Raw genomic sequence first — 71728 nt, forward strand, 5'->3', positions numbered from 1 at the left:
CTGCTGTAGGGCAGTCTCAGAATATATTTGCCAGCTGTCCACCCATTTCCCCAAGGTATCTGTTTCCTGGAAAGGATGCAATAAATAATAGTCCTCTAAATGCATATGAAATCCTGGGCAAGTGACCTAGATATGGATAAGCAATTTGATAAAGTTAAATGTGATAGAGCTTTCTATTGTATTTAGTGGTATAGTCCTTGAAGAGGGAATTAGAGAACTACTGTGACTGTTTTTACTACGTATAGTCATCTTCCACATCACATTGTGTTATGGGCATTAAGAGTCTTTGTAAAAAGTATACAATGCAAATATAATTAGTCATGAAAAGGTGAGAATTCCTGTTCAGTCATAACCAATCAATAGCCAATTTAAGAATAGGATCCACTCCTGCAACCTTACTCTCATGAGTAGTGCATTGACTTCACTGGCTGGGACAACTTGGATGAACAAGGATGCAGAATGGGGCCCATAGATTAATTTGTAAATTGCTCCAAAGCCATTTAGCAAAATTTATAAAATGGAAGGTTTCACCATGTACTCTGTTATACTGTCCAACATATGAATGCTTCTACAAAAAAAGGAGGAGTTGCAGTCTAAGGTAATCATAAAAATCTGTTCATAATTTATCCATAGTAATCCAGTATTAAAGTATTCATTCTTAGACCAGATCATCTGCTGGGATAAATGGGTGAAACTTCAGTGGTGTTTCTCAGTTTGATCCAGAGACTGTAGTCTTCCTTAAAGTTTTATATTGGTGGAATGGATGTAAAGAAGAAATATTGAGTGGGTGTGGAATATAAGGAACTTTAGAAAGAACTGTAGGAGCATGGTGGTTTATGTTGTTGCAAGCTATCATCTTGCTAATAACATGGAGGAGGAAATGTACACTGTGTATTGAAAAGAAGGAGATTCGGTAAAGCTTGAAGGGTCACAGAATTTCCCTGAAAAAGCAAAGGATAGTCCCTTTTCAACCAGCAGTGCGCCATTTATGAAAGTCTAGGGTACTTGCAGGGTAGACACGAAAGATCCATTTTCATCCTGTTTGATTAACAATTTGGCACAATCCTAGCCTACCATGGTGTCCATGGCAACTCTTAAATCACTATTATAAAAATATTATTTAAAGGAGTATACATTAAGGCCCGACTCAGTGACAACAGATGGACTGCAGCTATATCTGAGTGGTATCTGCGAGAACTGAAACGGCCATGCGGTCGGCCTCCAAAGAGGTGGGATGATTTCTTAACAAGGAGATATGGACAAACATGGCGAAGGATGGCCAGAGCGAGAGAAGATTGGAAGATGTGTTCTGATCGGCTCAGTCTTAACTGATGAAGGACCGACAGTCGACGCTAGTCTATGCTACATTAAGCCATAATACCAGTTGAGGTAGGTGTGTGTTTGTGTGTGTGTGTGTGTGTGTGTGTGTTTGTGTGTGTGTGTGTATTAGAGAGAGAGAGACGTGTTTTACAAGAGGCTGGGCCAAAGAATCAGAAATTCCTGTATACCAGAACATAAATGCTATGGTGAAAACAAATCAGTAATAGCATCTGTTCAAACTACAGAGCATGATTAGTATTTGCTCTGGAGAGAAAAAAAATCAATAAGGAATCTCATCAGACAATACAAAAGAGCAGAAATAAAGGATGCAGGTAAGGTTCTCACATGAAAGATAAATTAAGTAACTTGAAGAGAATGTGGAAAAAAATATTGATGCTCAGACTCCAATCTTGGATGCAAAGTGGAGGAATATAGAAAATCAGAAGCCACTGTTGCAATATCCTACGCTCTGTAGTAATATTATTAGTACTTGTAAAATTGTTTAACATTTTGTGATTAGCAAGTGTCCTGGAATACTACTTCTTCTGCATGAGGAATTATCTAAATTGGTGCTCTGTAAATATGAGATACTGTATACATGTCCATCAGAAAGAATCACATGGCTAGGCATGCTCCCAAGCAGAATAAGGCTAAAGTAAGATCCACAGAAGCAGATTCTCAGTAGATTGCACAGGGTGCGACAGAGAGCAGAATTTGTTTTCATACTTAGCTCTTTCTATGGTTCCCTAAAGTGGAAATTTTATGTATGCAATATGACTAATTTTGAGGCTCTGAGGGAAATTCCTTGCGTGAGCTCTATGAAGGAGACTAGCCTTCAGTTAGCAAGTTAGTTCATATGTCAATGTGAGGCAGCTGAGACATTATTAGTCAAAAGAGGAACAGCCCTTGAATATAGTGTGGGCGATATCTGTCTGAAATTCAATAGTACAGAATTAGCCAGGATAAGGAAGGAAACTACCAAGGACTGAAAGATTTAGTTCTTTAGTGCTTTGCCTATTTAGCATGTTTAATGAGATTTATAGATTCCAAGGGCAGAAGCGACTATTGTGATCATCCAGTCTGATCTCCTGTATAACACAGGCCATAGGAGTCCCCCAACGTAATTCCTAGAACATATCTTTTAGAAAAACTGAATGAGGAAGCAGTCACGCATGTACAGACAATATGATCATGTCACTGCAAATAGACTGATTTTCTCCTACAAAAATCCCAAGTCTGTGAAGGAAGTAGCATGAGACGTGAAATAGGCAATTGTCATAAGTAGTATCAGTGGGCCAGAACATCTGCTCTGCTCCAGCCTAAGGCAGAAAGGTCTTCTAATGCTCTCTTAAACAGCCAGCTGAAGTTTTCCCAACATGGGAGAAAACAGAGGCAGTCCAATGCCAACCATCCTCACAGTTCTTAGCATAAGTAGTATGTTGGGGTCGGGCCAGAGGACGGTATGGCCAGAAATAGCTGGCTTTGCCTCTTTGCCACAACTTCCTGTTGAAAGTTATTGCAGCTGGCCACAATTTAGAGCAGCCTCCAGGCTGTTCTAAGTTGCACTGGGGGTAGAACTAGCACCTGGCTGGCACCAGGATCAGAGGAGCACAAAAGTTGCATAAAGCTACCTTCGTCCCCTACTCTGAGTCCTGGCTAATCACATTCAGTCATATGTGAGAATCAGGGCCAATCTATCTACATAATCTCTAGCTGTCACAATTTTTTGTTAACGATTCCAGATCTGACTTCAAAGTCATATACAAATTTGTATCCTTAGGGTTCAGTCCGCTATTGGTTGGCTGAGTCTCAAACACTCTTGTGTTTACAAGCGTTATTCTGCATCATGAGACTGCTGTGTACCTGATCTCAGCATTCTTATGAGACTTCCCTTTTTTTAGTTTTGTTTTGGGGTTTTTTGCTCTAAAGCAGCCTGGGAACAGCACAACTCACAGGGAACTAACTGGTGGCGGTGCTGGTATTTTAGATTGACATAGTGTTTGCATCTGAATTTCCAGGTTAAAAACCCCCCACAGATTTGAAATACTCTTGAGTAGAAATGGAGTCAAGTCAGTATATTCAGAACAGGCCCTACATTTTTGCAGAGTTTGGGGAATATTTGCATCAGAGGTTTTGGTTTGTCTCATTACCAAAAAGGCTGAGCCGCAAAGCCCAGATCTCTGAGCTCTCCCAAAGAGTTAGGGGGCTCAGTTCTAGTGCTTCAGCTGAGGCCCACCCTCTGCTCATGAGCTTTTTTTAAAAAAAATATTTCAACCAAATAGCAGTGGGAATAATCTGTCTTGTTTTAGAAGTTGAGTGAGCTGTTGGTGAGTAGAGGCAGCTTCGGGGTATCACTAAACTCAGTGAAAGTGACTGTTTCTTTCAGATTTAGTGGAATTCTCTTTTCTGTCTTTACTCTGTCAGAAGTATCCATAAATTGTGGTCTCCAATGGCAACAATTTAGTGTATGCAATCAAGGGCTCATATCCTGGTGTGTTGCAGGAGCAGCCACTTTATAGAAGCTATCTGGCCATGAAAGAATAACCCTAGTGGAGGGAAAACAACGAGGAGTCCTTGTGGCACCTTAGAGACTAACAAATTTATTTGGGCATAAACTTTCGTGGGCTATAACCCACTTCCCAATTTGTTAGTCTCTAAGGTGCCACGAGGACTCCTCGTTGTTTTTGCTGATACAGACTAACACGGCTACCCCTCTGAAACTTAGTGGAGGGGAATATTTTGGTGGTACAGAGCTGATGTAGTGTCTCCTATGCAGGGCCGGCTCCAGCATTTCTGCCACCCCAATCAAAAAAAAAAAAAAAAAAAAAGCTGCAATCGCGATCGGCGGCGGCAATTAAAAAAAAAAAAAAACGCTGCGATCGGCGGTGGCAGTTCAGCGGCAGGTCCTTCGCTCCTAGAGGGAGTGAGGGACCTGCCGCCCCCGAACTGCTGCAGGTGCCGCCCCTCTCCCTTGGCCGCCCCAAGCACCTGCTTGTTAAGCTGGTGCCTGGAGCCGGCCCTGCTCCTATGTCAATTTCCTTCCTGCTGCTGATGTAAGAGTGAGGCCTGAGAAGAGAGGTATGGCCAGGGCATCGCTATACTAGTTGGCTGAATCTTAGGGATTCTTGGCAGGTGGAAAAATTTACAGCAGCCTGAAGATTGCTCTAAATTGCACTAGGGGATTGGCCCAGCTCTTGGAGAGCCCAGGTTGGGGAAGCATTAAGGCCAACTTTGCAAACCCCCATCTGAGCTATGCTTCTTGCCTATAGTCATGGATGTGGGCAAAAATGTAGAACTGCAGTTATTTGAATTCCTATCTAGTTTCAGTAACGTTAGAGATGAAAAGGTGCCGCTCACACATCTCCTAGAGCAATTATTTCAAGCAGGTTGTCTGAACTCTGTTTTACAGCACCATATTGAGTCATATTCAGAAAGTTTTCTTAGCAACCATAAGAGCTATTACTTTAGTGAAAGATTAATTCAGAAAAAAAAGTGCTTGGAGGCCACCAGAGAAGTACGGATACAGCATATATCGAGTACTGGCTCAATCCCACCTATGGACAAATGCTGCCTTTAGCTCACTCACACCATAGAAAGTATAAGTAGCAAATAGGATGGGCTAAATGGGATGGCTGAGGCATCTATTAATAAAGAGAATAGTTATTTGAAATGATGGAGTGGTCACCATATCTACAGATCAAAAATTAACTCTTATGAGAGGGTGCCTATGATTTCCAGGTTTCTAAGTGAGGAACAGGTAGGAAAACTGGTGTTCACATGAGAGTTTCTGGTAAATAAATCCAACCTTTTGTTTGATGTCTGGGATTCTGAAGTCTAATTTTACCCACTACTTATTCCACTTGTTCTGTCTGCTGTCATATCTTTCACCATTTTTTCTCACTATCCTTCCAGTTTGTCTTTATTAACAAGCACTCCATTTCCTCCTTATCTTTATTGCTTTTTTCCCCACAGTGCTAAAAAACAAACAAAAAACACACCTCTAGTTTTCAGGATGCTGAAAACCACTACAAAGCCTCCAGTTCTTGTGGGTAACTTCCACTTTGAGAATCTTTGTGGTTATCCACATCCGTTGTATATGAACTTCACCTTGTCTAGTCTAGGATTTAAGGTATAGTGTTATGTGCTAACACACATATTTTAGAAGTTTAATATATACAAGCCACTCTGCCTTTAATACATGTCTGAGTTAGAGCCTGAGGAAGTCATGTCTAGATAAGGCCCCGGCTTTTGACATTAATGGTTCCATTGTAACCCTCTAGCATGCCTGCAACACATCATATTACAACACACAGGTCACCTGCTCCAGAAAGGGTCTTTGGAGCTCTGCCAGGCGTTGTGAGATAGGTGCAACTATCGAAGATCAAGCAGTGGCTGCGAGAATACTGTGCGTGGAGGCACAGCACTTTTGCCACTTGCGGCAACGTGATTGCATTAGTGCAAGTTGAAGCCCTACAGTTTCTGAGTACAGACAAGGGTATAGGAGCTTTGCATAGGAAAGAGAAAGCAAAGGCTTGGGCAACAGTAGAAAACACACCAATGAAGCTGAAGGTCTCCTCTCTAAAGAAAGGCCATTACTGATATGTCTTTAAACAAGAGGGCTTTTAAGAGTGCAGGAACTATTCAACATTCAGACTTTACTGATGTTCCTGTGAGGCTTTTTTTATGCGTAACGTCACTTTTCACACCCACATTGAACAACACTAACAAGTATGCCTTCAGTATTTAGCTACCAGTTTCATGTGTCAGGTTCCCATGTGCTAGGTGGTTGACTGTCTTTCTATTCATCCTCTCTGTTTTGAAGAACCAGTTGCCTGATTTCATCTGGACACATGTGTAAATGTAAGCAGAGATAGAGAGGCCAACAGAAACAGATGTTAAGTGGTTCTTTTGTCAGTTAACCCCCCTTTCTCCTTACGTGCACACACAAATAATCAAATTCAAACTTGGTATAAATAAGGACAGATCCTATTAAAATCTCAACACATTGGCCCATTTTGGCAGTGAAGCAAGCCACATTTTTCTAGCTAGAACAAAAGGCAAATGCACCACTGTCAATACTAAAGTGCTAGTGCTTTATGTAGTGGAATATTTTGAAAGACGTGGACATGGCTTATTCTGTGACATCTGATTTATTAATAGAAAAGAAAGAAAAAAATAATTTCCCTTTGGCTGCTTCAGTGAACATCTTTTCATAAGTAAATAAATAAATAAATGCTATTTTATTATTGTACAGACTACAATAAAACAGAAGATCTGTTAAAAAGAAAATTCCCTGATATATCCTCCATTTGGAGCATCTGTTTAATTGTACAACTGGCAATGCTTCAATGAACTACAGAAAGTACATTTTGCAGGGTTTCTACCCTAAAAGATGAAGTTCATGAGCTTAATGTATTTTATTGGCAAGCGTGCGTGCTAGAAATATATAGAAAGCTAGAAATTCTTTACAGATGGCAAAGCTGGGGTGAAGGTGTGCGTTGCATTCAGTCTTCCTACAATGGTGTCTTAAGGGAGTTTGCTCTTTTGACTTTAAATAACTTGCATGGTATGCCGTGACAAAGTGCATACCCACATCCTGTTTCTTGATAGAATTAAGAATGTGGTCTTCCATTAAAACCTTACTTTAGTCCCAGGGAAGACACTTCTGAAAGTGCAGTCATATTAAAGGTTATGTCTATATTGCAAACAAAGGTGTAATTGTAGTGTGGGTAGGCATACCCCTACTAGCTTTAATCTAGCTAGCACAGGCAATGAGAATAGTGTCGACAAGGTGCACGGGCTAGCCTCCTGAGTACGAGATGGCCGGGGCATCAGGGTACGTAGTTGAGTTGCTAGCCTGTGCCTCCTTGTCTACACTACCGTTGTCACCGGTGCTAACTAGACGAAAGCTAGCATGGAGATGCATGCTGCAATCACACACCTTCACTTCCAGTCTAGCCATATGCTAGGTCAGGCCAAGTTAATGAAAACTACTTCCTAAACAGCTGCCCATGATAGTATTAAGGTTTAACCCACTACCTTGGTGCTGGCTTATTCCATGGACGCCTCTATCAAGGTATATTCTCATGTAATGCTATGTGGTTCAGAAATGCCAAATATGCTTTATGCCAGAGACAGTAAAATCCAAGAGCAATCTTTAACTTCCACAGATAGCAGGCAAAAAACAAACAAAAAATCTTATACTACTCAGACAGAAAAAAGAACATATTATTTATTTGTATTACAGTAACACTTAGGATCCTAATCATGGCCCAAGACCCCATTGTGGTGGGCACTCTACAAACACAGAACAAAGACAGTCCTTGCCCCAAAGAGTGAATAATCTTGTAGCACAGGCTGCATCTGCTAGCATGGGGATGATGTGTAGGAAAAGAAAAGCTCCATTGGTCATTGACAGAAGAGATCTTTTGCCATACGATTGAACAGCTCTGATTTCACTAAGTAGAAATCAGTGGTGATGCAAACACTATCCAATTTATTACAATAGCACAATGATAAATATTTCAGTGAATGTATATTCATTCTCACTCAGAAGGTGATATGTAATATGGTTCAGTAGTTCATTTTGCAAGGGGAAAATAAATAAAGAAAACTCAGCATAATTTGGACCTCCTTTTTCCCCCAAGAAGACCCAGTTTTGCATCCCCTTTAATAGATGATATGCAAGTGAGTAGCATATGGGGGGTGTGTGTGAAAGATCAATGAATGACGAATCTGTTCAACATAAGCCTTTCTACTGTGATACATTGATTTCAATGTAATCTTAATGAAACTTGCATTTCTGATGCCAATACTCCACCAAACTGAAAAACTGATAATTATGCTCCCTCTAATTCTTGCTAACTGAAAAATCTACAAGTAACACCCCCCTCACAAAAAAATAAAATAAAAGATAGACACACCCTTGTGGCCAAAATATGAAGTGCCACAAAGAATATGTGCATCCGATCAGTTTGGGGTTTTTTTTTACCTTCTACATAAATAACATTGTTTTTACTTTGAGAGAATCTTCTGAGATGTGGAATTGCACTTTAAAAACAGAAAACTGGAAACGCCAAATGTTAAAAGATTTCAGGGGAATGCTACCCTTATAAACATTAAACAGATCTTACCTTCATTTCCAAGGATGCCAATGCCTTGATTTTCTTTTACAGCATGTGATTTTAGGATGCTTAATGAAAAAGGAAGGATTTATAGCTTTAGTGTTATGGTATAAAATAGCTATTGTATCGTATACAAGTTTTTAAAAAATCAGATACCAGAAGTGGTCAGTGTTAATATACATTATTATTTATCTTAAAGTAATACTATTTAAGGTTAATTTGTACAGCTATCATGACAAAATTAGTAACTTTCCACACACAGAATACATTGAGATTGCTAAAAGTGCGAGAAAATAATTCAGGGGATATTATAGTTTGCCTGGGAATTAGAGGGCATATGTTCCATTCCCAACTAACTTTTGGGTTGATTTTGTTTTTTCTAATTAACTAAAAGCCTTTTAGAATTCCTTTATATTGTGATTGTGTCACAATAAGAGTATATGGTAAACTCTGATGCTCTAGGGGGGAAATTGGCTCCATTAGTTTTCTGTCATAGTTACATGATGATTAGATCATTTCTCAGATTACCATTAGTGCATTTTGAGTGGCTTTTTCATCAGATCCAGATTCTATGGGAAAGCCTGAGTTTATGGTATAGTTAATATTTCCCAAGGGTACATTAACAGTAGCAGATCCCACTGTAACTAGAATATTTACTATCTTCCAGTAAATAAAGAATACTTGTTCCTGAATACGGTAATATTTTTCATCTTCACAGAGAAAAAATCCCCACCGGAGTTTGATTCCAGGATCCTGAGCACCAGAGCACAGATCACTACCATTTGAATTAATGAGCAACCCAGTTAGGTGGCAGCAGTAGTAAGCTTTTATCCTACCAGAGGGGAATGCAACATGAACTTCACAACAAAAAAATGGCCATACTGGGTCAGACCAAAAGTCCAGCTAGCCCAGTATCCTGTCTTCTGACAGTGGCCAATGCCAGGTGCCCCAGCGGGAATGAACAGAACAGGTAATCATCAAGTGATCCATCCCTGTCATCCATTCCCAGCTTTTGGCAAACAGAGGCTAGGGACACCATCCCTGCCCATCCTGGCTAATAGCCATTGATGGACCTATCCTCCATGAACTTATCTAGTTCTCTTTTGAACCCTGTTATAGTCTTGGCCTTCACAGCATCCTCTGGCAAAGATTTCCACAGGTTGACTGTGTGTTGTGTAAAGAAATACTTCTTTTTGTTTGTTTTAAACCTGCTGCCTATTAATTTAATTTGGTGACTCCTAGTTCTTGTGTTATGAGAAGTAGTAAACAACACTTCCTTATCTATTTTCTCTACACCAGTCATGATTTTATAGACCTCTATCATATCCCCCCTTAGTCGTCTCTTTTCCAAACTGAAAAATCCCAATTTTATTAATCTCTCCTCATAAGGAAGCTGTTTCATACCCCTAATCATTTTTGTTGCCCTTTTCTGAATCTTTTCCAATTCCAATATATTTTGAGATGGGGCAACCACATTTGCACACAGTATTCAAGATGTGGGCATACCGTGGATTTACATAGAGGCAATATGATATTCTCTGTCTTAATATCTATCCCTTTCTTAATGATTCCCAACATTCTGTTAGCTTTTTCAGAGAAATATCCACAATGACTCCAAGATCTCTTTCTTGAGTGGTAACAGCTAATTCAGACCACATCACTTTGTATGTATAGTTGGGATTATGTTTTCCAATGTGCATTACTTTGCATTTATTAACATTGAATTTCATCTGCCATTTTGTTGCCCAGTCACCCAGTTTTGTGAGATCCCTTTGTAGCTCTTTGCAGTCTGCTTTGGATTTAAGTATCTTGAGTAATTTTGTATGATCTGCAAATTTTTCCACCTCACTGTTTACCCCTTTTTCCAGATCATTTATGAATATGTTGAATAGTACTTGTTCCAGTACAGACGGCTGTGGGACACCACTATTTACCTCTCTCCATTCTGAAAACTGGCCATTTATTCCTACCCTTTGTTTCCTGTCTTTTAATCAGTTAAAGCCATATTGACTCTTCCCCAACAAATTATGTTCATGTATGTGTCTGACAATTCTGTTCTTTACTATAGTTTCAACCAGTTTGCCCGATACTGAAGTCAGGCTTACCGGCCTGTAATTGCCGGGATCACCTCTGGAGTCCTTTTTAAAAATTGGCATCACATTAGCTATCCTCCAGTCATTTGGTACAGAAACTGATTTAAATGATAGGTTACAAACCACAGTTAGTAGTTCTGCAATTTCACATTTGTGTTCCTTCAGAACTCTTGAGAGAATACCATCTGGTCCTGGTGACCAGATGTTTTACAATTACCCTTTACAAACATTCAGTAACTTGGCTAGTTTTTATTAACTGTTATTTTAAAATGAGAGAGACAAATTTGTCTGTTACACTCATGCAACCCAATTTAGTTCTTTGGGGTTGCAGACTTATTACAGAGTAGATCTTGGCCCTTTTATCAACCTTCAGCATGTGAAACTCCCTCTAAAACTGTTAGCCTCTGAAATTATGTGGAATGGAATTAACTGTGGTGCTTAGATTGTCTTAAATAAAGCAGGGCAAATGGGATATTTGCCAAGTTATTATGAGGTCACAGACTTGGCCCTAATATCTGGGCTTATTTATCTCAGTCACCTACTATGAAGGTGATATCACTGCCCTAAGATCTAGGCTTATTAAATTTTGTTTCTTCCTAAATCCCAATATCATATGAATATGTAGGAGTAAAAAAATATATATAAAAACCTCATTTACACTGTAGTTCCATACAATTAGTTTTGTCATTTCAAATCAGCATATATTGCTATACATGCTGTCTTTTAAATTAATCTCTGTGATTCAAGATATTTCTAACTCTCACCTTTAAACCTTTGAGATAAAGTGACATTGTTTCACTGTTAATGTGATGAAATGAAACACTATTGGAAATCTCACAGGTCTGTTACTTTTTCAAATGTTTTAAAAAGGCAATTGTTATGATTTTACAGAAAATCACGAATGCATCACTAACCCCCCTTGATACGCTATGAAAAACTCCAAGGCTTTGTTAGATGAAGAATAAAAATGCCTTTGGATAAAAATTCATTATGTATAGATTTCATTCATTCATTTATTTAACTTACACTTTCAAGGTTTAAAAAGAACAAAAATCTTCTTAGGGCAATCATTTAAATACCTAATGCCAAAAGGGATAAATAATTTATCTCTGTCAGCAGAGTTGGAATGATACAAGCAATCACATCTGCCAATTGATTTCATGGCCATAGTAACCCTAACATAGTTAACCTAAATTTTGTTTAGTATCTTTAGCACTAGAGAAATTAAGCAAAATAAAGTACATTTCCCCCATCACCACCTCATCCCAGGTGGCTCTCTGTTCAGATCACAGTTTTTTAAGTCTATATTGATGCCTTTTCTATGCAAATTTAACAGAATACTGTAAGATCTTCAGAATCTCTCCAGAGAGTTCTTCACAAGTTATCCTACTTCAATCAGCATCTTAATGATCTCCCCCCAAACCTGGATTTCTGATGACTGAAGCAAACATTTACCTTCAAAAATAGCACCAATGTGGGAAAAATTAGATCTGTATCATTAATGATCACTATGGACAGCAGGGCCAATTTTCTCCTCTCACACTAGAGTAAATTTGGAGTCAACTCCATTGTCAATTGAGTTACAATGGGTAAGAGTGGTGTAACAAAGTAATCCGTGCAACCCCCATTGTATTCTTCTCACCCAAGAGATTGGGGTAAGACAGAAATAATGTAGTGGAAATATGGTGAGCCCCAAGCATTCATGATTCATGAACCCCCCAAAAATCATGAGATTATTTTTAAAAATCTCATGATTGTTAAGACAATACATTTTGGATTAATTTTATTTGCCTTCTGGTTCTTGAGACTTTAGGGTTTGTGTTTTCAGGCTTTTCTCCAAAATTATGAGGGCTAGGAACTTACATTAAAAAAAAAAAAAGTTGAGATTCTCTTATAATGCATGACTCCAGGAGCTGGAGCTTTAAGAAAAACACCAAATATCAGAGTTGGCCCAGAGATCCCCTAACTTCCGAGAAGGCACCCTGTTCTTATGCTGGGTTCCTCTAGGGATCTACAGAGGAAAACTGAAGAGAGAAGAATTTATCCCAGTGCAAACAGCTGAGGAGACAGCTGTAGAGAACCTGAAGAGACGGATGACAGACACAAGTGTGCACATGAGGGGTGTGCATTCTGGCACTCCCTCCTAACCGTATGAGCACTAGGATAGCTTTTCCAACTCTGGTGATTTTACCATCTGTCTCACCATACATAACCCCTCCCTCTTCCCAGCAGGCCCTGCTTCCATCCTGCCATAACTAGCTCCCTGCGGAATTACAAATCCCACAACGGCCGTCTTCAAAGGGATGGCACTTGGAACAGGGATGTGCAGACCCAGACTTGCCCTTAAAAGGACACCCTGGGACTCCTCACAAACTATTACAATTTAACACTATAGAAAAATGCAAATAGAGTTCAGTATTACAAACCCCACGCATTCAAAAATGAGTCAGGCCTCAAACAATTATCAAGAGATTGGCTTAAAAATGTGCACTCCGTTCATGTTTTGTTGCAGAGAAAAGCTCAAAACCATGAACTGAGTGCACCCCAAAGGTCCAGTAAGCCTCAAGGCAAATTAAAAGAAAAGCAACTTTGGCTTAAACACAGGGAAATATGGGGTGCAGAATGGAGGAGGGATTGGGAAGAGGTGTGCAGAGGAATGCAGACAGATTCAAGTGGCTGGGGGAATTTGGAGCATATAGTACAGCTGCTCTGTGGTACTCTGGTGATACGAAGCAACTGTAAATCTAGTTTAACTGGCCAGTAAGCTCAGGCTGCTTCGTGCTGCTCCGGAGTGGGGAAAAGAACCCATGTGTACAGGTTAACATGGCCATAAAAGTTAAATTTAAAAATATGGAAGGTTGACACTTCATCTCTCAAAGTCCTTAGAAACATCAGATAGTAACTACAATGTGCATGCCACCCCCATGCTCCCTCTTGCAGCCAAGTCACATGCTGCAGATGCATCTTGCCTTAATCTTCCCAACTGGGTCAGCAACATTCTCTTTGGGATTCTTGTTTACCGTTCAAGTACGCAGCGGCGGCGCCAGGCACCACCACTCCAAGCGCGTGCCTGGGGCGGCAAGCCGTGGGGGGCGGCCTGCCGGTCGCTGTGGGGGCGGCAGTCAGGCAGCCTTCGGTGGCATGCCTGCGGGAGGTCTGCCGGTCCCGCGGATTCGGTGGCAATTCGGCGGCGTGTATGCCGAATCCGCGGGACCGGGGACCTCCCGCAGGCATGCCGCCGAAGGCAGCCTGCCTGCCGTGCTTGGGGCGGCAAAAAAGCTAGAGCCGCCCCTGCATGTACGACATTTTCAATTAAAAATTGAAACATGCCACGGAAATTCCTAGACAAAAGATGTTCAAATGGAGTTAAGATTGACAGTACATATCAGCAATTTAAGAGTAACTACACTACAGATATATTGCAGTTATCCCAAAAGCAAGTATTATAAACCCAGGAGATTCAAAGTTAAACTTAAAAGAAATCCAAGCATGTTACAGTATGAAAATACAGGTAAGGAATTCAACCACCCTTCACTTTGCCCTGTCGTGACACGAGGGGGGGAAATAAGAAAAAGTCTAATGGGTCTTTACAAATCGGATTAATCTAATGTGAGAACAGAAACAGTAAAACGCCTTAATCATAATCACGTAGTTATTGCATGGTGTCACTACAAGACAGTGCAATGGTTGTTCAGATGTTCCTACCTTAACACCATTCTATTCTTTCAGTATTATAAATGTAAAGTTCCCTAAATTATTGCCCTCACTTTTCCAATTTGAATGTGAGCCCAGCAATTCAATCTGCTTTCCCATGTCTTGTAAAGGTTATTTCTATTATGGTAGTGCTAGGGGCTGTACACATCGTAAGAGACAATCTTTGCCCTGAATAGTTTTCAATCTAAGCTCCTGATTCCATCAACACTTGCCTGCATGCTTAACTTCAGTGCCATTGACTTAAATGGCACTATAAAGGTAGGCATGCTCCTCAGTGTTTGCAGGATCAGGTCCTAAATATTTAAGGCATCATGTGGGAAGAGAAAGAACCACAGAGAGGTGAAGGGACTTGCCCAAGGTCTCAGGACAGGTTAGCAGTGTTAGCAGGTTACCAGTTCAGTGCCCTATCCCCTGGACCACATTCTGACTCAGTCTGTTCCGCTTCCATCACCTTTAAGCTTCAGCATTCTAGCATTTCAATGTACTCCTGTTTTGAAGGCCCCTCCACATATATATATATATATATAACTATATTAGGAACTGTGACTCATAGCTATCTCTTGTTACTGGTACTTTGGCTCCCTCACGTTCCTTCCATATCACCAAGAATTTCATATCTATTTCCAGGGATATCAGGTAGTGCATTGTATGTGGAGAATGCCCCCACTTGAACTGTGTACTGTACATTGGGGAAAATGAGACATTGTCTCAGAAACTCGCAACACTTTGCTGTTGTGCAAACTTTGTTCAATGATTCATGTGACCTTTATTATGTACCCTATAGCAGAGATGATTTCAGAGCAATTGTTATATAAAATTGCGGAAACAAACATGCTATTCATCTAGTATCACATTAGCCCAATTTAAAAGGGTAGATTGTTCTTTCAGCAGATTTTTCTATTCCTTTCTGGTTTGTTTCTCCATAAGGCATTGAAAGCAGAGGAAGATAGTTTGGCAGGACATTCTGCATTCAGAGAATGGGCGATGGACATTCCCAGGATTGACCTGTTCTCTTGTATAGGGAGAGAAATGTCCACTGAAGAATCTGACTTGCACTTGCAATCCATTTGGGGTGCTAAGACTTGGGTCTGGATCTTATTCATGGGGGCCACAGATTGTGTTTTAAAGGGAGACTGAGCAAAGGGTAGAGAGGAAACTTAGCAATAAACAAGTCCATACTAATTATGCTCTACAGTTTACTGCTAATTTTTAGGGGGGAGGGGGAACACAATGGTATTTGGGATTTATAAGGAAGCATCTATCTGTTTTTAATTTATCTTTCATCATACCAAGGTCCCTAACAGATGAAGTACGGAAGAAGGAGTCTGTGACACAGGTTTTGTCTAGATGATGAAAAGAGGTGCTTGTGGAAACTGAGTCAGCAAACTCAAGTTAGCTAATGAGATTTGAAACACCCCTTGGCATCACATGCATCACAAAATAGCACCTTAAAATGGTATTAGCTGGTCCCATAGTACTAGCTGACCACAAGGAAACAATTTTAATTTTGTTAAATTATTGTCTACACTGGGTGTTAAATGATTTGAACCACAACTCAATTTTAAAGCATCTTTGTTCCCTGCCAGCAAGATCCAAAGGGGACTAAATGCTTTGTACTTCCTTAATGGTTTGTCTACACTTGAATTAAGGTAGGGTGTGAATTTAGAGCACAACAGCTATAACTGTGTGGACACTATTTTTCCATAGTATCAGTGCCCGCACATGGAGTTATTCAGGAATAACAAGAAAATATTCCTGAGTAACTCCAATTTAAGCCCTAATCTTAAACCACTTCCCAAGTAGAACCAGCAACATCAGCTGCTTTTGAGCAGGAACATTTGTGGGCTGAAGGGTCACTATTAGGAGAAGGCACTTAATAGGCCATATTATTATTCATTTGTATTACAATAGTCCCTAGAGACCAACCCAGCATGGAGGCCCATTGTGCTAGGAACTGTACCAACACAGAGCAGCAACAAATTCCTACCCCAGAGAGTTTACAATCTAAACACAAACTGAAAATACCATATTTTTAAAGAGCAGGTTTTTTGGCCTTGTGGGAACACCACTTCCAGGGCACCCTCTCAAGGCACAGGGGGGCCATGCAGCCCCTTCCCTCAATAACTTTCCACACTCTAAAGTATTTAAAACAAAACTCTCCTTCTGGGGTCTAGTTTATGACAGCCTGTCCACACAGTTCTCAGTGGTCTTCCAGGCCCAAATCCTTCCTTCTTGGCTAAGGCATTACATTGCCCTTCTTCTGGGTTTGGGCTGGGCTTCTCCCTGCTCCCTTTAAATTGCCCTCTGGCCATTCCACCCAGGCTAGTAACGAAACATTTCAAAAAACAGAACTCAAAATAAAACCTTCATAACAATAATCCTTCCTCTGAGGCATCTCCACCAGGTACAGCTTTTCTCGATGGCTTGGAGACCCAGGCACAGCCCTCTAGAGCAGTGGTTTTCAACCTGTGTGCAGCTTATAGTCCAATCAGCACACAGCTGTGGCCCATGTGACATCCTCAGGGCCATACGGGTAGTATATATATTGTGTGGATGCAGCCCCCGTAACACAGAATGCTGCATATGTGGCCCACAATGGTAAATCCATTGAGAACCACCGCTCTAGAGGCTCCCCTCGTGTCTCAGGGACTCCTGCAGACACCTGCTCCCTACCAAGGATCGATGGCCCCAGCTGGCTAGCATCTTTCCTTCTCTCTCCAGAGGCCTGATGGGCTCAGGCGACCTTTTTCATTTCCCCCCATCTGGGGAGGAGACTTGGCTGCGTCCCATCTCCCTTCAAAGGGCCAGCCCCCCTGTGACAAGCCTTAAAATGGGGAAGGCCCATTTCCCCCTCTTCCATAACTCAGAAACGGTGGATAATTTCCCAACGTTATATTCACCTCTGGGCTACGCCCAGGCATGGGCAGCGCTAACCCCCGAGGAAAACTGCTCAGACTCAGATGAGCCTGTGGCATAACCTGAAGTAGTGGAACCTCCATACCCCCACTACAATTCATGAAATAAATCTAATAAAGGGAGACAGGAGAGCAGTAGGTCAAGAGAAGAAGACAGAGCATTTGAGGTTGCTGCTGGGACAGGTAGATTTGGAAAAGGAGGCAGCAGCTGCTGGGATAGGTGGAGGTCTGGGTGGAAAGCTGCTGCTGGAAGAAAGGGGTGCTGGTGCTAGAAAGGGTGAGATGCGTACTGCTAATGCTATTGGAATGGGGCGGGAGAGGAAGGGATGGTGCTATCTGGAGCTGAGGCGGGGAGAGAAGATGCTGGCGGGTGCTGGCCGGGGGCTGGGGAGGGTGTCCGGGCTTGGTGCTGGGGAGGGTGCCAGAAGTGGGTGCTGGCTGGGGAGGGTGTCCGGGGCGGGTGCTGGCCGGGGAGGGTGCCAGGGCGGATGCTGGCTGGGGACTAGGGAGGGTGCCCGGGGCGGGTGCTGGCCAGGGGCTGGGGAGGGTGCCAGGAGTGGTTGCTTGCTGGGGACTGGGGAGGGTGCCAGGGGTGGGGTGCCAGGGGCGGGTGCTGGTTGGGGGCTGGGGAGGGAGCCAGGGGTGGGTGCTGGCCGAGGAGGGTGCCAGGGGCGGGTGCTGGCTGGGTACTGGGGAGGGTGCCAGGGTGGGTGCCGGGGCAGGTGCTCGCTGGGGACTGGGGAGGGAGCCAAGGGTAGGTGCTGGCCAAGGAAGGTGCCAGGGGCGGGTGATGGCTGGGTCCTGGGGAGGGTGCCAGGGTGGGTGCCAGGGGCGGGTACTGGCTGGGGACTAGCGAGGGTGCCCGGGGTGGGTGCTGGCTGGGGGCTGGGGAGGGTGCCAGGAGTGATTGCTGACTGGGGAGGGTGCCGGGGCGGGTGCTGGGGAGGGTGCCAGGGTGGGTGCCAGGGGTGGGTGCTGGCTGGGGGCTGGGGAGGGTGCCAGGAGTGGTTGCTGGCTGGGGACTGGGGACGGTGCCAGGGGCGGGTGCTGGGGAGGGTGCCAGGGGCGGGTGCTGGCTGGGGACTGGGGAGGGTGCCAGGGGTGGGGGCTGGCTGGGGGCGGGTGCCCGGGGTGGGTGCTGGCCAGGGGCTGGGGAAGGTACCAGGGGTGGGTGCCAGGGGTGGGTGCTGAGGAGGGTGCCAGGGGCGGGTGCTGGCTGGTTGCTGGGGAGGGTACCAGGGCTGGGTGCCAGTAGTGGGTGCTGGCTGGGGACTGGGGAGGGTGCCAGGGTGGGTGCTGGGGAGGGTGCTAGGGGTGGGTGCTGCCTGGGTGCTGGGGAGGGTGCCAGGGGTGGGTACCAGTGGTGGGTGCTGGGAAGGGTGCTAGGGGTGGGTGCTGGCTGGGTGCTGGGGAGGGTGCCAGGGGTGGGTACCAGGGGTGGGTGCTGGGAAGGGTGCTAGGGGTGCGTGCTGGCTGGGTGCTGGGGAGGGTGCCGGGGTGGGTGCTGGGGAGGATGCCAGGGGCGGGTGCTGGCTGGGTAGGGTGCCAGGGGTGGGTGCCAGGGGCGGGCGCTGGCCGGGGAGGGTGCCAGGGGTGGGTACCAGGGTCGGGTGCTGGCCGGGGACGGTGCCAGGGGCGGGTGCCAGGGGCGGGTGCTGGCCGGGGAGGGTGCCAGGGGTGGGTACCAGGGGCGGGTGCTGGCTGGCCCGCTGGCACTCTCCGGCCCGGCACATTCCAGGCAGGCGCACAGAGGAGCTGGGCGCAGAGCCGGGCGGGCGGGCAGGGACGGGCAGCTGGGCAGCGCGCCCGGAGCACCGGCCAGGCTGGGCACTGCCTCTCCGCTCCCAGCGCTGGATCCGCAGCAGGAGCCCATGGAGGCGGCGGGGCCGGAGCCGGGAGCCGGCGCGGGGCCGGAGCGGGGCGCGGAGGAGATTGACATGTCCCTGGGTAGGTGCCGGTCCCTGCCCCGCCGAGCGCCCTGCCAGGGCTTCCCGCGGAACCGGGGCGCGCAGCCTGGGGCGCTTGGAGAGGCAGAGCGCACAGAGCGCCGGGCGCCAGGGCCCCGCCAGCCCCGGTATCTGCGCTGGGCTCCGCGGCGCGCAGCCCCTTGGCTGGACAGGGCGAGCCGCAGCCCTGCGAGGGGCCCCTCCGGGCTTGGCACGGAGCTGCAGGCCGGGCCGGCGCCCGGCCCCGCTGGGTGAACTCCTGGGCCGGCGGGCGGCGCTGCCCCAGGGCGCGCCGCGGCTGGTGTCCCAGAGTCCGAGCGCGCCTGGCCGCGGAAGCCTGCCCTGGCCGCCCGGGCTGGCTGTGAACGGGAGGCGCCCGGCTGCTGGCTGTGGGAGCTTTCCCTGACCCCGGCTGCCAGCGGCCCGCCCTCAGCACAATGCCATCGCCGTGAAATCATCCGCGCCCCCTGGCTGGGCGCTTCCCCGGCCCCCTCTGCAAAGGGGGCAGAAATGCTGCGGGGAGGCAAGACCTGATTTTGAGCCTTTCCTTTTACTGCCTGTGTAGGACTCAAGCGGGGCTTACCTGCCAGGGAGCGCAGCTGACACTCAGAAATCCGGGATCCCCGAGGCTGGGACCCGGCCCGGGCTCCGCAGGCAGTTGGAGTCTGGTGGTAGAAACAAACAAAAACAAAAAAGAAAGTGCTGTGGGGTGTAGTGCTGCTTTCCCCACACCCTCTGTACAGGTGGAGCAGCAGGCGGGGTTTGGCTCAGGCCCAGGCAAGCAGCTTGTTTCTGGGTATTTACAGCGATCAGGTTCATAGGGAATGACATTAAAAAAATGACCATGTCTCTTTGCTGGGAGATTTGGGATGTTTCTATTCTGAGGAGGAGGAATATTGTGAACATGGTGAAAAGCCAAATACCACAGCAGGAAAAATGCTGACTTTTTTCAGTTGTGCTCTAATAAAAGAAAACAAGAAAAAGGAATTGACCCAGTGCAATTTGACTGGATGAGGTGGATTAGATGCCCAATTCTGTCATGTCCCTTTGAAAAATTTGGCCTTTATTTATAAGTAAAATTAGTTCCCAGTTGCAGCATAATCTAGGAATTTTAGAGGCCTAGTCAACTGCCATGGATATTAAAGGGAGCTGGAGTAGCCCCTTCCCAAGGAATAGTAACATCAGAATAGCTGTTTTGTCAGGTTCCCCCCCACCCCCGTATTTTGCGGTTTCTGTTATGTGACATAGTGCCCCATAGAATTATACAGAAAGACAGCAGGCTGTCAGGCATACAGAACATGCGGCATACAATATAAAGATCAAGGTTACATTCCAAGAGAATGTATGGATGTAATAGATGTACAGTGTGTGTTAAATGGCAGAAAAAGAGCAAGTGGAAAAAAATCAGTTTAAAAAACTGTCTCTGAACGCTGCTGAGAGACACAACCTAACTTCAGAGCTGAAAGTTTCAAACCCAGCAGGTTGGAGAGAGACTGATAAATGGACCCTCAGCCGAAATGAAAACATGAGCCAGGGCCTGTGGTCACTAGGTGCTGAGACTATTTATAGCAGCTCGCTCATTAGGCCAGTCAGTTGTCTGGCAGGGAATATGTTGATCTGGGCATAAACAACTGTCCTTTTATTAAGTCACGAGGTTTGGGATATAGATCCGGGAGGCTTATTATACTGACATTTTCATTCTATAAACAAACTTTGCCAGGCTGTAATTGTTGGGTTAGCTTCATACTTTTAATAGATGCACTGGACCGTTTCTATCCAGATACAGTAGAAATTCTGGAGCAGAACAACAGCAAGTTTTATTTTTTTCACAGAAAACCCAGAGCCAGATCCTTGGCATGGTGTGAATTGATGTAGCTGTACTGACTTCAATGAAGTTCTACTGATTTACAGCTGCTGAGGATCTGGCCCCTAATTTCACTATTTGGTTTGGGTTACCTTGAGTGACCCTAGCACTGGGTCCTCTGAGGTGTGGTTGCGGTGCTCAGGGCACGTTTGACGGCTCAGTTTTAGCAGAACAACCAGGAGTCCGGTGGCACCTTAAAGACTAACAGATTTATTTGGGCATAAGCTTTCGTGGGTAAAAAACCCACTGCTTCAGATGCATGGACCACTTGTAGATGCTGATATTATAGCCCCAAGACTCTGAGAGTTCCTATGCACATTCACACAGCAGAAAATTATTTTTCATAATTGCTGTCTCTTCTCTACAGCATTTACTTATGAAAATAAAGTAGGGTCCCAGACAGGCCCACGGTAACCGTTGCTATACCTATTTCTTTTTCAGCATGGAAAGGTGGTCAAGCAAACAACTGAGTATTTTTCACTTACAGCAAAGGGAGAGTGATTTCCATCAGTCCTGTGAGCCCAGCATCAGCTCCCCGTTCCCACCTCCACCAGGAGCAAGCAGGGACTCAGCTAGGAACGCACATCAAAAATGTCTGTGCTCCAAGCAGCACATGCCTCACAGGCACACTTCAGTGAGACCATTAAAACACATGAACACTGAGATCACCCCATGGGCTCTGCTCCGGGCAGACGGGGTAGCAAAATCACAAAAGCAGGCAGGGAGTCTAGTGTCCCTCATACCTGACACTGTTCACTTACTCTGGGTCTTGTATTCCTTTGGTTCTTGGTATTTTTGGTAGAGATTGACAAATGACAAGCACTTGAGGAGTGATTTGTACCCACAATAATGGCTCTAGGAAATCTCCTGGCATGCGGCCACCTCCATCAAAGAAAACACCTTCCAGCAGTCTCTGCATAAGCAGGGGTGAAGTGAGCGTTCCATTATAAGCCTGATTTTGACAGCCCTTCCCCCACTCTTCACACAGCACACAGTCAACCTGTGGAACTCCTTGCCTGAGGAGGTTGTGAAGGCCAGGACTATAACAGGGTTTAAAAGAGAACTAGATAAATTCATGGAGGTTAAGTCCATTAATGGCTATTAGCCAGGATGGGTAAGGAATGATGTCCCTAGCCTCTGTTTGTCAGAGGGTGGAGATGGATGGCAGGAGAGAGATCATTTGATCATTACCTGTCAGGTTCACTCCCTCTGGGGCACCTGGCATTGGCCACTGTCAGAAGACAGGATCCTGGGCTGGATGGACCTTTGGTCTGACCCACTAGGGCCGTTCTTATGTTCTTATGTTCACTAATTTGGTGAAAACTGAAACAATCTGTCTGGAATTCCATATACATTATCTGATGACAGGTTGGAATTTTTTTTTTTATGGTGCACCAGACTTCAAAACACTTTGGGTTACAAAACCTAGATTTACTTTAACCCACCTTGTTGAGAACTGGAGCCTTTGGCTAACTGGGGAGGGTTTCTTAGCAGAATCGTTTAGCTAAAAGCAGTTGAAACATGCATAAAGTGATCCAGAGTCCACATGCTGCCTTGTGGAGAGTGTAAGAAGTTTGCAAAAGATGGATGCTTGCTTCCAAAACTGTGCAAAGCTCCCAGGCACATCCTAAGTAACCCACATGGGGGGCAGGAGTTCTTTCTGAAGCCTCTCAGAGTAGCAAGACCATGCTCCATGCTAAGTTGCATAGCTGTTTTTGTCTAGTTTAAGTGTTTCTAAACCATGTCCTATCACAGTGGCCTATAGGCACAGGTATGTGTTTAAAGAAGTCTGCCACTAACAGAAATACAGGTGCCTGACTGGAGCTGAACCAACAAAAAACTGGAGTAAGACAGTGGTGAAGAGAGAGAGAGAGAGAGAGAGAGAGAGAGATTCTCCTTCCTGCTGCCATAATGCCACTAATTTAGGTTTAAACGTATGAGGTTTAATCAGAGGAAAAGTTAACTGCAGGCATATGAATGGGTGGCCTTGTACAGGCTCAGGACCATTAATGTTACACTGAGAAAGGCAACAGAGTCCAGCGAAAGAAGACATGAACAACAGCATGGTCTCATGCTGTGAACACCGTGACCCAGGATCTCTTTCTCCACTGAACAAACAGTTAAAACCCCTGATCTGTTTAGAGCTAATTATAGGCCCCGCAGCAGGTGTTCTGTGGAGGTCTGGGACATTAGCAGTATTGCCTGGTTCCCTTTTGCTTGTATTTTAACCCCCTCTCTACCCATTTGTGGTGAGGCAGAGCTGAGGATGACTCAGAGCTGACAGGTGGCGCTGTCCCAGTCACTAACCCGTTATAGAGCAGAACGAGAGCCAGCGGATTGCTCTCTCCTTTCCCTGTAGTGTAGAGGCTGTGGGCAATTTCCAAAATACCTAGCTGCTGCTGCTGCTGGCCACGGAGCAACATGGAAACTGAATCCCTCTGTTCAACATGAAACCTAATAGCTGGTTCCCTTGGTGTAGGACCGAAGAGGGATCTGTTAGAGAGAATCTACCTCCCTGCCATGAAATGCAGGTATTTCCCCACTCAGTGCTCGTCTGCTTTTTCCTCTCATGCTGTTACCGTGCTACGTGAGGATACATGCTGGATCAGACTGTTACTTTTCAGCTCATGTGCCCCCATCCAACTGTTTGAGTGCACGTTCCAAACAACTGGAGAAGTATCACCAACCCCATGCGGTCAAACGTCCTGGGTCAGGTCACTGAAAATCATGAGATTGTCTTAAAAGTCATGAGATTTTAAAATAATAATAATACAGTTTGGGTTGTTTTTATTTGCCTGCTGGTTTTTGAGCTTTCGGAGGGTTCACAATTTCAAAGTTTTTTCTTGCAACCAGCAGGGCTAGAAATTTACTTTTATTTTTTAAATGGAAACAGAGATTCTCACGTAATCTCATAAATCCTGGAGCTGGGGCTTTATGAAAAGAAATCACAGACTCATGATAGATCCCTGAGAGTTGGGAACAGTGTCGGGGGTATACACCTTTACTGATGTCAGATTAAACGAACTCAGACCCCTAATGAGCGGGATTCCTCATTTATCACACCACTTTCAGGCCTTTATCATTGCTGTGCCTCGGTTTTTCCATCTGTAAAATGCAGAGGTGCAGGGACAATTAATTCATTAATGGTTGTACAACATCTTACAGTCCTCGGGGGGGGCTGCTGGCGGATTGCTTATGTCCCACGGGCTTCATTGTGCCTTGGAGGCACTGGGCCCTCAGGGGGGCGGTGCAGATCTGCAGCACTGTCCCAGAGGTAGCAGTGAGCTGGATTACACTCCAGGGGGTCAGATCCATGGCCCTGCCTCCTCCTTACCCCCTGTGGGGCAATGTATGTCTCTGGGGGCGGGGGGCTGGGGAGGACTGTGTGAAAGCCCCTTGTGAGGGGCATGCCAAGGGTGGGCTCCCTGGGCAGCACCCGGCTTTCTGTGCTATACTGGAGGCCAGACATCTCTTTGCCCTTAGAATCATAGAATATCAGGGTTGGAAGGGACTTCAGGAGGTCATCTAGTCCAACCCCCTGCTCAAAGCAAGACCAGTCCCCACTAAATCATCCTTGAGATGCGTATGACTAGTGCAGATACATGGTCCAATCCCTACAGCCATTTTCACGTACAGCCAAAGTCTGCTGTCAGGGACATCGCTGTTAATAAGGACTGCTCTCCATTCACTTAATCCAGATATGCACCCGTATAACTGCGAGCAGAAATTGGCCCTTAATTAAATTCAGGTACCAAGCAGCATTAGGTGCAGTTATTAAATTAATCCTCTATAACTGTGGCTTCACAGGAGTAACAATACTTCCGCTCTAACCTGACTCTCCCTTTTAATTAACCTTGTCAAATACTGTCTCTAACCTGCATAGTCTATAACAGGGGTCGGCAACCTTTCAGAAGTGGTGTGCCGAGTCTTCATTTATTCACGCTAATTTAAGGTTTCGCGTGCCAGTCATACATTTTAACGTTTTTAGAAGGTCTCTTTCTATAAGTCTTTCATATATAACTAAACTATTGTTGTATGTAAAGTAAATAAGGTTTTTAAAATGTTTAAGAAGCTTTAATTTAAAGTTAAATTAAAATGCAGAGCCCCCTGGACCGGTGGCCAGGACCCGGGCAGTGTGAGTGCCACTGAAAATCAGCTCGCTTGCCGCTTTCGGCACACGTGCCATAGGTTGCCTACCCCTGGTCTATAAGGTATCACAAACAGCTGATTGATTCCTTCTGCAGATCTTTTCTCCATTAAAAACCAAACCAAACCTAATGGGAATATTTTCTAGCTGGTATAAGTATGAGGAGATTAGGTATGAATCGCTCAGTTTCTCTTTGTCGCTCGCAATATATTTAATGGTGACTTTACTTTAGGATTATTTTACTTGCAGGCGTTTATTTGCTCCCAAGTAGCCAGAATGTTTTATGTGGGAACGTTCCAGCTCACAGGTGCTCAAACTTTCCCGAACTGTGACTCTATGGTACAACAGAAAAAAGTTTTTGGACCCCCCACATCTAGCTGTAAAGAGAGGGAAGGTGGTCACCACGCCTCTGGACCTGGTCACAGGCCCAGGTTGTGAACCCACGCTTCAGTTCATTTCTGCTCTTCATTCACAGTTCTAGTTACACAGGCCACCCCCACCATGTGACTGGTCGGGGGCTTTTAGCACCTGGCAAGCCTAGTTTGTAGCAGCACAAGCCTTGTTTTCAATATGGAGGATAATTGGATGTACTCGCAATGGAACATGATGGTCGCTGAAATTGCAGTTTTCCCTGGTTTTTTCCTTTGTGTTTTCCAATCCAGATGACATCATAAAGCGCCACAGGAAAGGACAAACCGGCGCAAAGTTAGTAGGGGACAAACGAAGGCAGCAAGTGAAGAACAGGAATTCAGCATATGGAAATGGGAGACCTGGGTTCCGTACCTGGATGCAACGAAACCGGCAAGGTATGTAAATGCTAACATGCAGCCGTAGGAACTAAGGAGATGTTTAGGATGGAAGGATGCCTGTGAAGCCAACCACACTGACTCTCCTCTTTTGAGTGTACATTTGCACACCAAGAGATATCGTCCCAAACCTTTGCTTCTCTAATCCTGGACGGTTGTAATATCTACTTTTGCTCTCGGTAGCTTAGCAAAAAGGAATTTGTCTGAAACAATTGAAGATCCAGGCTCTTTCAAAGCATAAATTCATGCCTTTCTCCCCCTCCTTCCTTCCTCATGAATTACTAATTCAAAATGACTTAATATCAACTCTTCCCTTTTGAGTTTTGCATATTTTAATTATACTCTTCCTAATCCCCCCTTTTCCCAGAACACACTTAAATTACCCCTTAGGTTACCCTCTGATCGTTCAGTTATTGGAGTTAATTTATCATTTTGGTTGGACCCATTATTTTTAGGATGTGCCTTGAATAATAATGTGTGACCACACAATAATCTAAATTGGCTCTACTAGTTTTTATGCACAAAGCTCAAATGACTTCTTTTGTGCATCTTAGAATTTTTCCATCTGTTTTTTTACTGCTGTTAAACAAGTTTGCTGAAGGTTTTAGAGGATTATTCTGCTCTATCTTAAATATTTCTCTTCTCAATGCAAACAGTATGTAGTGCAGTATGAGTACTGAGCATAGGTCCTGTTTGTGTTTGCCTTGTTCTTGGTACATTCTCAGTCAGCACAACAAGCAGCATGGAACTGGCTAAGGTTCAGAAGAAGTTACTCTTCATTTACCCTAGCAAATCGGACAACAAATTATTTAAGATTTTGATGGTCTTGTACCCTGAACCACCATTGTTCAGCCATTGACAACAGTGAACTCAGAGGTAAATAAGTCAAACTAAAGATTTTTGTGACATTCCCCAGGGTACAATCTGGCTTGCTGAACAGTGGTGTCCCCTCAATTCTCCAACCTGGGATGCCTTTTACTCTGCTTTGCTGTGAGAACTACCACTCCTTGTCTGTTCACACACAGCCTCCAGCATGTAGATCACTCCCAGATGAATTCTATGAGTGCTTCTAGCCAGCCACGCCTGAATTATATTGCAGAGCGACACCAGCAAACTCCCAGTCCCAGACTTGTTCCCGGAAATGTGCATCTTGTACTGCCCAGCTCCTTCCTTCTGGGCAGTACCAGCTCATAGAAAGTCCATCATTTCATTAACAGAAAATGGTATGCACAAACCCTGTTGTCTCCAATGGAGGTTTCCAAATACCGCAATCCAAACATCCACTGGTTTAGATAAAACAATAAAACAAGTTTATTAACTACAGAAAGATAGATTTTAAGTGATTAAAAGGAACGAGGCATAAAAGTCAGAATTGGTTACAAAGAAATAAAAGGTAAGACGCAAACTAATATCTAACTTGATAAGCTAAGTGAACTTGAAGCAAAAAAGGTTTTTCTCACCACATGCTCACAGCAGTCTGGCTGAGTTCCTTCAGCCAGGACCCAGTTCAATGATGCTTCTTTTGTCTTTCAAACATTGTTGATGCCATGAGTAGAGATGAGGGGAAAGAGGCGGTTTGTGTCCTCTGTTCCTAATCTTTATATCTTTTCCTCCTCTTTGAGAATCATCTCCAGCAGGGGTTTGGGTGACAGCCAGTCTATTCACACGGGAACCCCCATCTGTTCCATTGCCAAAATGTAAATTTCTTGCTTACGCCCTTCTTCCTGCCAAAGAACGGCTGCTTAACCAGGTGATAGTCCATTTGATTATGCCGACACCAAGCTGTGGTGCTGGCTAAACTTTTGTCTCTGAGGAACTGATTTGGGCTGCTTCCCCAGATTTGGAATATGCCTTAGTAACATCATACAGGAGAATCTTATAACTTTACATACAACATTGCCACACATATTTTACCAGGACAATAACGATCAGCAAATTATGAGTTTTCAAATGATACTTCACAAGGCATACTTTGTACAAAATGTATCATAGTTTTGTAAAAGTGGTGAAAATAGGGATGCAATCTGTCACGATTTTAGTGTAGGTATTCCTTTAAAAAAATTCCCTTATTCTTAATTTACATCGTGGTTTTTGTAACCCTCAGCATTTTGCAGATTAAACTGCATTTAAGACTTGCTCCTGTAAGCTACAGAGCACCCACTGCCCCTGCCGGAGTTGAAGTCAGTGGAAGTTTAGGGTGCTCAGTACTGCCAAGAATTTGGCCTTATACATTGAAAGGGCTTACTTCAATTCAATCACCCCTGAAATGCAGCCATTTCTGGGCTGATAGTTCTTATCACAAGTACCAGCACTTTAGGGAGAGGGAATTAAGTCTCTGAATAAAGCAGCAAGGGATTTACACAGCTGAAATGCAATTGCCTGTATTGGAATTTGGCCTAAAACTTGGTGACGATTGCTCCAGAGAGTCTGCAATGCCAAGCTGTTATTGGAGTTTCTGTGTTAAATCTTCTCCAAGAGGGACTGCCAAGCTCTGCTCTCATGGGAGCTCCTCTCAGAACGCAGCTGGCCGGGGCAGAGGAGGCTCTTTGCCAGCATAGCTGTGTTCTGCACAAGCACAGTTTGGAGCGCCCCATGTCAGCACAGAGCAAGTCTCCTTATCAGCTGCATGCCCTGCTGAGTCTATGAAGATCAGCTGTAACGAACGTTGCCCCACTGCGTCAGAGGTGGGGTCTACAGCTTTTAAAATAGCAACCTTCACACAGTGTTTTCCGGGTCAGACTCTCAGCTGCTGTAAATCCAGGGAGCGCCGTGGAAGCCAATGGAGCAGTGATGACTGACACTAGCTACAGCTCAGGACACTCGTGAGTGGAGGCTTTGCCATGTGAACTGACTGGCAGGAGCAGGATTTTTGGACCCTGGCTCCTGTTAGTATTAATCCCTCCTGCTGCCCCAGTGAAATACAGTGAAACCTGCCAAGAGCAAAAGTGGTCGCTTGTAAGAGGTGGTCTCTCTTCAAAGATACGGTATTGCCACCCTTACTTCTGCACTGCTGCTGGCCATGGGGCTACCTTCAGAGCTGGGCGCCCAGCCAGCAGCCACCGCTCTCCGGCTGCCCAGCTCTGAAGGCAGAGCGGAGATCGGCGGCTGCTGGCCGGGTGCCCAGCTCTCAAGGGAGTAAGAAAATGTGGTCACAGGTCACAGATGACAGTTGGTCGCTTTTCATAGCTTCTTCACAGTTAAATTATAGTGGGGGAAGTTCTGTGGCCTCTGCAGGTGGCTCCTGACAGGTGGGCTCTCTTCAGAGGTGGTCGCTAAGGCAGGATTTATGGTACCCTGAAAAGGCACCGCTGAGCTCAGTGCCTCCTGGCGGCAAGGAAATGCACCGTTGAGCCTGCTTTCTTCTCCCCCTGTGCAGAGCCGTGCTAGCCGGCTCGCCAGTCTGCGGGGAAGGTGGTGGGTGGGGAGCGTGACGGTGGTGTCTGGCAGCTGGGTGAGAGGGACAACGAGAGAACAACCCAGACTTGGTGAGGAAGAAAAACAAGAAGGGGGCAGACAGAAACACCCCCATGGGGGCAGAACAAGGAGAGCAGGATGGGAGAATGGTTAACAACAGCTTGGGACTCCAGGAGAGAGAGCCCAGGGCTGCCCATGAGTCATCCTTTGTCAGCCAGAGCGAGAGGGGAATGTTCCAGGGAGCAGTGGAAGAAGAGGGTGAAAGGCATCTTCCTCCTGTAGATGCTGAACACGATTCCAGAATGAATCCGTTTGTAAAGCTAATTTCCTGGAGGAAGGCCCCCCACCCAGATTATCTAGATTCATCAAACCACAGCTTTCTATCCCCTTCTCTTCCTCCCCGCCCAGATGCACCAACTTCATTCATTCTGCAGTCACTGCTGCAGTGGAGTCTCCAGTATTCAGAGTGGCACACAGAAAGCCATTCGCAGGGCACTACAACCAGAAGACATTATTGATCCTATAAAACGTATGAACAATGCTGCATATTTTTGGGCGCCATCTAGTGGCACCATGTCCATTGACTATCGACGCATAGCCAGTCCCCTCTTCTGTAGAGCACTTTCATAATAGCCAGTACCCTCCTGGAGCTGTGCTTTAGTGCTTCACCACTGCTAGGGCCAAAGCATCCTAAATTTGCCCTTCCCTTCTTTCCCCTTCGAACTACTATATTCCCTCAACTAACTTGCCAACACTTGTCACCAGTTGGGGCTACAGCCTTCATCAGTACTCACTGTGGGCCGGTCTGTCTTCACTGCAATATAAGCCCAGGGTTAGTAGACCTCGAGTTAGCACAGCCTGGGTTTGTTAGCCTAGGGCTTAGAAGCATAGAGCCACAGGGTCATCTAGTCTAACCCCCTGCCAAGATGCAGGATTTATTGTGTCTAAATCATCCAAGACAGACGGCTCTGTCCAGCCTCCTTTTGAAAACTTCCAGTAAAGAAGCTCCCACGACCTACCGAGGCGTCTGTTCCATTGTCCTACTGTTCTTACAGTTAAGAAAGTTTTCCTGAGATTTAATCTAAATCTGCTCTGCTGGAGTTTGAACCCGTTGCCTCTTGTCCTGCCCTCTGTGGCCAGAGAGAACAACTTTTCTCCATCTTTCTCATGGCAGCCTTTCAAGTGTCTGAAGATGGCTATCATATCTCCCCTGAATCTCCTCTTTTCCAAACTAAACATAGCCAGTTCCTTTGGCCTTTGCTCACATGGGTTGCATTCCATCCCTTTGAGCATCTTTGTCACTCGCCTCTGGATCCTTTCCAGTTTCTCTACATCCTTTTTAGACACTGGTGACCAAAACTGGACACAGTTCTCCAGTTGAGGCCTAACCAGCACCAAGTAGAGCGGTACTCTCCTGTGACTTGCATGTTAGGCCTCTGTTCATGCAACGTACAACTGCATTTGCTCTTTTTTTGCAGCAGCATCACATTGCTGACTCAGGTTGAGGTCGTGATCCACCACAACTCCCAGATCCTTCTCAGCAGCACTGCTGCCAAGCCAGTTATCCCCCATTCGGTATTTGTGTATTTGGTTTTTCTTCCCTAAGTGTAGCACTTTACATCTTGGCTATAGACTAGTTTTCCAATTTATCAAGATCCCTCTGAATTTTATCTCTATCCTCCAAAGTGTTGGCAACACCCCCCTAGCTTTGTGTCATCTGCAAACTTCATCAGTATGCTCTCTCTATCTACATCTAGGTCATTAATATTGATGTTAAACAACACCGGACCCAGAACAGATCCCTACGGAACCCCACTTGAGACCTCCCTCCAATCCAAACTCATTCCATTATTAGTTACTCTGTTTGCAGTTGTTTAACCAATTATGTATCAATGGTAGTTGGTCCAGCCTGCATTTCCCCAGATTATTTATCAGAAATTCATGGGGGGACTGTGTCAAAAGCCTTGCTGAAGTTCAGGTATATTATGTCCACCACGTAGTCCCTGGCCACCAAATCAGTTACCCTATCAAAGAAGGAAATCAAGCTGGTTTGGCATGATTTGTTCTTGGTAAATCCAGGTAGTCACAAATTGAATGAGTGTCTACATTCATGTGTAACCCCAGGTTAGGAATTGTTGAACCCTGGGTCCCAACCTGGGCCTCCAGCATCTACACTGCGTTGTGTGAGCTTGTGTCCAGCCACTCCTATCCCAGAACTCCTAGTGTCCTCCCACAATGTGGCCACTGCAGCTCTTTGTTGGTGGTACAGTGTGGGAAAACTTCACTGTCCAGGGGACAGGAAGTCAGCCTGTGGGATTGCGGGATACTTTTGGCAGAGTCCCAGAACAAGACTCCAGCGGGGCTGCATGTACACTGCAAAGCCACAGGGCTTGAACCCTGGGTCAAACCCCTCCATCTCTGTGGGGTCCTGGGTCTCAGCCCTGGGCTAGTGCGATTTGCGTGTAGATGGAAGGGGGTTTAGGCTTGAGCCTGAGTTTGAGCCCTGGGCTTACACTGCAGTGCAGACGTCACCTGTGAGGCCCATGTGTCAAAGGAACATCAGTGCTTCATAAGCGCACTTCATCTCTAGCTGCTCGAGTCATCATGAATTATTGACTCAGTGCTGTAGATAGACTGTACCTGCTTTGCATTTTGCGCTACTGAAGTTATGTCGAGTGCAGTATTTTGTTAACGGCATTGAGATATTAAGCATTGTAAAGCATCATGAGCTATGCTTGTTCTTGAAACTATGTCCCGACCAATAATTTATACATGAGTTTGAATATACATTTTGTTGAGATGGCCTCTCTGAAAATGACAAACAATTCTGACTACATGAGTTTATTACATATAGTAATTAGACCATAATGCACCATAACTTCACCTAAAGATTAAGAGCTGTTTTACTCTCTCTTTACAGTTCAGAAAGCACAAAAGCATGAACAGGCTTTGAGAAAAGAAAATATCACTAAAGCTAAATGGGTTTTAAGCTGTGTGTGTGTGGACTGCTCATTTGTTACCAACAACAGCAGCAGGTAGATGCAGAATTTATGCAAAGATTTATAAAGCTACAAAAGGGAATAGACTCCTGTTCATTTATGAAGCATCATCATCTGTGCATTCCCGACCATTCCCAGCCTTTTGCAGGTTAATCCTCCAGATGCATGCGCTCATTTGCATGTCGGTGCCCAGAGGGCATTGGAATCTCACAGCTATTTCATAGCAATGTGGGGATGGGAGCTCCGTCGGCAGACGGGAAGGCTCCTTGGGGTACTCTCTTTATTACAAGTCAGAATTGTCTTCTGTCTACAAGTCAGTTAAGTCTTAACATTCAGACCTTTCCTAAATCAAATCAGATACAGCTTTAAAACCTTGAAATCAAGTCACTGGAAAGACAAATCCCCTTACATTTTTTTAAATTAATTCAGTTGGTTTTGAGCAAAACAGAGCCCATCATTCCAAGACACATTTCAAGCTCCTGTACTAAGAAAATCCAGTACATTTTAATTTTGTTATTATTAAAATTGTTGCTCCCAGGCTGACACTAAGTTTCAACCAGACACATTTTGAAATAAGAGGTGCTTTTAAAAATAAGAATTTATAACAATGCTAACCCAGAGTAGCTGTGCCCCCAGAGCTCCCTGATCACTGTCAGCATAGTTACCCTTCGGTCCATGTGAGTGAACCCGGTGAACCATTCAAATTCCTAAGTCAAGGTTGTGACAGGTGTTTCTCTTCCTAGGACCCAATCGATTTAGAAGAGGGTTTGGACAGCAGCAGTATAATAGAAGACCATTTAGAAGCGCCATGGCTGGTCCGAGAAGAAGAGTAGCTGCCACATTAAATGGAGCGAGCCCTTTAAACCGGCAGGCTTTAGCTCAAGAGGTAGGCGGGGGGAAAATCCACAGCTGTTCCTCAGTGTCACAGCGTTCTGGAAGGGCCTGGGGTTTTTATCTTGACTTCCCTGAGAGAAGAGAGTGTAAGCAGAGAATATTTTATTTGTTGTCCAGTTAGGCTTATAGGATGTGAAACTTGCAATGGTGTCAATGTATTTTACGGAATCTGTGCAGCTTGGCTGTGCAAAAGCAGCCCTGTCTTACAGCGATTCCAGGTCACCTCCCCTTACTATGGCCTCTCCCAAGGACATAGCTGAAGAGTCACCATCATTTTTGCCCACACAAGGCAAGAGCCAACGCCCTTTGAGGTCAACGGGAGGACTTCCATTGATTTCAATGGGTTTGGAAAGATTAGGTCTATATGGCTCATTGGCATATGGATAATAGTCTTTGATTCTACAGAGGTGCTAGTGACAGCTTTAGTTAAGGTTGCTCAACAGCTTCCATGATAAACTCCCCTTTTTGGGTAACTTGTAACTTTCTCAAACTTTCACTTTGTCAGCCTGAAATCCTTCAGGAGTGGGGTTTTGTTTGATTGGTTTTTAAGGTTTGAGTGAAAGTGATTCAGCTATTTTTAGCATCAAGAGAATAGGGAAACAATACACCTTTACCATTAAAATAATTCTTGTAACTTTGTTTTGAACATCTCTAGCACCAAAATGGTTTGGGACAGAAAGCTGAAATTTAGCATGTAGATAGTCCTGCGGGAGGAGAGTTGCCTTTTGATGTCGTGGTAGAAATCCATTTTGATTTGGGTGAGTTAGGAAGGTTTGAAAATAGTACTTCACATGTGCTCAATACGTTTTTTAAAACTAATGAGAACTCATATAATGACAATCTCCTGATAGTGGAAGAGGGCAGCACTGCATCTGCATGTATATAGAATCTGGTACTTATTTAAAGGGCATGTAATGAATTAGGTACGTACTGACTATGGCAGGATATTAAGAGAAAGTAGGAAGTAGTTGCTAGGAAGCATAATTCTAAGGTAGCTTTCATTCCACAGAAATTAACTGAGTAGGAGTCTGTGGAAACATGTATCGGTTAGTGGGTGGTGACAGTGAGATGGATATGGTCCTACAGACGTGGAGGGGGATAGTAAGTAGCAGTATTTAGAAGTAATGCAGAAGCTCTGCTTTACTGAATGGGGATCTTTTGAGGTGTCTGTTCTTCCACATTCTAAGGCTCTGATCCAGCAAGGTATTTCAGCACATGGGCGAACAGTAAGCAGTAGTTTATTGAATGAGGCAGGATTTCAGGGGGGTTGTGACCTGGGGTCATACTGTCTTTGCATAATCCCATGTCTCCACAAACAAGTTTTGGCATTTCTGTCTTCCCTATGAAATATAATACACCCACACACTCCCTTTGAAACATTCTACCCTGTCATTCATAATTTCAAAAAATTGTTAATTACAGTAAAAAAAAAAAAAAAAAAAAAAAAAGACATGATTGAGGAAAAGAAGTTGCTACAATACCATAGATCAGTGGAAATCTCCATGTCATAGTGGGAAAGACCACAACACATCTCAGGATTTAATAAGCTTAAGGGATCGATTACATACTAAGTCAATTATCAAAGAAGAAAAAACACTTACACATCAGGATCTTTCATAATAATACAAAAGTCACATAGGAAATAAGAGACAAGGTGACCCTTGGAGCACCTTTCCCAGACCTGAAGAAGAGCTCGATGTGGCTCGAAAGCTTGTCCCTCTCACCAAGAGAAGCTGGTCCCATGACAGGCATTTCCTCCCCCACCTTGTCTCTAATATCCTGGGACTGACACAGCTACAACTGCCCTGCATAGGAGAGAAGTCAGCCCCAGTGAAATTAACACATGGACAGTGGGAGTGAGTCAATTCCAAGGATGAATCTCCCTCAAAACTGCCAAACAAAGCCCACCGTGAATGATGCAATGAGAAATGCAGACTGCTTGGACACCCTCAGTCTTTCCAGCAGACCAAGTATCACCATGTACAAAAGGGAAGCAAGACAGTCCAGCAAACAAAGAGATTTAAGCACTGCCTGACCCCCATGGCAGTGTGGCTGGGGATAGATCGGGAACAACATCCGTACGAGTATTCTGATAGAAACGAATCCCCTGCTTTGTCACGTTTTGTGACCCTTTTCTCTGGCCACTGAGAAAGCAAACACAGCCATTATAGCTGACCGCAAGCGAGCTGTTGCTATGTTTTAGGGCATCCAGCATGATGAGGTGCTTACAAAAAGCAGTGAGAGTGGACAGCCTGAAGCACAGAGACGGCTACCCCAGCGCCCCAAGAGATTCAGAACAGCGGGAGTCCCTGGCCAAGCTCCAGCTACAAGGTAAACAGTCTGGCACATTGATCTGATCGAGAAATTATTTCCTTGTCAATTTGGAAGACTCTCTCGTGCTATTAAATCTCCTCTCGTGTTCTGCATTGACTGGCGAGGTGCAGCGGCCACGGAGTGCACTGCACTTTAGGAAATATTCCTTCTTCTGTCGCTAAATCGCTTGGCAAGAAGTTTGCTGCGTGCTTGTGTTTAATAACCAGCCATTTCCTCTGCCACTTTTAATAAACACATGACAATTTCCACTCCTGTTATGCCACGTGCAGAGCTGCCCAGGAGACGTTGGCTCCTCCCAGATTTGTACAAGAAGCGTTTGGAATGTCTTACCCGGAGCAGCAATGTTGGCAGCCCTGGCAGCTGGCAGGTCCTGGTTTGCTTTCAGATGTTTTAAAATCAAACCCGGTTAGATTATTTCCTATTAAGCTGATGACTAGACCTTTCCCAATGCTCCTCCTCAAGGCAATCGTTTCCTCACTTTGCCTCTTTTCTTTTAATTGCAGGCCTTTCATGCTAAACAGGAGACCAGCCTTCCAGCAGAGGCAACCCAAAGTCAGCTTTACCAGAGGGGTCAGTGTGCGACAGGCTCTTGTAAGATCTGACAAGCTTGATAATTATTTTAATGTGAATCGTCCTTTCTCCCTCCCTCCCACATTTGCATCCTTGCTTCTGCAATTAGCTGGGAGAAATAGCCATGGTTATACAGAGCGCATGGTCCAGAGCCTCAAAGGCCCCTCGCCCACTGAAATCCAGCTGGGCCTATATTCCAAAAGCGAATGAGCATATGCAGGATCGGGGCCGTAGTTGCTCTTACGCTGGTCACTCAGTTCTAAGTGTCCTGCACGTGTCTACGTGTCCTGGTGCTGGCCTCTAAGGGTGTGTGCACAGCCCACAGCACTGCACCTCCAGCCTGGGTCGACAGCCTGGGGTTAGCAGGGCGCATGCTAAACACAGCTGTGTGGACCGCGCTTTGAAGCTGCAGCTCAGGCTGGGGCAGGGGCTGTGAAGCCTGACATCTTCAAAGGGCTGTCTACACCGCTATCCTAGAGCGCTCTGCAAGCCCTGCTCACCGGAGTCTGTCGATGCAGGCTGGGGGGGACTTGCGCCCGTGGGCTGTGTAGACATGGGTCACATCCAGTTCTGGCCTCTGTAACTCTTCTCCTTCTACTGGTAGAGATCAGACCGATGCCTATGGACAATCATGCCCCTTATAATAGTGAATATTCAACAATTTGTTCAAGCCCCATTTTACTGAGATGCTTGTTGGCATTGCTCCGTGGGCCCTGATCCTGCAACCACGTGCCAACAAGAGCACATGGGCATTCATGGGCATCAGTATGTTCAGGACCCAGGCCCAGAGCAGTGTGCACTAAATGATAATGCTGCATTACAAACAGAGTCTCAGCTTACCACTTTGGCCTCTGGCTAATAACAGTAGAATAGGTGATAAAGTCGGGATTGCTTGGACTGCAAGACAGAAGGGACAGAGCAAAATTAGCCCTGACCAATCCATACATTACAGTGAAAACCAAATTTCACTGACTTATTGGGGATATGGAGTGTAGCTGGAGCCATGTCGGTCCCAGGATATTAGAGAGAGATGGTGGGTGAGGTAATATCTGTTATTGGACCAGCTTCTGGTGGTGAGAGAGACAAGCTGTCGAGCCACACCGAGCTCTTCTTCAGGTCTGGGGAAGGTGCTCCCAGCGTCACAGCAAATACGAGGTGGAACAGAGTGTTTAGCATAAGTAGTTAGTGAATATTCTAAAGGACCATTCACCGTAGAGTGGTGATATTCGGTGTAAAAATCGTTATTTTAAGCTACTTAAGAGGGAATTATTTGTCTGAGAGACAGTTTCTAAAATCAATCTCTCTCCTGCATTTTATTTTACAGCAAACAGAACCACCCACAGAAGGGAAACAACCATGGATGAGAAGGTAATTGGGAGAATTAAAAGAGACACACAAATGTGACCAGTTCATCACTACGGAAACCAAATGGGCTACATTTCTCTTTCTCGGCAGGTGGCAGCTGCAGCCCAGCTCTGGAGCAGTTCTAACCATTTCTGTCTGTAATCCTCAGGCAAGCCACACCAATATGTGAGTAAATGGCCATGGTGTATGGTTTTAGACAAGCTGTTAAGATCTGTGACACTGAAAAGGTCCCCCCGAAATCCCTTTTGCACCTTAGAGCTGAGTGAATAATTCAAATGAAAATGTTCAGAAAATATGACCTCTTTCTGCTCCTGGAATAACTGAAAGCAGATTGCAGTTTCCTCCCATTTATTCATCACTTGGCTTAATCTGCAGCGATAGTGCTTGTGGGACTAGCGGTGGGGAGCAACCCTGGGACCTCTGGATCTAAGCGTCTGTTTGAACTAAAGAGCCAGCTCCATTTGCTGGTAGTAGCTGATATTGTGCAACCGCTGGAGAGACACCATTGGCCCAGGGGGGTGCCGTGGATTGGCAGAGGGGCACTGGAGAGAGATGCTGTTCCAGGCCCCGGCTGGAAGAGGGGCTTTAGTGCCGTGCAGTGGCAATGCACAGTCAGCAACCCCACCCCAATGGGGCTGGAGTAGCAGTGGAGGAGGGCCGGGCTCCACTGCCTTGGGGTAGCCCCAGACTGCATCTCCCTTTAGCCCCAGCGCTGCACGCCTGCTGGGGGTTAAGCTGCACTGGCAACGCTCCACTGTCAATCACATTCATCAAGGCTTAGTGACCCCCGGAAAGGCTAAGGAGATGCAGGTGGCCCTTTCATCTGCCTGCTGCTAGAGAGTGATAGAAAACGAGCGACCTTCGCTTGCTAAGTAAACGCTCCATGCATTCGACAGGCCGGGAGGCAAGCGGCCGTTCCTCAGAGGCCGAAGACCCCCACCAAGGACAGCCAAGCCCCAGCCCCGAGGAGTGCCACTAAGATTCAACTTCCGTGCAATGGCGAATCAGGTAGAGCGGATGGCACGAGTGTGTGAATGCTCAGATCAGCTGGACGGGCCACGCTCCGCGCTGCACGGGCGCAGGCCACGGTTGCCGTGTGACCGCTCGGATTTTCCAAACAAAACGTTTCCATTTGGAGTCAAAACCCCTTTTTGTTTGAATTTTACTATTTCAATTTTATATTTTAAAAAGTTAAAAAAAAAAAATCTTGGTAACGAAACATTTTGTTCAACCTGAAATCGTTGTTGGGGATTTTCCAGTTTGGCCCCTGAATCAAAACGTTGGTTATTCGCACAGCTCTAGCTTTCACACTGGCATACACAGTCATGGCCACAGTGCCCCAGAATAGCTCCAAGCTCCTGCTTTATCTTCCCTCGCGGTTACTCGAGTTCCTTGCCAGCACAGCATTACTAGATACTCACTCAGGTACCCCCTGCTTGTTCCTGTCCTGACTGAGGACACTTTAGTGGTCGGGTCTGGTGCTGATGGAGGTTTTCCAGCCAAATGCATTTTATCAAGCTCCTTGCACAACTCCATGTGATGGCTAGTTTAATTGACTAGCTGGCTGCAGAAGCACATTCCTGGCATGTTTTAATCAATACCCCCTGCAGATCTGGGTGTGAATCACGCTGTGCCCTCCCTTTCCCCTGCAGACCAGCCTGACCTTGGACGAGAGATTCTCCGGCCTGAGGAACAAGAGGCATTTTACGGCAGCGAGGAACAGCAGCCGGACAGTCATGCTGCCCTAGTGCCACGTGTGTGGCCTGGGGATGGCGGATCCAGCCCAACCTGAATAACGGGCCACCAATAAAACGCAATTGATTCCCGTTCCGCTGGCTACCTTGGTATTACACCATTCCCTTGCGTACACACAGGCAGTCAAGGTACTGTCTGGGGCAGGAACAACCAGAACTTCAGGGCTGAAGTCTTGGCCAGGCAGTGACCCCTAGAGCTGCGTAACTGCCCCCCCAGCCAGGGAGTCCTGGGGCTGCGGTGGCCAGACAGAGGCCCTGGTAGCGTGTCTTTAAGGGAGCTGCAAATAATGCCATGGAGCTGTGGTTCTCCATCATTGCAGGGGGACCCACCAGCTTTGGGAGCAAGCCTGGTCCCCACTGCCAGGACTACCTGGGGTGCTCCTGTGGCAGTGACTCCCTCACCCCACACTGCTTCCTGTGCAGGAGAGGATGTCTGGCCCTCTGCCCTCAGATGGGCTCCTGGGGCCTCCTCTAGGCATCCTGCCAGCCCCTGAGCTCCCAGGTCAGCACCCAGCCTGTCACCCTCATTGGCTTCACCCAGCACTTGTTCTCTTACTTTGCTTGGATGGGGGCCTGGGAAGGAAGGGAGTCTGATACCCAGGAGAGGAACCAGCATGCGGGTGATGAAAGGAAAGCAAGCCAGTCTCGGGGGAGCTTTTCCGGTGTCAGTGTTTATTAGGGTGGTTTGCTTTATAGATTCATAGATTCTAGGACTGGAAAGGACCTCGAGAGGTCATTGAGTCCAGTCCCCTGCCCTCATGGCAGGACCAAATACTGTCTAGCCCATCCCTGATAGACATTTATCTAACCTACTCTTAAATATCTCCAGAGATGGAGATTCCACAACCTCCCTAGGCAATTTATTCCAGTGTTTAACCACCCTGACAGTTAGGAACTTTTTCCTAATGTCCAACCTAAACCTCCCTTGCTGCAGTTCTTGTCTACCTGAATTCTGAAAGATTGATTGATGTGGCAGGCCAAGCACTTTACAGTGTGAAGACAGGGTCCGTGCCCAAGACTTTACAAGCTAAGGCTCCAGCACGTGCGCACACACCCACACAGTCCCATTGTGGTCAGTGGTACAGCTCACATCAGGAATGTGACCCAGGCCTTGTGTGCTGGGGGGTTTGCACTGGTCTGACTAAGGTAGGGTGACCAGACAGCAAGTGTGAAAAATCGGGACGGGTTGGAGGGTAATAGGAGCCTATATAAGAAAAAGACCCAAAAATCGGGACTGTCCCTATAAAATCGGGACATCTGGTCCCCCTAGACTAAGGTTGCTGCGCCCGTGCAAGCCCCGAGCAGACACATGCTGCACTGATGTGAAGAGCCTGGCACGGGCGAGGCTGACCCTGGTTTGATGGCAAGGACGCCTGTGCTGGTGCAAGTTGTTTTTTACATCACTGCAGCACGTCTGCACTAGGGATCTGCCCTGGTGCAGCTCCATTGGTGCCCAAGGTCCCGGTGTAAACAAGGCATTAGCTGCATCGAGTTTGCAGGCTGGGGCCTCCCGAGAGCACCTCCAAATGAAGGCGAGGCTACGGGCGCTAATGAGAGTGAACAGTGGAACTTAGACTTTCCCAGACTAAACTCCGTTACTAAATGCATTTCCCCCTCCTTCAGTCTGTGAATGCCCTGTACATAGCCTGGGCCTGGGCCTGGGCACTGACCGGGAAAGGTCCGTGCATGACAGAACATTTTCAGTTTTACATCAGAGCAACTAACGCGTGTGTGCATCGGAACGTGGTTTTACAGGAATTTTGGAGGCATTACTAATTTATAAAGAGGTGGTATGAGAGGTCATTGCACCGAATAAAACACATTTAAAGTGTTAGATCTGATTAGTGATTTTCCCTTAACAGGCATTTTAGTCTAACCAAAAATACTGGGCCTCAGTCCCTTGAGTGTGTGTGGTACACCATGGGGCGCGGCCTGACCAGGGCAAACGTGTCTGCTGAGAAACATAGAATCTGCTTACATGGCAGGTCCACTGTTCTTCTCTGGGGTGGTAGGGGGGCAAAGTATCTCCTCCCTCCCATTTATCTTCTGCAAGGAACAGAAGGTGCCCACCCCCAGCTTTAAAATATACAGTCAGTAAAATAAACAGACTCCAGTCATTACCCATGGATCACACTGCCCTGGCACCAACACAGATACACAGACATTTAGTGACCCCCATCGCAACCCCGCGCCTACCATTCCCCAGTTCCCTGGGGAGCAGAGATGGACCCTGCAGCATGCCCGGAAGATTAAGAAACTCATCATCATATATATATATAAAATAAAATAGCATTCTGGGCTGTGTTGTATGTAAGCCATGGGCAGTAACTGTCCAGCTCTTCGCGGCACTGGGGAGGCCTCGGTTGGTTTACTCTATCCAGTTCTGGGGACCACAATGTAGGAAGGATGTGGATAAACTGGAAAGAGTCCAGAGGAGAGGAACAAAATGATAAAAAGGTTTAGAAAACCTGACCTGTGAGGAAAGGTTAAAAGAAAACTGGCCAAGTTTAGTCTTGAGAAAAGAAGGCTGAGGGGGAGACGCTGATAACAGTCCTCAAATATGTTAAGGGCCATTATAAAGAGGACGGGGATCAATTGTTCTCCAGGTGCACTGAACGTCGGACAGCACTAGATATTACGTGAACTTGCAAACAGACCCTAAAAAAGACAAACCCATTCATCCCAGAAAGGTATGAACTTGCCAGAGAGGGAATGATTATGCAGATATTTAGTTAAATTGTTCATAAATTCTAAGGCCACAAGGGACCAAAAAAAGAAATTGGAATTGGAAAAGGTGCAGAGAAGGGCAACAAGATGATGAGGGGTCTGGAACAGCTTCCGTATGAGGAGAGATTAATAAGACTGGGACTGTTCAGCTTGGAAAAGAGACAACTAAGGGAGGATATGACAGAGGTCTATAAAATCATGACTGGTGTGGAGAAAGTAAATAAGGAAGTGTTATTTACTCCTTCCCATAACACAAGACCAGGGGTCACCCACTGAGATTAATAGGCATCAGGTTTAAAAACAAACATAAGGAAGTATTTCGTCACACAGCCTGAGACACTTGTTGCCAGGGGATGCTGTGAAGGCCAAAATTATAACAGAAAAGAACTAGATAAGTTCATGGAGGATAGGCCCATCAATGGCTATTAGTCAAGATGGTCAAGGATGAAACCCCATGTTCTGGCAGTCAGAGGCTAGGGACACCCAGATGCTCGGACAGGATGGACAGGGGATGGATCACTTGGTCATTCCCTGTCCTGTTCATTTCCTCTGGGCACCTGGCACTGGCCACTGTCGGCAGACAGGATACTGGGCTGGATGGACCTGTGGCCTGACCCAGTAGGGCCGTTCTTATGTTATGTTCATTGTGATCATCATGCATCCACATCACATGGATCATCTAGTCTGACCTCCTCTATAACACAGGCCAGAGAACTGCCCAAAACAATTCCCAGAGCAGAGCCTTTAGAAAACCATCCCGTCTTGATTTAAACATTGCCCGTGATGGAAAAAAACCACCATGATCCTTGGTAAGTTGTTTCAATGATTACTCTCATTGTTAAAAATGTGTGTCTTATTTCCAGTCTGAATTTGTCTAGCTTCAGCTTCCAGCCATTGCATTGTTAGACCTGTCTCTGCTAGATTGAAGAGCCCATTATTAAACATTTGTTCCCTCTGTAGCTACTTATAGGCTGTAATCAAGTCAATCAGGGTGTTCTCTGCTGTCATCCTGTTGGTACGTTTGTCAGCGACACGGCTGTACCGTGTATTTGGTGTAAGGGTTATTTAAATAAAAGTAGGCAGACCCTAAGAGCTAAAGGCCACATTGTTCTTGCGCTTTATTTCCACTGACTCATGAATTTGGATGGTGCAAGAGAAAAATTTAGCCCTATGTAAAAGTGGACTGAACTGATAACCAGCAATATTCCAAAACATCACAGCCCACGGCGTATCAGGTCAGGCCTTGGAAAAACACCACTTTCTGCCTTGCTAAGCATAAAATAGTGAAATAATTCTCTCTCAAATATAAGTTACTTTGTTTTGAGTTAGATAGTTAACTGATGACCACAGCATATATTAGTAGCTCAATGCAGTAGGTAACGGATGGACTTAACATATCTAACTTAGAAACAATTGAAAGCGTTTTTGAAGTGTCTTGTGAATCTTTCCTTTTGCAAAATTGAATTTATGCATCACCTTTGCATTTAAAACTGGGGCGAGCTAAACATTTTCTCTAGCCCTGTAGAATTTTGCTGCCACTAAGATTTTTATGCTCAGAAGTTTCCTCTCGCCCCCAAACGTACCACATGCCCAGCAGGTGGTAGCATTCAGCTGTTTACAGGAACCTGCAGTTGGTTGTATAGGATTTCAGCTGAAGAGAGGAAAAATCTGGAGTGGTAACAAAATTGCACAGACTTTGGAGGCCACAGGGAAAGGCATCTGCTAACACTGGAAAATATTTCACTTACAGCAGCACAGGTCTGACTTTATTTTAAATAAACAGTTTCCAGGCTGCCAGAAGACGCATGGAGATCGCTGAGAATTTATGGCCTCAAATGCATTGTAGGGCAAGAGATGACAGGTAACATTTATACGGATTTAGTAAAACTAATGTCCAATCAAAGCTCTCGACAGCCCACTAAACACTATCTTCTGCAGCAGATATCCTCACAGAACGTCCATTTCTGCTGAAGAGACATTAATTTCACTGCATAGAGAAGAAGAGACCACCCAGAAAATTGGCTGACTCCAAGGAGTGGGACTTTATCATTTTGACCCGCGTTGCTGGATGTGGTTTTTTTCCCCTTATGCAGCAGCTCCCACAGTCGGTATTTTTCTAGCTGCTCGATGGAGGTCTGTCTGAACTCTCAAGCTAAAAGCCTCACCTTGAATGAGTTTATCAGATTAGGGATGAGTTCCCGGTCAATTTCCTCCATTGTCAATTTCCTCACAACCTTGGTGTTCTATGAACAGGAGGAGTAACTGCATTAGGGTACTTCTGATTGTTCCTGGAAGTGTGTTATTGACCCAAAGCGGCCTCCAAAGCAGCAGGGGTAGTCTCACATTTAAGGCCTCCATTAGACACATCAGATCTCTATGGTCAGTTGCATCACAAGACAGCCCCTTTGAGCCAACATGGCTCCTGTGCCCTCTTACAGCCCATTTACTCCGAGCTCTGCCAGTAAAGTGCCCCTGGGAGGGGTGTGGGCAGACAGGGTAGCTTGCGACCCACTAGCTGCACACCAAGCACTTTGATGAGCATTAAACACAAAACTCTGCAGTTTTAGGCCCATCTTCATTCCTGGGTTGCAGGCAGCATTTCAGGTTCTAACTATTAAGGCATTTTCAATTAGAGAATTGTGCTAAACTCATTGTCCAACTGTATCTTTCATCTTCCAGACTACAGGCACTGCCATTAGAAATTACAGCGGACACGTCACACTTAAGCCCAGCACTAAGTGATGTCAACAGGAAATCCAGGAAACCAGAGGCTCAGAAAGTTCATGCACTCACGAGTGAGGCACTGAAACAGTCTCCCTTTACGTTGTTTGCTGAATCCGATAACAGAAGCAAAGCTCATGGTCTGGCCTGTGCTCACAATAAATTAAATGGCTTTTGTGGTCATCAAACACCAAAATACAGCTTCCCCCTTTAATTGCTGACAAGAGCTGCCTTGTATAATTGCTGCCTTGTATAATCTCCACTAGAGACATGAACAGTTCAAGTGTTTCTTTAAGATCTGGCACCAGCTCAGTAGTTAATGGGTATGTTCAGCCATGGTCCAAATCATGCTCACCTGCTAATCAAACCTACTGGCTTCGGTATGCCTCCTTGCCATTGGAAGGGAAGCAGGACGTAGCCCCATTTTCTGTAGTAAACAGATCTGTCTCATGTACGCGGCACCTTTGAACTCGTGTCTATGGAGGGGTTGCCAACTATGGTGCCAAAGTGAGGTGTGAGTGGGACAAGGGAACCGGGTGTGGTTTGGGTAGGGCTAGCTGTGTGAATAGCTGGGCTGCACGGTTTGTCGGTACCTGTGGGAGGAAGTCTCTCACCCAATCACAGAGTGTCCTGGAAATCCTGTTTGGATCTGGTCCAGTTTGAACGGGGCTGCTTTGCAATGAACGAGCAGGGCGATCGATATGGCTGGGATGCTGGAGGTGAGCACTATTGCTGAGCTGTGCCGTTTAAAAAACAACCACACACACACACACACACACGGAAATGCAGTTTTGAGTTTTGTTTCCCTAGGGCTCTAGCCAGGCATAAGTCCCAGGGCCAGGTAGGCAGAGCCAGCCCCAGGCCTCCAGTGTCAGCCCCCCAGGGAGGAGTCTCTGCCCACAGCTAGCGACCGGCTTTGGCACCGTGTATGTGCTGCTGGCTGACTCCAGAACTCAGCTTCTGCGAAGGGGGCAGGTTATGGAGAACGTTGCCCATTCCCTTACAGGGTGTCAGCAGCGTCCTTCCCCAGTGCTGAGCCCGGCCTGGCTCAGCCCTGTTCCAGCCCTTTATCATCCTGGTAGCTGTGCTGTCTCAACTGCACCTGTCTGGCTGCTTTTCAACCAGCTCCAAGCGACTCCCAGCTAGGACCAGACGTCCCGATTTTATCGGGACTGTCCGATATTTGCTTGTTTGTCCCGCGTCCCGACCGATGTGCGGTCGGGACACTGGACAAACAAGCAATTTTGCCCTCCCGGAAGGGCTCTTGCCCCCCCCGACTCCGCCCCCTCCATCCCCCATTGGCTCCCTCCCCAAATCCCCACCTTGGCCCTGCCTCTTCCCCATGCATGTGGCATTCCTCCTCCCTCCCAGGCTTGCTGCTGTAATGGCGGGGCAAGCCTGGAGGGAGGGGGTGGTGGCCGGCTTCCAGTTCCTGGAGCTGGTGAGTAGGGGCACCGGGCGGGCAGGGGGGCTGGCAAGGGGGCTGCTCCCCCAGGAGGTAGACGGGGGGGCTCCGGACCCCAGCAGCGGCGGGAGAGAGCGGCTCGGGGCCGCACGAGTGGCCATGTAAAGTTTATCGGCTTGGACGGGACCGCGGCCGGCTCTCCGCCCCTGTAGGGGGGTAGTGTCCCCGCCCCAGCATGTTGCGCCGGCCGCCGCAGGCCAGGTAAGGAGCCGAGTCGCCCCCTCCCCCCTCGTCCTGGCTCCTCAGCTGAGCCCCCCCGTCACCCTCCTGGGGGAGCAGCCCCCTTGCCAGCCCCCCTTGCCCGCCTGGTGCCCGTACTCACTAGCCGCAGGAACTGGAAGCCGGCCACCACCCCCTCCCTCCAGGCTTGTGCCGGCATTTCAGCTGCAAGCCTGGGAGGGAGGAGGAATGCCGCTCAGCTGAGGAGCCGGGGGGAGGGACTCGGTTCCTTACCTGGCCTGTGGCGGCCGGCGGGACATGCTGGCGCGGGGACGCTACCCCCCTACAGGGCAGGGCGAGGAGCTTGCCGGGGTCCCCCCCCCAGCCAATAAACTTTACGTGCCCACTCGCGCGGCCCTGAGCCGCTCTCCCCCGCCGCTGCCGGGGTCCGGAGCCCCGCGCCTCTCGCTCCAGCGGCTCCTTCCCCGCGGGGCGGCGGGACGTGCCGGCACCTGCAAAACAGCTTTTTTTTTTGCTCTGCCCCCCCCCCCCGCGTGTCCCAATATCTCCCCCTCCCCCCCCGTGTCCCGATATTTCCTGTCAGTGATCTGGTCACCCTATTCCCAGCCCAGTCAGGACTGGCCAGCTGCACCCGACACCCAGCATCCTGGGCTCACTGTTTTAGAGCAGTCTCAAACATGGCTGGTGTCACCACAGTGAAGTGTGTCTCATGCACATGTGCTGTCGTTCGGCACACCTTGCCATGCTGGCGGGAACGTCCCAGCAGCCCTGTCTAGAACATTTACAGCAAGGCTCCTTCGCACCGTTTGGCACTGAAAGGTCCCTCCACACTCCCAGAAGAGTGGAAATAAGACTCAGGTCCTGGTCTTGGAAAACAAAGGATCCCGACTCTCTTTTTGGAACATACACATTTAGTGCTCTAAAAGCCATCTCTGTGCAGCCAGGGCCGGCTCCAGCTTTTCTGCCTCCCCAAGCAGCAAAAAAAAAAAAAAAGAAGAAGAAGACGACCAGCGGCACTTCAGCGGCACTTCGGCGGCGGGTCCCCCCTCTCTTCCTCTTCGACGGCAATTCGGCAGCAGCTCAAAGAGGAAGAGAGGGACTGAGGGACCCACCGCCGAAGACCCGGAGGTGCCGCCCCGATACCGGACGGAGTGCCGCCCCTTTGAATTGGCCGCCCCAAGCACCTGCTTCCTACGCTGGTGCCTGGAGCCGGCCCTCTGTGCAGCAATGCTTTGGGAGGCCACCAAGAGGAGGGTGCAGGCCGTCCTCTGTCTTTTTTTAAAATCACATTGCAAACTAAGGAAAGTTTTTGTAATTCGTTTGCACCATAAGGCAAAAACGTACATAACAGCATCCCTGCAAGTGACTCCATCACGACCGGCCTACAACAGTCACCCACGGGGTTAAGGAACAGAAATTCCATCTGAGCTCTAAATGCCTGTGTCTGATTTCCTGTAGCAGAGGCCCACGAGGACAAAAACGCGTGCGGTTTAAGGCAGACTGGGCTCTCTAGACAGTTGGCCGAGTCTATCCTGGCAGCAGAGAAGCAGCTGAATGACCGAACACCAGGCCTGGTAGAAGCTGGAGACTGGGCTGGTGCTGACGTGCATTCTGCACTGACTGTGAAATGGGGAGCTGCTCTTCCACCAACACTGGAAGTTGGCCCATTTTGCAGCTCAGAGCTTTACAGTCACTCCTTGCAGTATCCCTCTTGTTGGACTCCAGTCCTTTTATTTTCTCTGGGGGGAAATGCTCCAGCAAATTCGCAGCCTGGCTGTAAAGCCGAGTCACACAAGGCATAAAGTCACTTCCCAGCTGGGAGAGCGGAGCAGAGGAGAGAGCAGGGGAAGTGTTATTAGCGGAGGTGGAGCCCGTTATCAGCATGTAAGAATTGTTTGTCTTTCAGGGGCCCTCAGAGGGATTCAGGCAGCCAGAAACTGAGCTTCAAATATTTCACCAGAAACCTGAGACCCAACCTGCACCCCAGTCTTTGCAAATCCCTCTGGACTTGCTGCCGCCCAGGAGATGAGCTAAGCAAACAGGGGGAGATTTAGGGAGTGTATTAAACAGCTGGCAGGTTTGTTTTTTTAAAAAAAGAGAAAGTCTGACCTGAATCTGAAGAGGAGAGCAGCCGTTCTTCCTGTGTGCGGCCGAGAACAAACTGGTCCAGAGTGTCACAATGCACGGAGATGGGGGAGAGCAGCGTCTGGCCCCAAATGTCATGCAGCTTTAGAGACACTTGAATTGCTAACTTAGGCCACTATTCCCCCCTCAGTTGTGCACACGGAAGTTAAAGATCCATTAGGACTTTTCCCTGCCAATACAAGATATACTTTGAAGACCTGTCAGGGTCTTACCTGGTTGCATTTTAAAATGAATCCAGGTCATTGGGCTTTCCCACATCTCACTCCAGAGCTGACTCCCCAGTTTTCTCTCTCAGTTGTAATATGCTTGCATGGCACTCAGCCTTGTTGTATGATGTTTGTAGCAGAGCGGAATTAAAACCAAACCCAGAGGGTAGAAGATAAAAGTACATTTACACGTTTGTGGAAACCTCATTCCAAAAAGATTTCTGTAGGAAACCGTGTCAGATCCCAGGAACAGAATGGGTAGGTAGTTGGCTCAAGCAGCATGTTAGATACCTCAGGTAGTTATCATTGTTTTCCACAAAGATCCTGTGATAATAAAGGTTTGGCCAGGCACTGATTGAAAATCAGAGCCTGTTCAATTAAGGCCAGTAAACTAGTTAGAGTCTGTAGAATACTTGGCTTTCACAGCTGCAGGTGAGACTTAGGTTGAGGTGCCTGCTGTGAACGTGTGCCCTTGAAATCAGATAGTCCCTTTCCGAGTTCACTAATGGAGAATTACGTTCCATATGCGCAGCAGAGCATTATTTGCATCTGCAGTCACGGACGTCTGACATTAACTCTTCAGCCAGACGACCTTTGACTGGCTTTTATAGGCAACGTATCTGCCTTAAACTGCACCAATACTGAGGAAAAGAGAACAGTGAAAAATGATTTAGGCCTGATCCTTTAGGATCAGGGCCTTGGGTGTTAATACTAAGCCACTTCCCAAAGCAGGCTTTTTAAGTGCAGTGTTGACAACTTCCATGGTTTTATTGCAAATCTCATGATACTTGACGATGTTTTAATTAAAGCTGCAGATCCAGTGAATTCATAACAATCTCAGCCTCCACTTATGAAAAGTGTCAGTTCCTAGCCCTCACTGCTGTGGAGAAAAGCTTCAAAGTGTGACCTGAGTGCCCCCTAAAGGCTCGGGAACCACATGTCAAAGAACCCCAAATATTACTGTTTTTTTAAATCTCAAGAGTTTTAAGCCAATCCCATGATTCTGGAACCCTTGGCGTTACCCACACTGTATCTCTGGGCCAGAACTGGTCTCGGGTCATTTCTAATTATTAGTCGAGATTTACAAGTTTTCAGAGGCGCTCACCATTACCGTGTCTGGGTACCGGCGTTAGGCACCAGACCCCACACAGGGCAATAAAAGCTGCATATGTAGTGCATGAAATATCCAGCTGGGCTAGAATAAATTCTAAATTTTCCCAGGGTCAGGCAGAAGGCTGGGTTGAAGAGGAATGACTCTGGCCAACTCTGAAGCATATTAAACAGACCAGAACTATTTATCCAGAGCCTTGGTCTTAGCAGTGCTGGAGGAACATGACAAGCCATGGTGAAGCACCACCACCAACTTCTGCACCCTCAGTTCAGAGCCATTTTACATCACTGCACCATCATTCTCCAGCTACCTGGTCCTGTTTACAGGTCAGGAAGGATTTAAAATGGGCTGAAGATTGGAAGCCAGGAGTAGCAAAATTCTGTGAAAGGGCTGCCAGGAACGTCAAGTGAAAAACAGCAAAGCAGAAGGGGGGTGACTCCTGGTTCTGGTCCATGTTGTAATCCAGGCAATTTGTAATTAGCACACTTCCTGAGGGAGGAATGATTTTCTCCCCTCAGTGGCTGCTTTTCTCTTTTCTTGCTTGAAATGCTCATAAACCCCCGTGAACGCAGCAGGAGTTTGGAGTGGAGAGGTGAATCTCTCACCACACTCAGCCCCTGGGACTCTCCTGAGATGATGACAGTCCCCTGAGAATGGGTCGGAGATCACCAATCTGTTTATAAAACACATCTGACGTGAGGATATTAGTGAACTCCCCACTTGTGCCCTCAGACGCAGGCAATGAGAGAAAACCTTCGCTCTCCTTTCTGGACAAAAAAAGTAACAGGTAGAATTGGATCCGCTGTTCTTCAAGGTGCTCAGCATCTGGTTACAGCAACCCCCAGACAGACCCTCCTGCTGCAGAGTCTGCATCGTAGAGCCCACCTCTGCAGGTGAATTAGCCACTTTCCTTCTACACGGCAGCTGCTACGCCAACAGGGCTACATACCCGGCAGTGGGTTTATCAGACCCCGACCCTACAAACCAGCTACACAGGCTCTCCTTTAGCTGCACCTAGAAAGGAAGAGTCCCCAGTCATCATATCACCTTCTGAAACTAGTGCCCACAGCTAAGTACATTCTCTTCCTACCCACAGGATACAGAGACGCATAAACAAATGGCCCATACAAACTTGAATGCCATGGGCCTTTGGGAGAACCTGCTTCGTTACCACTTTGGCCGAGGACTGAGTCGTCCGGGTTTATCAGTAGATCTCACCTCATCCCATTCTTAGACTGCCAGGCCAACACCTTGCGCAGGAATTCCGTTGCCCCGAACAGAAAGATTGGCCCGTAGATACAGTACCCCTTCGGGGGCAGAAGTACCTCTTATGAAGCACGACCATAGCCCAGCAAGCATTGACCTCAGCAACATTGATACTACAGGTAATATTCACATCAGACCGCTAGACACAGCCAATCAAAAAAGTCAAGGCGATTTACTTGGGCTGCCTCCTATAAGGCTGCAAAGAACGCATGTCCTGGAGGTAAAATTTCACTTCATGCCCCACATCCTGAGCTGTGCAATGATTCATCTGAGCCTTTGCTTAAAGGATTCCACCATCAGCCAATCTCACGTCTCTCTTCTGACCGCAGTTAATTGTGGTATGCAGAAAATGTCTGTCTAAAGGGAGGAAGCGAGCTGAAATTTAGAGCATTCCTCAGTGGCTAGCTCTTTATTAACAAGTGACTACCAGACTTTTCTTATCTGAAGCGCAGTTATATCATCAGGACACTTTGCAGCTATAATACAAGGCCAGTGGCATACAAAACAACTTGTGAATGCTGTGACAGTGTACCCCATAAGGCCTTATGGGGGGGGTGTGTGTGCTTATAAATGTATGTATGATATAACTGGAATATGTTTTGTGCTGCCTGTGCCATGTAACATATCTCCGTAAAGGTTATGGTCTACTATATCTATTCATCCTATTTGTACATATATATATCATTTTCTACTTGAGGTTAAGAATATGGGCTGTATGCTTGCTTGGTTTCTAAGTAAGCTTTGTGAGGCATTTGGTCAGCTTCTTTAGGAAGGAATTCGCCAGGTTAAGTACCTGATCAGGAAACACTTGGGGAACAGTGCATCTTGGAATGCTCCAATCCACATAAGAAGTCTTCCTGGAGACATGCAAGATACCATGTGGACAATGGCTTCGGCCTGTAAAAACTGAGTCATGCAGGGACATATGACTTGCCCAGGTGACTCCAGAACTCCATCTTGGAGCTGGACTTTGCATAGGAGGGAGGAGGGGGGTCTCCACCCACGGAAGAGTCTATTTAAACCCGTGGGAGACCCCTCCATTTTGTCTTCAGCTGGCTAAAGAAGGAGCCTCTCCATCCCCCCAGGATACTTGAAGGAAACTAGAACGAAGGACAGTAACTACAGGGGGTGTGAGTGATTGCTGGACCCACGCTAAAAGGAGATTAGCCTGTAAAAGGGAGAATTCTGGAACTGGTGAGGAACTTATCTGTATTTAGTTTGATTAGACATAGATTTGTGCATTTTATTTTATTTTGCTTGGTGACTTACTTTGTTCTGCCTGTTACCACTTGGAACCACTTAAATCCTATTTTCTGTATTTAATAAAATCACTTTTTATTTAGTAATTTACTCAGAGTATGTATTAATACCTGGGGGAGCAAACAAGTGTGCATCTCTCTCTATCAGTGTTATAGAGGGCAAACAATTTATGAGTTTGCCCTGCATAAGCTTTATGCAGGGTAAAACGGATTTATTTGGGTTTAGACCCCATTGGGAGTTGGGCATCTGAGTGCTAAAGACAAGCACACTCCTGTGAGCTGTTTTCAGGTAAACTTGCAGCTTTGGGACAAGTGATTCAGACCCTGGGTCTGTGTTGGAGCAGACGGGAGTGTCTGGCTCAGCAAGACAGGGTGCTGGAGTCCTGAGCTGGCAGGGAAAACAGAAGCAGGGGTAGTCTTTGCACATCGGGTGGCAGCTCCCAAGGGGGTTTCTGTGATCCAACCCGTCACAGTAACGCCTCATCTGAGTGCAGGATTGGGGTCTAAGTAACTTAGAGGTTTTTGCCATCGCTAATATCGATGGTTCTGTGCAAAAGAAAACCCAGCTTGTTGCTCGCAGCAGCTTAGGAGAACCCATCAAAAAAGTAACAATTCACATGGAACCTTTTTTTTGCCAGGCACCCAGTACAGCCATCGCATTTCCCACTGTAAGAATGAGTAAGGAATAACTCCCAGGGGCTGTCTCCTCTCCATGAACGCATGCACTAGCTCCCATTCACACTAATGGAAGTTACATGTGCACAAAGAGAGGGGCATATACTCCAACGAGCTATAAATAAAATGAGGCCAATATATTTATTTTGCATAAACCAATAGAATAAAACCAAAGCCCGGATGTTTCAAGAAACTGCAGTTAAAAGTCATCTGTGAAAACTATCCCAGACGGTCTGACGTCTCCTAGGAACAAATTTCACCTCAACGTGAAAATCAAGTGCAGCGGAGGTGGAGTTCTCCGGGATCTCAGCCCCCGGAATAAGACCAGGCCGTGAAGAGACTCCATGTTGAACATCACTGTGTGCGGGAACCGGGGGTGTTAGGTTTGCTAAGGTTTGAAAAGGGAAACACCACAGTCAGGACCAAGCTGAGCTGGAACCTTCAAGGCAAACAGAAGACTACGGAGAGAGAGGGGCCGACAGACACAGAGTCTCGGTGCCGTGAGGAGGGCCCCATCTCTCCAGACCGTGAACAACTTGGAGGAAAGCGTAGTGAAGCATTTTCATTGTCAGGAAAAGTGCAAGAGGGAGGGGACCTGGCCGCGTAGAGGAGAACTAGGGGCTGCATTTGCAAACTGCCTGGGGCTTCGGGGCTGATGGGCTCTGCAGAAAGGACAACGCCACCCCAGGCTGCATCAGCGTCTCAAGGGCTGGAGAGTGAACTGTGGTGACCACGCCATCGTCCAGCACAGACCCATAGCACCTCAGGGGAGGAGAACCTGAACACAGAGGCGGCTGCCACTCCTGCCCCCTTTGGTGCAGTAATGCAGAGAGTCACGCTCTGAGGGTCTCTCTGCTCACAGATCTGGGGAAAGGGAGGTTGGGAACAATCTGGACCCGAGTTTTTGAAGAAATCCAGAGCCATGGTAGCCGCAGATGGCTGAATTTCACCTTTCGGGCCAAGCAGTAGGATGCTGACAACTGCTGCGGGTTGTAAGGTCCTAGGGTGATTTTCGATTTAGGTACAACAAGCTAAGTGGGCAAAGAGTGGAGTACTGTACAACTCTCTTTTCTGGAGCGGATTGGAATAGTGTTTGGATTATTTCTTTCCATTAGTTCCCACGTCAATAGCAAGCCAGGGACACCACAGCATGAGTACAGAGGGCACTGGAGTGACTCTGGAGTGACACCGGAGTACCCAAGGCCAGGCTGCCGAGCAAGCAGGAGATAAAATGGATAATCTAACTTGATGATGTTTTAGAAACCGTTTGACTCACACTGTTGAATCTATGACCATGAATCTGTGACAATGAATGCAAATATATTTAAACCCTCCCTAAGGAAAAATGCTTTGTTATTCAGTGTGTTGCCTAGAAGGGGCAATAAGGATGTATTTATATAAACTCCAGTAGAATTAGTTAAAATAGAGTGGAATTGTGGCACATTTTAAACAGGGAAATAATAGAATGCAGCCCTGAACAGAACATGAAAATTTCCACCTGGCACTTACTTTAATGGAAGGTTTTGTTGTCTAGTTAAAGCCTCTGATCAGGCTTCTATGTATAGTTGATTTTGCATGAAAATGGACTAGATGGAACAGTTAATCCAGAGTCCACAAAGAGCATTCTACTCTGCATTTCAAGTCACAAGCTGACTGGTGCGAAGACATTGTCCCACCAGGCTGCCAGCTCTAGCCAGGGGAAATATTTGAAAGAACGTGCATTTAGGGTGTGGTCAAAACCCAGCGAAAGACTCAATGGGAGCCTTTCTATCCACTTTGGATCTGGCCCTTCGATGCCCATTAAGGACCAGTTGAGAAGGCATTACAGTGCAAACCAGTCACACACACACTCACATTTCACAGCCTCACTTCCAAGAGCTGAAGTGTGGACAGCACGTCCGCCCTTCTGAGATTTACAGACTGCTGAGGTGATTTATTCAAAACCTCTCCCTGCTGGTCTCTCCAGCCTAGGAAGTTGTGCGGGCAGTGCCCACCTGCAGGGGAATGGGACACCGGAAGGGAATGGGAATGGGTTAGACAGGCTTGCTTGCACCAGCAGTAAATGAAAGTCACCCCCTGGCTGGTGAGTGGCCTGCCCTGTGAGAAGAGCCCTGGTGCATACATGCCCATATCACCATTATCCATAGGGAACGCTGCATTGTACAGCTGAAATTCAGTTAATGGAGAAGTGCTGAAAATAATCCTCTCCCCAAAGTACCCCCGACGCTGCAGTCACACAAGTCTCCCCCTCTCGCAGGTTAGTTCCTCCATGTTTCTCTTGCTATCACACGTCCTCAACGGAGCTCCCCGCTCCCTGCACTCCTCCCTTGCTTTAACCTCCACTCTCGCCTCGCCTCTCCCCACCCAGCCAAAATGCTGCTGCTAAAGTCTTCCTCTCCTGCTGCCCTGGCCAGGACTTCAGGCTGTGACACCAGCTTGTGCTCACGTCCAACTTCTCTCCTCCCCGGCAGCCCTCTGCTCCTGTTCACGTCTCTCCCCAGTCCCATACTGAGCCTTGTCTGCTCGCTGCAGCCGTGGACGTACCTTAGTTAGCTCAAACCACAGGAGGGGAGGGAGGCTGTTCAGTCTTATTCCTTATGGCTGGTAGATCCCAGCGCAGCCCTGCTGCAGGACAGTTTCTCCCAGGGACCTAAATGCTCAAGCGCCTGCCAACACATCACGCTGACACAGCTTTGTCTCCCTCCTGCGGCTACATCATGCAAGTCTGCTACTGCCTCAGAGCTCATGGGCCCGGTCCTTTTGCTCTAGCAGTAGTGGGTCCTGCTTTTAGTTCCAGGGATCACAGGTTCAATCCCTGCACGTGACGACTGGTTCATCACACACTGATCTTTTTGCCCACTTCAAATTGCCCTCCTTCCCCTCCTCAAAACACCCAGAGACCCCCAGGTTTAGGGAAGCATTCAAGCCAGAGGACCACGCCAAACTCTGTGTACAATCATCCTGGTGCTTTTGTGAAGCTGTGCATTGTACTGATTTGTGCCTTAGACTAAGCTCTTTGGGGCAAGAACACTGCTTAGCGACCAACACAGTCACATGATCACAGCACATGTGTATATGTGCTATTCGGCACAATAGTGAGGGTGATTAACTGTTGGCACAAATTCCCAAAGGGAGAGGTGGATCCTCCATCTCTTGATGTCTTCAGATCCAGACTGGTGCCTTTCTGGAAGATGGGTGTAAGAGGTTCGTGCCGGGGCTCGACCCTCCTGGGCAGGAGGGGAGCCACACCGACTCACCACTGGTGGAATAACAACCAGTTAGTTCAGGGGCTCAGGTCCTCTGGTGCAGGGGCTGAGCAGACAAACAATTAGTTCGGAGGCCTAGGCCCTGGATCAGGGCGGGGCACAAACAGTCACAGCTCAGGCCCTTTGGTGCGGGGGCTGAGCAACACTCAGTTAGGTAGGCCCAGGCCCTACACCTGAGCGTTGGGTGAGGGGGAAACCTGCCACCCGAGAGTGGGGTGTCGGGGGGGGACGGACGCAGGCCCACCCACTCCACTGCGTCCCAGCCCGGGGCCCTAGCAGCGGCTCGTATCGCTGCTGGTCAGTGGGGTCTCCAGACCGGGCTTGGGGGCAGGTCCGGCAGCTCCTCGGGGAAATCCGGCCACTGGGGCTCCGGCGGCTCCTCCGGGTAACAACAGGGGCGGAGGGGCTCTGGGGGCTCCTCGCCTTCATAGTTGGCGCGGGGCAGGTCCGACGGCTCCTCACAATACCGGGTGCGGGGGGGCTCCGGTGGCTCCTCCTCGTAGTGGGCTCGGGGGAGCTCCGGCCAGTTAGGGCAACGGTCTCGGGTCTCAGCGGTCTCCCGGCCGCGAGCTCCCGGCGGCACGTCCGCTCCCTGCGGTGGCTGGGCCCCGAGTGAGCTCCGGCGGCCGGCCTTTATACTTCCTGTCCCGCCCTTGACTTCCGGGGGGCGGGAACAGGCGGTGGTGGCTCCGCCCACTTGGGTGCCTGCAAGGGTGCTCCCTCTGCTGGGCAGGAGGGGAGCCACACCGACTCACCACAATGGGTTAGCCAAAGACAAGTTACTGGGCTCAACACAGGGGTATCTGGGTGACATTCAATGGCCTGGGATATGCAGGAGGTCAGACCAGATGATTTAATGCTCCCTTCTGGCCCTAAACTCTAAGAATCGGTAAATCAATGCACCCTTATGCCATGTATTACATGAAGGGTCATTCAGAAATAGGGAGGTGGAGCTGGTCAATCTAGGATTCCAAATAACTCCTCTGACGTTTACAACATCTGGCAAAGTGGTTTATTTATACATAACTAGACACTAGGCCTATTTCCCGCTCACCTACCCAGTATAAATCCAGAGTAACTCCTTTGAAGTTATTTTTCCTCCCTTGGTATCCTGCTGATAATTGATTTATCTCGTTAGACTGACCTAACGCTTGGTAAAGCAACCCCCATCCTTTCATGTATTTATACCTGCTCCTATATTTTTTACTTCATACATCTGATGAAGTGGGTTTTAGCCCACAAAAGCTTATGCCCAAATAAATCTGTTAGTCTCTAAGGGCGCTCCTGGAGACTCTGCCTCTCTGGACCTTTCTGGCCCCAGCTCTCCTGCTGGGACACTAAAAGAGTTCAGTTCCCCTTCTGGGGTGTATCAAAGTCCAGGCCACTTTCCCAGTGGCTGATGGGGGAGACCCAGACCCACCCTTTATTCAGGTCCCAGCCCAGGGACCCTATAGATAACAGCCATCTGCCATGTCCCTTTAAATAAACTGCATCGCTGCTGCAATTCCCTGGGCCACTTCCCCACAACCCCAGCACATTTTTCACCCTTACCTCAGGGCCTTGTCACCAGCCCGGAGCTCCTTCACATTCCCCCTGGCCTCTGCCAGCACTGCTCTGTCCAGGCTCCTGTACCTCCCTCAGCCAGCCAGGCTCAACATCCACTCAGCTCTAACAGGGAACTGATCTTACTTTGGCCCTGCAGCTCTTTTTATACTAGAGTGCTGGGCCCTGATTGGCTGCTCCCTGTAGCCCCTTTCTGATTGGCTGTGTCCCAAACTCTAGGCAGCTGGGAGGACCCCCTTCACTTCCCTTTTCTGGGGTGGGGTATGGCAGGGTCATGAGGCGTTCAGCAGGGGGCCTCAGGGCCTGGTCCACCCTGTCACACTTGGTCTTTCCCTGTTTTGGCTTTCATTCCTTCTCCCTTGTTATTAATATTAATTGCATTGAGTATCTGGTCACCTTTAACCTTTTTAGTGAAGGCTGTAGCAAAATAGGCATTAAATACCTCAGCCCTCTTGATGATGTCTGTTATTAACTTTCCTTCCTCGCTTTGTAGAGGATCTACACTTTCCTTCATCTTTCTCCTAATGTATTTAAAGAACCTCTTCCTGTTGCCTTTTACGTCCCTCTCTAGGTGTAACTCATTTTGTGCTTTAGCCTTTCTGCTTTTGTCCCTACAAGCTTGTGCTATTCTTTTGTACTCCTCCTTAGCAATTCAACCACGTTTCCACTTTTTGTCGGATTCCCTTTTGACTTCAGGTCATTAAAGAGCTCCTCATGCAGCCATATTGGCCTCTTACTATTCCTCATATCTTTCCTTTGCATTCAGCTAGTTGCTGTTGCACCTTTAATGTTGTCTCTGAGAAGCTGTCAGCTGTCCTGAACCCCTTTTCCCTTATATTTTCTTCCCAGGGGACCTTACCTACCAGTTTGCTTAGTTTGGTAACATCTGGTGGGTTGTTTTTTCAAGTCCATTGTCCTTGTTCTGCTGCTCTCACTCCTTCCTTTCCTTAGAATCCTGAAATCTATTATTTCCATGATCACTTTCCATAAAATTGCCTTCAACCTTTGGATTTGCAGGCAATTTCTCCCTGTTAGTCAGAATCAAGTCTAGCATGGGTGTTCCCCTGGTTCTTCCTCCACCTTCTGAAACAAAAAGTTGGCCCCAGTACATTCCAAGAACTTTTGGGGCACTTTGTGTTTTGCCGTATTACTTTGAATGAATTGTAAATGAATTGTAAACACGGGATATAAAATATCAACCCCCTCCGTGAGCACAATTCTAAAAGGGCCTTTTCTTTTAGAATGTAGTTCATAGGTGATAGTCCAGTGTCCAATATCACATTCAGGGTGTACCAGTCAGCACTGGGATCCCAATCTTGTGGCTTAAGCTTCCCCTACATTGAACCCTCAAGCAGATTGAGATAACAGGATCAGGACCCAAGAATCTTTTATACAATTTCATGTCTTCTTTGACCAGTTGGAGTCCCTTGGGGAACAATAGGCTCTCAGTTCCTAAGCATCCTTGTTAATTATTCACACAGATTAACTTAAGGCAATCTGTCCATCAGGCAGGCTATCACCGGTACTTAGCTATGAGAATTAACACAAGACAATTGCTTGTTCCTCCACCATTTGCTCTACATTTCAAAGAGAGAAGAATACAGAGATATCCCATGTTTACAATTCATTTAAATGCTAGGATGTTCTTTTGATCTCTGAAGTATCCGAATACAGTGGAGACAGGGACTGTTGATTACATTGTGGACCATTACCCATATACATGTAAATACACAAAAACACAAACAGTATCTCCCCACATGTCTTTAAGGGTTGAATATGAGTCATTTATTCTACAGGATGTTTAACCCTTTCTGGCCATGCATCACATTCTTTTTTCCCACCCGGAAACACCAGAAGTTCAGAGTTTTAGACCCAGCAAGAGCACAACAGAAGCCACGGCACAGTACCTATCCTCAGATGTGTGGAAGAAATCCATTCCAACCGCCCGTAATTGTTTCATGATGTGTCACCCAGCAAAGTGGCAGCACCAGCTTTTGAAAGACTGATCCCTCCAGGGCAGGAAACCAACACCGCCCCACGCCCAGCCTGCGGCCAGGTGAGCTGTAAAAAGAATTCAGGCCTGCACTGCTGTTCTCTATGGGACCTGGCTCCAGCAAGGCCCCAGCCCCCAGGAGAAGGGGATGGATCCTAAGCATATTTATCTCCGGTAAGTGGCTCATCGTCAGCTCTTCCTTCCACCCTTGAGTCATGTTTATATTTTGTGTCACTTAACTTCTTTGTCCTTGTCCTGATACAAAACGCTCCCTGTTCCCTCATCCCAGCAGCCCTCTGGTGCTGTCTAAACCCCACTTCCTGCCCTGGCGCGGCGCTTTGGAACAAAGGCAAATAACAAGTTCCAAAGGAGAACAACTGCCATACCCTGCGCGAGGGAGGGCTTGTGTGGCTGCCCTGAAGGGGGCAGCTGGGGCAAGGCAAAGTTTTAGTTCCAAGCGAAAAGAACAGGAGTACTTGTGGCACCTTAGAGACTAACAAATTTATTAGAGCATAAGCTTTCGTGGGCTACAGCCCACTTAAGCGGTGAGACTTTCCTTCCTTATCTTTAAAAGTCAGCTGCAGAAATGAGATAAGAGGCAGGGCACAAATCAAGTGCTGAGCCCGCTCCCAGTTTCCAAGCAGCGCACCAGCATGTGGTTTTTGTTTAGGATTTGCTGAGTCTCCCGGAGGATGAAGAGATGGCTCTTTGAAGTGTCTTTCAGTCTGGAGCCACTTTCAATGAAATCAACAGGACGTTCTTTTCTGAACCCTAGAGCCTTTGAGAACATAAATGTTCCGATGTTTGGCTAGTTTGCCTGGCTCCTGACCGGGCTGCTGCGATCACGCTCGGCCATGGAATCCTGTGCTGACAGCGTCACAAAATGCGAACAGATGTAGGTGACGGCATCAGGGGAGAGACTCACCCATTCTGCTTATGACAGCGACATCCTGCTTCCTCTGTGGGACTCCACCCTAGACCCAAGTGTAGAAGAGCTCAGCAGGATCCCAAGAGCTCACAATTCATTCCAACCAACCAGAAGCCTTTAGTGTATCTTGCTACTTACCTAATGTGTGGCTGAATGATTTCCTGTTCATATGTTCTGCTGAGGACTTCAGATATCTTGAGGCATGGGGCTGGAATTCCTTATTATCTCAGCTCTTTGCCGCCTGCTCTATGCTTTTCAAATGTATGAGCCAGCTATTAAATGCCTAGAAGAAAAACCTCTCACCAAGTGGGTGGGGCTAAATAGGAATATGGAACTGTTCAATTCACCATTCATGCTGTCAGAAGATGGACCTGTGCACCCTGCAATAGGGTGCGAGCCCTGAGCTGTGTTGCGATTGGCTGATATCATTTCACGCCCACATCCCCAGTCCTCCTATCACTTTACAGTAAGTTCAGAAGTACCTGCAAAAGCAAGATCATATCTTTGACTTTGTTTATGCCAGGCTCTGGCATGGTGTCTCCACTCGACCTGAATCATACAGCACCCAGACAAATACCCTTGAGTTGAAAATGTGTTCTATTGCCCATGAAAAAATTAAAAGAAAACAAAAAGGTTTTGGTTTTATCACAATTTTCATGGGATTTTTTGTTTTTCCATTAACAAAACAAAACAAAACAAAACAAAAAACAGAACTCCAAAAGTCATTTCTGGGTGTTGAAAACTGAAAAATTGTCAGATTTCAGATTTTTCAATTCAAAGCCAAAAAATTCAACAAAAACATTCATTTTGTTATGAAAATTTGCTGTTTCATCCCAAAGCCCTTTTTTGGAAATAAAAGTGGATATAATTTTTATCACCTGCTCTCTTTATTCTAAACTGAGATTCTGACAAGATCGAGGCCACCCAACATTTATTCACATCCTTTGATTTGTACTAAATCTGGTCCCAAACCTTCTTCAGCCATTTATAATCTTCGTTCCACATGACACCAATGTCTCCAGGTGCTAGTCCCTTCGAGTGGCTGCGTTGCTAGCATCTGCATCAATTTGTTCGTTGCTCGTGCCTTTGTCACGGATAGCCAGTGCTACCTGGAGCTCCCTGCCCACGCTAGTATCCAGGCTTTTACCCCAAGATAAGGGGTGATGAAGGAGGAACTTTTAAAAAATACACAGCAAATGCAGGAGGCAACATCTCTTGGCGGCGGGTATCAGAAGATATGTGGGCATTCCATTGTGAGGGGAAGCTGGAGCAGCTCCTTCGTGTCAATGGAGCTGTGGTGGATTGCATGTGGTCCCTGCACTTCTACCACTGAGTTACGATGCAACCTTGGACAAAGCACTGAATTTCTGCACAAGGGGGATAACATCTGGAATCACATGATCTTCTGCTCCTCCAAGACCACACGCTGCAGTCTTGACTCTGCCTCCCATCAGCCCTCCACTGCCTGCTTTACCAAACAGTCCCTTCCCAGCCCCACACACCTACTGCTCAGAGGGGCTAGTAGGGGATTGTTTGGAAATGTGGCGTGTGGAGGTGGAGAGCGGAGTGAAAGTTGCGGGGCGTGGCCTGTAGCCGCTGGGCTAATGGCAAGGTGTGTGCTCATAGGGGGAGGAGTGTGCTGTTAGGTGCCTTAACTTTTCACTTCCTTGCCTTTGTGGGTTTGAGCCATGTGTGTTACGTGTGGAGTAACTTTCACTGCTCCACAATGACTTTTTTGTAGAGTGATATTTTATTAGTAATAAGCGATAGCCCCCAGTGCAAAACTATGGTAGGAGCAAGCATAGTGGCACTAGGGGTTTATATTCGTTTAGCAGCAGTTTCAGGAACACATATAATCAGATACATGAGCACAGAGATGTGCAAAGGAGACTTAAAGAACAGAGTATTTAGCCTACGCATGTTTGTAACTGGTCACTGGTCTGCAGACCTTCTGAGTCAGGTAAAACCCTGACAAATGCTGTTTTTTCACTGGCACTTGCACTTTTGAATAATACATTTGCAGAGAAACTCATTTTTTAAAACCTGATGATAGGCCCAATCTGGCAATCTGTGAGTGTTGTCTGTGTAAGGACTTCAAGGACTGGGTCCCATTTTTGTGGTTTTTTAAACCATATTTAAACAAACATGTTCCTGCATATCAATGTGTCACTGTGAAATCTCTTTGATTCAGATGTGCTGACTTGGGTTCACAATGTTTACAAAACTATGGAAATGCTTGATATGTATTTCTACACAGCACTCCCAGAAATTGCTGGTTGCATTTTGCAACGATTCACAAAGTAACCTTTAAACCTAGAACAATGCAAAAGAACTAAAAAGCAGTTAGCAATGCTAATGTCCTTGCTTAATTTGCTAATTCATTTTAGTTCTATAAATAAATAAATAGCCACTCCCTACCCCTGAAAATTGCAAGATTTCAGCTTTTTACAGCAGTTGGCTACATTTTTGTACATGTTGTGCTTAGCAAGAGACAGCTGGAAGGCAGGATATGCATAGCCTTACCCTTTACTATATCTTATACAGCTCCTCTCTACCAAGTGATTTACCAAATGTGTGTGTTATCTTACGGGTTGAATTGCAAAGTGGTGAAATCATGGAAGACTGCAACAGGGGCTCAGCACACTTTACTTATATAACAGCAAAGTTCATTGCAACTATCCAGTCAGTGACATTTGCCGAGACATTCTGTGTTATTTTGCAGCAATACAGCTATAAAGCCAAATGTAAGAGACATTTTTGCTCTCTTATGATATGTTTCCCATTTCGCACCACAACAAGAAATCAATACAGGGGTTTGAAGCTACAGCAGAATTACTGCAGGGTGAGGTATTTAACCCAGGAAGGGGGATTTTTATATCAGGCTTTTAACAAACAAAAAAGTTTAACAACCTACAACAAGAAGTTCTTAGCTTGTAAAAAGAGACTTTACTGCTCTGCCCATTTGCTCCAAGAGGTACGTGCTCGGACGTAACACCAGTGTGCCACAGGACGTGGTGTCCACGTGAGCCAGCAGGTAGCCGAGTTCCCCTGAATCTATGTCCCATGGTATTCGAAGGTGCTGCGCTGCTGGCGCTGGTGTCTTTTGGATGAGAGTCTGACCACTTGTGATCAGCAAAGATCTCATGGCTCTGCTTACGTAGCTTTCCAGGGCCTGATTTTCCACTGCCTTGCATGGTCATGTGCACCACCGCAAAGTGGTGCCATTGCACAGGTGTGAATGATTACACAAGGCGCCAGGCAATGGAGAACTGGGCCTACAGCTTGTTAGACTGCTCTTGGCCGCCGCCTGGATGGCCGCATTCCAGGGTTGAGGAAATGATCCTTATGGGTTTGCGCTGTGTGTAAGGGGACTGTTGCCCCTTACTAACATTCAGTGGGGGGGGGGTTGGTTGCTAGCTCCCAGCACTAAAAGGGGAGGAGTCAATGGGAAATCAGGACCCTGAGACTGACAGTCCCCAGGAACAATGGCGAGAGGCCAATGCTCCAGGTCAGCCTGATGGACAGGGCGGGCAGGCTAATCAGCATGACAGGAGGCCAGGGTGGGTCCCGTCCTCCGTGTGAGCTGGAATTGCCTGGATCAGACTGAGTGGGGCCGAGCTAAGGAGAGAGCAGGGGCCCAAGCTGAGCTGGAGAGCAGAACCGTGCCAGATCCAGAGGGGCCAGAGACGCAGCCACAGAGCCAGAGACGCAGCCCAGGGAGAGCAGATCCTGTGCTGGGAGCAGAGACGCAGCCACAGAGCCAGAGACGCAGCCCAGGGAGAGCAGATCCTGTGCTGGGAGCAGAGACGCAGCCCCAGAGCCAGAGACGCGGCCCAGGGAGAGCAGATCCTGTGCTGGGAGCAGAGACGCAGCCACAGAGCCAGAGACGCGGCCCAGGGAGAGCAGATCCTGAGCTGGGAGCAGAGGCGCCGCCACAGAGCCAGAGACGCAGCCCAGGGAGAGCAGATCCTGTGCTGGGAGCAGAGCCGCAGCCACAGAGCCAGAGAGGCAGCCCAGGGAGAGCAGATCGTGTGCTGGGAGCAGAGCCGCAGCCACAGAGTCAGAGACGCAGCCCAGGGAGAGCAGATCCTGCGCTGGGAGCAGAGACGCAGCCCCAGAGCCAGAGACGCGGCCCAGGGAGAGCAGATCCTGCGCTGGGAGCAGAGCTGCAGCCACAGAGCCAGAGACGCAGCCCAGTGAGAGCAGATCCTGTGCTGGGAACAGAGCCGCAGCCACAGAGCCAGAGACGCGGCCCAGGGAGAGCAGATCCTGTGCTGGGAGCAGAGACGCAGCCCCAGAGCCAGAGACGCAGCCCAGTGAGAGCAGATCCTGTGCTGGGAACAGAGCCGCAGCCACAGAGCCAGAGACGCAGCCCAGGGAGAGCAGATCCTGTGCTGGGAGCAGAGACGCAGCCACAGAGCCAGAGACGCAGCCCAGGGAGAGCAGATCCTGTGCTGGGAGCAGAGCCGCAGCCACAGAGCCAGAGACGCAGCCCAGGGAGAGCAGATCCTGTGCTGGGAGCAGAGACGCAGCCCCAGAGCCAGAGACGCGGCCCAGGGAGAGCAGATCCTGTGCTGGGAGCAGAGACGCAGCCCCAGAGCCAGAGACGCAGCCCAGGGAGAGCAGATCCTGCGCTGGGAGCAGAGCTGCAGCCACAGAGCCAGAGACGCAGCCCAGTGAGAGCAGATCCTGTGCTGGGAACAGAGCCGCAGCCACAGAGCCAGAGACGCAGCCCAGGGAGAGCAGATCCTGTGCTGGGAGCAGAGACGCAGCCACAGAGCCAGAGACGCAGCCCAGGGAGAGCAGATCCTGTGCTGGGAGCAGAGCCGCAGCCACAGAGCCAGAGACGCAGCCCAGGGAGAGCAGATCCTGTGCTGGGAGCAGAGACGCAGCCCCAGAGCCAGAGACGCGGCCCAGGGAGAGCAGATCCTGTGCTGGGAGCAGAGACGCAGCCCCAGAGCCAGAGACGCAGCCCAGGGAGAGCAGATCCTGTGCTGGGAGCAGAGCTACAGCCACAGAGCCAGAGACGCAGCCCAGTGAGAGCAGATCCTGTGCTGGGAGCAGAGACGCAGCCCCAGAGCCAGAGACGCGGCCCAGGGAGAGCAGATCCTGTGCTGGGAGCAGAGACGCAGCCACAGAGCCAGAGACGCGGCCCAGGGAGAGCAGATCCTGAGCTGGGAGCAGAGGCGCCGCCACAGAGCCAGAGACGCAGCCCAGGGAGAGCAGATCCTGTGCTGGGAGCAGAGCTGCAGCCACAGAGCCAGAGACGCAGCCCAGGGAGAGCAGATCCTGTGCTGGGAGCAGAGCCGCAGCCACAGAGCCAGAGAGGCAGCCCAGGGAGAGCAGATCGTGTGCTGGGAGCAGAGCCGCAGCCACAGAGTCAGAGACGCAGCCCAGGGAGAGCAGATCCTGCGCTGGGAGCAGAGACGCAGCCCCAGAGCCAGAGACGCGGCCCAGGGAGAGCAGATCCTGCGCTGGGAGCAGAGACGCAGCCCCAGAGCCAGAGACGCAGCCCAGTGAGAGCAGATCCTGTGCTGGGAACAGAGCCGCAGCCACAGAGCCAGAGACGCAGCCCAGGGAGAGCAGATCCTGTGCTGGGAGCAGAGACGCAGCCACAGAGCCAGAGACGCAGCCCAGGGAGAGCAGATCCTGTGCTGGGAGCAGAGCTGCAGCCACAGAGCCAGAGACGCAGCCCAGTGAGAGCAGATCCTGTGCTGGGAACAGAGCCGCAGCCACAGAGCCAGAGACGCAGCCCAGGGAGAGCAGATCCTGTGCTGGGAGCAGAGCCGCAGCCCCAGAGCCAGAGACGCAGCCCAGGGAGAGCAGATCCTGTGCTGGGAACAGAGCCGCAGCCACAGAGCCAGAGACGCGGCCCAGGGAGAGCAGATCGTGTGCTGGGAGCAGAGCCGCAGCCACAGAGCCAGAGACGCGGCCCAGGGAGAGCAGATCCTGTGCTGGGAGCAGAGCTGCAGCCACAGAGCCAGAGACGCGGCCCAGGGAGAGCAGATCCTGTGCTGGGAACAGAGCCGCAGCCACAGAGCCAGAGACGCAGCCCAGGGAGAGCAGATCCTGTGCTGGGAGCAGAGACGCAGCCACAGAGCCAGAGACGCAGCCCAGGGAGAGCAGATCCTGTGCTGGGAACAGAGACGCAGCCCCAGAGCCAGAGACGCGGCCCAGGGAGAGCAGATCCTGTGCTGGGAGCAGAGACGCAGCCCCAGAGCCAGAGACGCAGCCCAGGGAGAGCAGATCCTGTGCTGGGAGCAGAGCCGCAGCCACAGAGCCAGAGACGCGGCCCAGGGAGAGCAGATCGTGTGCTGGGAGCAGAGCCGCAGCCACAGAGCCAGAGACGCGGCCCAGGGAGAGCAGATCCTGTGCTGGGAGCAGAGCTGCAGCCACAGAGCCAGAGACGCAGCCCAGGGAGAGCAGATCCTGTGCTGGGAGCAGAGACGCAGCCCCAGAGCCAGAGACGCAGCCCAGTGAGAGCAGATCCTGTGCTGGGAACAGAGCCGCAGCCACAGAGCCAGAGACGCAGCCCAGGGAGAGCAGATCCTGTGCTGGGAGCAGAGCCGCAGCCACAGAGCCAGAGACGCGGCCCAGGGAGAGCAGATCGTGTGCTGGGAGCAGAGCCGCAGCCACAGAGCCAGAGACGCGGCCCAGGGAGAGCAGATCCTGTGCTGGGAGCAGAGCTGCAGCCACAGAGCCAGAGACGCAGCCCAGGGAGAGCAGATCCTGTGCTGGGAGCAGAGCTGCAGCCACAGAGCCAGAGACGCGGCCCAGGGAGAGCAGATCCTGTGCTGGGAGCAGAGCTGCAGCCACAGAGCCAGGTGTGGTGAGCAAGTGGGGCCAGCCAAGGGGGGACCTTGGGCAAAGGGCCCAGCACAGAAAGACACCCCCAGACAAGGGCCCTTGCAGGCCAGACCGGGAGGGGGACCTTAACCTGACGGGGGGCTGACGCTGGGAAGAAGGGTCCCACCACTCAAAGCCCGGAGGTGTGTGGCCACCACCATTGCAAGTGTCCAACCCGCAGCATACCTGCAGCACAGCCAGGGCCTGAGACGGAAATCTGGGACCTACAAGGAACAGACTGCGAAGTGCCCTGATGTCCAGAGACACTGTTTGTGATGTTCCCGGCCACAAAGCAGGGTGATGTGTTTTCCTTTAACCTTTCCCATTTTTCCTTATTCTTTTCTTTAGATTAATTGTTAATTAAACAACTTGTATTTGCTTTAAATTGTATGGAATAATCAGTGGGTCAGGGAGGTGCCCAGTGCAGAGAGAGTACCCCGGAGTGGGGACACCCTAGCCCCTGTCCTAGGTGACCACAGCAGGGTTGGGGGTTGAGCCCCCCAGGAATCCTGGGCCCAGCCTTGTCGGGGTTACGAGGACTCTGCCAGACAGGAGAGTGGAAGGGGAGCCCTCAAGGGCAGGGAGGCCTCTGGGTAAAGGGAGTGGGAGCGAGGACTCAGATCCTTTCGCTAGCCCACTTCACCGGGGTAGTGCAGAAGCCAGGAAAGTTCCCCACAATAGCGGGACCATTCCCCCGCTTACATGTGCTTTGGGATCTTTCAGGCTCAGTGCAACATGAAGATGGCCTCTTATTGACAAACTTTTTGTCCACTAGTGATCAGAGGATGCATCCCTCAGAACTTACCCCCTCACTAGCACAAAGGAGATGGAGGAAACTGAGTCACAAATATGAAGGAGGCATCACAGCAATATGCTCTGCACTCCAAACGCAATTATCTGGTTTAGCCATCTGAGTGTAAAATTATAGCTGATGGTCTACATTTACATCAGCCGTACAAAGAAGATGATGGCCAATTTCTTCTGCATTCTGGGGCCCATTCAATGGGAATTTCAGCCCCTTTCAGGATTCAGTCACTGAGGCCAGACCCTCAGCTCATGTTAATTGGCCCCCTGAGGTCACTGGCATGACTCCAGCTTGCATTACCTGAAGATCTGGCCCATAATGTTTATGAAACACACTATATATAATTATAGATTCAAGAGCAAAAGGAAGAAGTTGCTTTTGACCTCACCCACTCAACTGTCAGAGCCAGCGCCTGCTCATTTCCCCACCAGAGCTACCCTCCACTCCTGGAAACCAGGCACTTCTCAAATTGAAATCAAGGGCCCTCTTTGTGTCACTGAGAACCAAAGAATGTTCAGATTTTCAATAAAAAAAACAAAACAGAAAAACTTTGACAAACGTGAATATTTTCACAAGAAAATGCCCGGTTAGTCAAACAGCCGTATTTTGTCCAAAAAAAAAAAAATTTGATGCTGAAACGTCTACCTGCTGTCCTCACAGCCCATACCTGAGACACTGAAGCTAATCCATGTACTCCAGAGGGATGTACTAGTCCTGCCCTGCCACATTAACCTGTGTTTTGGAAGTTCCTCTTTGGAGAGCAAAATCCCACCTCCGGCCAAATGGCAACGACAAAAGCTAAAATTACATGAATTTGGGGGAGAATATACTGAAGGTAACAGACAGGCCAACAAGAGGAGTGCTGCATCCAGGCCAACGTGGGGAGACCATTGGAATGGGTGGGGTGATTTCAGACTGATGTCGCTGTCTGCGGGTTAGTTTAGCTTGGATCTTGTTGGAATTAGGTTGTAGCTTGTGGCTTAACGACAGTGGCTTTTGGAAGGGCGGGGCAGCTTGTGGCTTTCCCATGGTTTGTAGATGGAAAGCAGTCCCTGCCGATGGGCTGCTCCTGGCTGGGTGGAAGGTAGCTCAGGAAGTGGGCATTAGTTTGGCTGGCTGGGTGGTTGTATGTTTAGCTTAGTGTGGCTGCTGGCTCTGTTGGATTGTGACCATTTGTGCCGTATGATTAGGGCTGCCTTAGTTTTGGCTCTGCAGTGCTGTTGTCTCTCATCACCAGAAGTTGGTCCAGTACCAGATATTCCCTCCCCCGCCGGGTCGCTTTCGTTTTGGCTAGGGAAGGCTGGTTGGGGCTGAATTCGGGCGGCTTGCAGGGGAGTCTGACAAGTGGCTGTTGGGCGGTTCTGACTTGGTTCAGACATGGAAAAGTGGCTGTTGATGCTCGTCGGCAGCTGTTTGCTTTCTTTGGGTAAGGATGGAAGGAGAGTCTGCGAAATGTTTCAACTTCCACCCAATGAAATTTCATCAAAAATATTCTGACCTACTGTCAAGGCTTCATCTTAACTTCAGCAGGATCAAAGTTGGCCCTGACAATTTGTGGCTGGCAACTGGCATGCTTCATGGTGGCAGAGTTCGGCGATGACTGGTTTTATTTTCAGTACCAGGGCCGTGTTCTCCAGGTCTCTTCAGTTCACTCTCTCTCGCATAGTCTCTGGAGAAAAGCCTTAATTTTCTTTGTAATCATCCTCTCCCCACATCTGTAGACATGCTTTGCTGCTAGGCCATGGCTTTCTCATAAGTAGAATTCAGGGGCAGGAAGGACTAATGACCCATTGTATGTTGGCTGACAATTTGTCCTGCCTTTTCAAATGATTTTCCTTCTTTTGTTACTAATCCTTCTCTATTGGTAAGTGTGATGAATAACTGTCAGCAGACCTCAGAAATAAATTTATTTCTGTGCAACTATAGCAGACAAATGAATTTCTGCATTTTCTTATCCATAGAAAAGTACGATATGCTGAAATTTACCAACGTGCTTTGGACAGCATTTATTGTATCTGTGCTTATATTTTGTCTAGCTTTCAATCTAGATTACATCTGTTACATTCATAGGTGTCCGACTGGCGTTGGCTACAAGAGATGACTTTCCTTCTCAAATATTGGAAATAGGTCAAAGTTATATGTTTAAGGTTGAAATCCAAACTCCCCAAAGTCTGGGGTATTTCTGTTATTTCTCCCTCTAATCTGCAGTGCACCTAGAAACATGCAATTTTTAGCTGGAGTTGTAAAACCTCCAAAACTCTGTACCAGAAAAAAACTTCTCTGCATATCCTTCTATATTTGAGTTTATGTTACAAATTAAAATTAGTTCTGAGTGGAGATACACATGATTAATGAGATCTCAACCTGGCAATCAATACTTCTTTAAAATTTGGCCATTTTTCAGATAAAGGTCTGCAAAACCAAAACATAAAGTTGTTCCAAAGACACTTCTGGAATCCTTACTAGTTTAAACCAGCTTTTAGTGTAGAGTAAAATGAACAGATTACCCCATCACTTGAATTAGTACCTAACAGGTTCAGCTGCAGCATTCTGCTTTATTGGCTCACCAAATGTACACTTTAAGTTTGTTTTGTACTTAGTGTTCACAAAGGCTACCAGACTGATAGCACTAAAGACTGATGTCCCTATCTCTAATACAGCAATTTATTCAGAATAAGCAACCGTGGCTAGAAATTCTGTGCCAAGTTTTAGCCCAAAGCAAACTTTAATGGCTCGGTTATAATTCCTTGATGCAAGCGGTCTAGAATGAAACTGCTTATACATCATTAACTGTATCAGCTCTCCAAGTGCCATGGTAATATGCATATGGTATGTTGCTTTTTAATGGAGATATGCTTAGGGGGATCCTTGTCAGAAGCCTAATTATTTTATTCAGTTGGATTTGAGAATTTTCAATATGTTCCTTTGAGAAAATCAAAGCCTTCTCCTAGTACATCTATTCAAACAGGAGTCTGTTTGAAGTAAGTTGTGTAAAATTTGTCTTAGTGAAAGTTAGGGTCTCCATAAGAAACCCGTGGTATTTTGTGTGCATGGATAGCGGGACAGAACTTCCAAAAAGCACATTTGCTCCAAAAGACTAACTGGCTTAAGAGGGATCTAAACTTACAGTCTTACAAGTTACAGCTGAAAACATTAGATGTGGTATCTCCACAAATACACCCAAGTAAATTGATGTGAGACTCCACCGATTTCTGTAGTGTTAATCCGCTTTTACACCGCTGCAAATCAGGTCAGAATCATGTCCCTCTGTGTGTATCATTTGGACAAAGGCATTTTCTGTTTTGTTCTTCTG

At 47.6% G+C, this 71728-nt stretch overlaps 1 protein-coding gene across 1 annotated transcript; it reads left to right on the plus strand.

Annotated features, from left to right (window-relative positions):
• Positions 1 to 19037: 19037 nt before the first annotated feature.
• LOC135883586 (UAP56-interacting factor-like) lies at positions 19038 to 39253 on the plus strand. The gene is made up of 9 exons (XM_065410791.1): positions 19038 to 19113; positions 25786 to 25929; positions 33086 to 33228; positions 35440 to 35567; positions 36074 to 36161; positions 37465 to 37508; positions 37596 to 37670; positions 38402 to 38513; positions 39158 to 39253. The coding sequence occupies exons 1-9, from the start codon at positions 19038 to 19040 to the stop codon at positions 39251 to 39253; spliced, it is 906 nt and encodes a 301-aa protein (XP_065266863.1).
• The last annotated feature ends 32475 nt before the right edge of the window (positions 39254 to 71728 follow it).

Source organism: Emys orbicularis, chromosome 9, assembly GCF_028017835.1.
Source record: "Emys orbicularis isolate rEmyOrb1 chromosome 9, rEmyOrb1.hap1, whole genome shotgun sequence".
NCBI lineage: Eukaryota > Metazoa > Chordata > Testudines > Emydidae > Emys > Emys orbicularis.

What these genes read in the sequence shown, in the direction of transcription:
- LOC135883586 (XM_065410791.1), top strand. Translation starts at nt 19,038, where the DNA reads ATGGAGGCGGCGGGGCCGGAGCCGGGAGCCGGCGCGGGGCCGGAGCGG. An exon ending in GATGCAACGAAACCGGCAAG is followed by an intron (nt 25,930 to 33,085) that starts GTATGTAAATGC and finishes TTCTCTTCCTAG; the next exon opens with GACCCAATCGATTTAGAAGA. An exon ending in GGCAGGCTTTAGCTCAAGAG is followed by an intron (nt 33,229 to 35,439) that starts GTAGGCGGGGGG and finishes GCTATGTTTTAG; the next exon opens with GGCATCCAGCATGATGAGGT.